At 45.5% G+C, this 72,089-nt stretch overlaps 1 protein-coding gene and 1 long non-coding RNA gene across 2 annotated transcripts; both read right to left on the bottom strand.

Annotated features, from left to right (window-relative positions):
• Nucleotides 1–7,946: 7,946 nt before the first annotated feature.
• Nucleotides 7,947–19,536, bottom strand: LOC142803455 (uncharacterized). Its single transcript, XR_012894127.1, has 2 exons — nucleotides 19,470–19,536; nucleotides 7,947–8,079 (listed from the first exon to the last, which is right to left on the bottom strand). It is a non-coding gene; the product is annotated as an uncharacterized LOC142803455 (long non-coding RNA).
• Nucleotides 19,537–27,909: 8,373 nt separating this feature from the next.
• On the bottom strand, nucleotides 27,910–40,090 carry LOC142803454 (uncharacterized). Its single transcript, XM_075888568.1, has 4 exons — nucleotides 39,762–40,090; nucleotides 38,162–38,339; nucleotides 28,108–28,258; nucleotides 27,910–28,041 (listed from the first exon to the last, which is right to left on the bottom strand). Exons 1-4 carry the CDS (start codon nucleotides 39,865–39,867, stop codon nucleotides 27,925–27,927), a joined length of 552 nt encoding a protein of 183 aa, XP_075744683.1. The 5' UTR covers nucleotides 39,868–40,090; the 3' UTR covers nucleotides 27,910–27,924.
• Between the last annotated feature and the right edge of the window lie 31,999 nt (nucleotides 40,091–72,089).

Genomic DNA, 72,089 nt, shown 5'->3' on the forward strand with positions numbered 1-72,089 from the left:
ATGTATGCCTTAAAAAGCTTCCTTCTATTTTCTCCGAGACTTCGTTGGCAGCGCTCTGGAAACCAGCTGAATACGTCTCAAAACATGGAAAAAAAGTTGGGGCACCCTTAATTTTCGCTTTTAGGAGTTGACGCGGTAGCAATATTCTGTTCCTAGTGCACACTTCAAACAATTAGTGTATGAAATCCTTTCGAACTTGCTGTTCCCCCACTACGTGAACTTGAGGGTGCAGTAGCGTGGGGGCCTTTTGTAGTGAGTGGCTGGCTTTAAACAATGAACTCTTTCCGATAAAGCCATGTTCAGACGTCCGATGGCAACGTATGCGTCTACCACGCGTTAATATGACAATATATCATGCTGTAATGTGAAGCATGTATACAAGACGCGTGTGTTTGTAAGTGTGGAAGTTACTTTAACTGCATTCAAAAGCAGAATAAGTCAGTTTCACATATTTACAAGCAGAGACATGGCTGTGAGAGCCATACCCATAAAATGCATATTTTAAGCAGTTGTTAGTTCTCCTATATGGTCTTGGATGCACGTTCTCCGTAGACTGCAGAGCAGTCTCATCAGAAGGAGCGTATCGAAGGGCACTTTATCAAGACACGTTGGAAGAAGGTGAAGTATAGTTTGTGAAAAAATTTTAAAATCTTTTTCTAAACGGTTTGGTGAAGTATGTCTGAAAACGAATCTGAATCCTTGCAGCTAATAAAAGGGGTGAAATCATTCAAGATGTTTGCCCGCAGAAACACTGCGCTCGTTTCGCGGATGTTTTGCTGCTGTTGATTCGATTGTGTAGAGGCCAGACTGTGTCACTGCGCTCCCACTCTATTCAGCATCCCTTGAAATCTGCAGTGACATTCAGGAAGTAGCCGCCCTGCACGCCTTATTCGAACGCGTCATGTGAGCACATCTTTAGAAAAAACATTCCCGTCGAAAGCTTAAGACTAAAGAGTTGATGGTGCAAGTAAAACTAATCTTAATATGGGCAAAATAAGCAGCCTGACTTACATTTGAAGTTCTAAGTTTTCTTGTATAGAACTATTTTGGTTGATTTTAGGAAGTTGCATGCTTGACAGAGACTACCAACCCGACGCTACGGCAGCATCCGGATTTTTAAACTACACCTTGCTCACCACTTACCGCAGACTGAGAACTTTTCCTTGGCTTGATGGTTAGCGGCACGTGTTGTGTACAGTTTTGCTGCATATCCTTTCCCAAATCTGTTTACACAGGGACATTTTTCAACGATAGCACTTTGAAGCTCCTTGACGCTGTAACCACTTCTTAGTGCGTTCTGGTGGCGTGCACGGGATTGTATGGTCAATTCTCAGTAAGACTGCTGCACACCTGTAAGGCTGTGAATCAAAAATTTTGGGGAGCTGTACGTCGCGTAGGTTAAAATGGGTTGCGCAACGTGTGCGTTGTTTGTGCAAGTGTTGAGTGTGCAATTGAAGCCAACTCATTCAATCGCTTAACATGAACATGTCTAATCAGCAGAGGTAATGCAGGAACGGGTGCCAGAGTGCCGTAACAGGACGCAATAAAGAATAACTAGCAGTTTTGTGTTGCACAAAGGCGACAGTGAAACAAATTGTAAGTCAGAATTGTGTAAGAAAAGACAAAGTGGCGCTATCAGTGACGAATATTTTGTCGTTGTTGTCTGTCGTCGTGTTATTTGTCGTCGTGTTTTAGCTGTCTGCTCTTAGCAGATAGCTAAAACACGTCGACAAATAACACGACGACAGACAACAACGACAAAATATTCGTCACTGATAGCGCCACTTTGTCTTTTCTTACACAATTCTGACTGCAGATAGCTAAAATAAATGAGAAGGGCCTCGAGAGAACAGCGTGTGCTGCTGTTTGACAAGGACCCGTTCTGTGTGCTGCTGTTATTGTTGACGTTCATTTCTTTTACTAATATTGCTAGCATTGTACCAAAAAGAAATTATCTTCGTCAATTTTTTCTATCTAGTGCTATCACACCAGCGCACATGCAGTTTTGGTAGGAGCACCATGATGCCTAGTTCTATATTGTCGCGAGCAAAAACAAGATCTGCAGCCAGGAGTTCACCCGAACCGGAGCAACCAAAACGTTCTCTTCTTCTTCGTAGCCCAAAACGGGTATGAGCCACAGCGGCTCGTTCATCAATGGTGGCATTACCCCCTCTCCCAAGAAGCATCGTCTCGATGCTGTACATGAAGGCAAAAAAGAAAGAAAATGAGGTAAAAATTACCATGCAAGCAAAATGAGCGGTGTAAGGCGGAATAACATAGTTGGTTGTGGAGTCAAGAGTTAAATGAGAAATAAGAAAAATAGGAAAGAATGCAAGGGAAAGACGAATAAAGTCAGTCACTCTCTGGCGATTCACAGCGCGAAAAGTATGGTTTCAGCCGTGAAACGTGAACGACTTCAGTTCGCGGGGTGAAACGGGAACGTCTCGAAGTGCCTTCTGGGAGAACCTCATATGTGACGTCGCTGAGACGTCGTACGACCTTGTAAGGGCCGAAGTAGCGGCGAAGAAGCTTTTCTGAACGGCCACGTTGTCGGATAGGGGTCCACACCCAGACTTCATCACCGGGCTTGAAAATTACTTCACGGTGACGAAGATTGTAGCGGCGTGCGTCTGCGCTTTGGTGATGTTGAATACGGTGACGAGCAATTTGACGGGCCTCTTCTGCACACTGCGCGAATTTGGCGGCATCGGTGTGGTATGTTCCTAAGTTGTCGGGCAGGAGCATGGCGTCGAGCATCGTCGTGACCTCGCGACCATGGACTAAGCGAAAAGGTGTGAAACCGGTACTTTCTTGAACAGCAGTATTATACGCAAACGTTACGTAGGGAAGTATGGCGTCCCAGTTCTTGTGATTGATGTGCACATACATTGACAGCATGTCTGCAATTGTCTTATTGAGTCGTTCAGTCAGCCCGTTTGCTTGCGGGTGGTAAGCCGTTGTTTTGCGATGTTCCGTGCCACTTAATCGCAAGACTTCCTGCAGCATCTCTGCGGTGAAAGCTGTCCCACGATCAGTTATGACGACAGCTGGAGCACCGTGACGTAAGACGATGCTGTTCACGAAAAATTGGGCGACATCTGCTGCGGTTGCTTTTGGAAGCGCCTTCGTTTCACAGTAGCGTGTTAAGTAGTCGGTAGCGACCACGATCCACCGGTTTCCAGACGAAGACGTGGGGAATGACCCCAGCAAGTCCATGCCAATCTGATGAAAGGGCGCCCTTGGTGGGCCTATTGGTTGCAGTAGTCCCGCTGGTCGTAAAGGTGGAACCTTACGTCGCTGACAGTCGCGACATGTGCGAACGTAATGCTTCACAGTCTTTGCGAGACGTGGCCAGTAGTAGGAGCGTTGAAGCCGTTGCAGCGTGCGCGTATAGCCGAGGTGTCCGGACGATGGCTCATCATGACACGCACGTAAAATATCACCACGAAGCGTAGTTGGCGCAACAAGCAGATACATAGCTTGTGTAGGATGAAAGTTCTTTTTGTAAAGCACTCCATCGCGGAAACAAAAGGAGGATAGCGAGCGTGCAAAGCTTCGAGGAGGGTGGGAATTGCGTCCTTCCAGGTAGTCAATGAGCGGAATGAGCTCCGAGTCGTGACGCTGTTGCTCAGCTAAGCGGGTTGCTGATACGACAGAAAGAAAAGTGTCGTCGTCTTCAAGGTCAGTGTTGGCATTTTCGACCGGTGCACGTGAGAGACAGTCGGCGTCGGTGTGTTTCCGCCCAGATTTGTGGACGATGGTGACATCGAAATCTTGTAGCCGAAGGCTCCATCGTGCTAGACGACCTGAGGGATCTTTGAGATTTGCGAGCCAACAAAAGGAATGGTGGTCGCTAACTACCCTGAATGGGCGGCCATACAAGTATGGGCGGAACTTTGTTATGGCCCAGACAACAGCGAGGCATTCCTTCTCGGTTGCAGAATAGTTTTTCTCCGCTGGGGATAACGTTCTGCTCGCAAAAGCGATCACGCGCTCTACGCCATTATGCCACTGAACTAATACCGCTCCTAGTCCAACGTTGCTGGCGTCAGTGTGTAATTCCGTGTCAGCGCTTTCGTCAAAATGACCCAGTACAGGCGGAGCCTGGAGGAGGTTTCGGAGCGTGTCGAACGCATGACACTGATCGGGACCCCATAGAAACGAGACACCGTCTTTTGTAAGCTTGTTGAGGGGTTCAGCAATCTTCGAAAAGTTTTTGACAAAGCGCCTGTAATACGCACAGAGCCCCAGAAATCGGCGTAGGTCGCGCTTATTTGTGGGCACGGGAAAGGCGGCAACAGCACGGGTTTTCTCCGGGTCTGGGCGGATGCCGGCATGGCTCACAACGTGACCAAGGAACTTCAGTTCTTCATATCCAAAATGACATTTCTCGGGTTTGAGAGAAAGCCCCGCTGTTCTGATTGCCTGAAGTACTGCCTGTAGGCGTTGGACGTGTTGTTCAAACGTGTCTGCAAAGACCACGACGTCATCAAGGTAAACAAGACATGATTGCCATTTGAGCCCTGTGAGAACCGTATCCATCATTCTTTGGAAAGTAGCTGGCGCTGAGCATAGACCGAAAGGCAACACTTTAAACTCGTACAGGCCGTCGGGAGTAATAAACGCCGTCTTTTCGCGGTCGCGCTCATCCACTGCGATTTGCCAGTAGCCGCTACGTAAATCCATGGAAGAAAAATATTTAGCGTTGCGTATACGGTCCAACGAGTCATCTATCCGGGGTAGAGGATAAACGTCCTTTTTGGTGACCTTGTTCAGTTTGCGGTAATCAACGCAAAAACGCAACGTACCGTCCTTCTTCTTTACTAGCACAACTGGCGAAGCCCAGGGACTGGTTGATGGCTGGATGACGTCGTCCTGAAGCATCTGCTGGACTTGGTCACGTATAGCGTCTTGCTCTTTTTGCGACACCCTATAGGCGTGTTGTCGGATGGGTCTCTCGGTGGGTTCCGTGATGATACGGTGCTGAGCAAGTGGTGTCTGTTTAACCCTTGACGTAGTGGCAAAGCAGTCTTGAAATGAGCCGAGTAAACGCAAAAGGCTTTCTCGTTGAGACGAAGGTAGTCTCTCGTTTACGTCTAGAGTGCTCGTGAACGCCTCGTCAGGGTGGCCATTCGATGAAAATAAAGCTAACGTGGGCGAACCATCGGCATCGGCAAGTTCTTCACAATATGCAATGGCAGTGTGTCTCGTTAGGTGGCGATATTCGTTGCTGAAGTTCGTGACCAGCAGGTGAACATGCCTATTGCTAGGCTGAATGATTCCTCGGGCAACACAGATTTGTCGTGAAATAAGGAGAGACAAATTGGCCTCTGCAATTACCGCGTCAGACATGTCCTGTCCCAATTCTACTTCAACAAAGAGGCTGCTTCGAGGTGGGAGAGTCAGAGAATCGTCGGTAACACGAAGTGCTCTTTTCCGGAATTGTGTACTGTCAGTTGCAGCGCAAAAAGGATCCTCGAACGACACAAGTAATTCACGGAGGTCGATGACGGCGCCGTATTCACGAAGGAAGTCCATTCCTAGAATGACTGGCCGAGAGCACACGCGCAATACGAGGAAAGAGCCTGCAAATGTCGACGTACGTATACGAATGCGTGCCGTGCACATACCGGTAGGCATCACCAGATTGCCCCCTGCCGTGCGCAACTGCGGTCCTTGCCATGGTGTGGTAACCTTCCTCAGTTTAGATGCCAGTGCGGCGCTCATTACGGAATAGTCGGCCCCGGTGTCGACGAGGGCGTTGACAGCATGATTGTCGACGAAGACGGCGCTTTCGGCAGAAACGATCTTTCTGCTGTCAGAGAACACTGCAGAACCGGAACGGTCCTTGTCTGGTCGTTGCGTCGAATGAGGGTCTTTTACAGTTCGCCGGGCCGCGACTTCACCCCCAGAAGTCGCCGTTCCTAGTTTCCCCTGCGGGGACTTGGTGACCGGCTCCTGAAAGGAGCGGAAGACGATGTGGGCAAACTAGGTGACGTAGACCGGCGAGGCGACGGTGATCTCGACTGGTGGTGCTGAACAGTCGAAGGTGTTCGCTGGCCCGTGAGATAGGCTTCGATTTCGCGGGGGCGCTCACCGTAGCGCGGGCATCGAGCTTCAGGATGGAAGCCGCGGAGACCTAGTTGCCGGTATTGACAGTTCCTGTATACGTGACCCGCTTCGCCGCAGTGATAGCAGAGCGGACGGTTATCCGAGGTGCGCCACGTGCTTGCCTTGCTACCACTTTGTCTTGAGGTAGACTGCAGATAGGTGGGTGTGCTCTGGAACCTTGAGCCGTGAGGCGGGCTCGAAGCAGTGGTGTGGAATGACTGCATAGCCTGGTACCTGGGCCGCATAGCAGGATCTGTAGCCGGTGGCGCAGGGGATCGCAATGCCGCTGCGTATGTCAGGACTGGCGCCTCGGGAATCGGTGGTGTGATTGGGGTCAGGGGTGTGACGGCCTGCCGGACTTCTTGTCTGATTACATCCGCGAGGGCAGACACAGGTTGATGGGATCCCACCGCCTGAAGCTGTCGCAGTTCGTCCCGAACAATACTTCGAATGAAGTCTGCAAGGGCCTGTCTCTCGCTGTCAGAGCCGATAGAGCATGCGGTGGCCGGGATCTGGCGTTCGTATTGTGATGACCGCTGCTGAAGCGTACGTTCCATTGTGTTCGCCTCACTGATGAACTGGGCGACTGTCGTTGGTGGATTGCGCACGAGCCCAGCGAAAAGCTGTTCTTTTACTCCACGCATCAAATGCCTCACCTTCTTTTCCTCGGGCTTGGCGGGGTCCGCGCGCTTGAAGAGCCGAAGCATGTCCTCGACAAACATGGATACTCGTTCGTTCGGCCGCTGGTTTCTGCAGGATATGGCTTGTTCGGCCCTCTCCTTCCTTTCGGTGTTCCGAAAGGCGTCACGGAGCTGACGGCTAAACTCTTGCCAGGTTGCAAAGGAGCCCTCGTGGTTCTCGTACCATGTCTTCGCAGAATCCTCCAAGTAAAAGTAAACTCTGCGCAGCTTGCGAACATCGTCCCATTCGTTGATACAGGCAACCCGATCAAAGTGGTCGAGCCAGTCATCAACATCCTCGAAGAGATCTCCATGGAACGGCTTTGGTGTTTGTGGCGCATGAAAAACATGGGCGAGAAGAGAACCATGGGCATCGCTGGTTTGGACCGCCTGGCTTGTCATCGAAGTTGCCATCTTTCTGGGTGTCGATGTCAAGGGACCAAATTCAGGGGGTAACCCACGCAGGCGGTGGCTGCTTCTTGCTCTGGGAGATGTAGCTGTCTCCACGATGGCCGACACAGCTGAAGTACACGTACCCAGCACCTCCACCAGTAATGTCGCGAGCAAAAACAAGATCTGCAGCCAGGAGTTCACCCGAACCGGAGCAACCAAAACGTTCTCTTCTTCTTCGTAGCCCAAAACGGGTATGAGCCACAGCGGCTCGTTCATCAATGGTGGCAATATTTACACAATTAGAGCGCACCCCCAATTAGAATGCACTGATAATTTTACAATGAAAAACTTCATGTCATTTTTTGTCTTTTAAGCCCTACTACAGCAAGTGGAATTGTGTAACGGTAACAAGTAACGACACTTTGTACGTGATAGGACCAAGTATAGACGGTAAACACACGTGTAGACATTCATAACAAACCGTTACTGACTTGAGTCAATTTATTAGCCTTATAAGCTTATTAAGGGCGAGGTTGGCGACAGGGTTGACTGTTGTCGAGGCAAAGGTAAACGAACAACTGACACAGTTGCGTACAGGTCAGGTCCAAGCTCGCGGGACACACATAGCGAAATTAGAGGGAATAAACCAGCATCAAACAGTAACCCTTTGGTACTGTTTATACTAAATTTATTGGTAAAACAAGTTGAGCACGCTATTGATTACACCAACGCTAAATGAATGTATGATATTACGCAAGTTGGGCAGCAGAAGACGGTGTCATTTCATTCATTCTGTGAAGTAGAACTGTTATTCCGATACGGTCATGTAGAATGTGTTACATCCTACTGGTTCCCCATTATTCTGCATTGTTATCAGGACAGGAAGGGTCTTGTTCTGAAAAAAGAAAACAAACAGCAGTTTTGTCTGTTCATACAGACGCTCCCAAAAACAGCTGTAAATTTCAGGCACAGCTGAACAACAAGCTCAATGACTCGTCCTGAAAAAAGAATCTCAGAAATAGGGACCTTGTGACACACTTTTCGTCGAAGACAAATGGTCGAATTGCTTGTATATATGTTTCTCCGTGTGATCGCATGCGTGCGCGAATATACACGCACACAATAAATACGCGTGTTTTGAAGCACCTGAAACACTGCCTGGATATGCCAGTGACATATTTAGATCTGCCCCGTTAACTAGGCCCACACATTGCGCTTCTGTGACATTGAAGACATGAACAAAGACGAGGGTGCATAAATAAAACAAAGAACGTTGGATAAACATACACGCATATTAACGAAATGAATCCTGATGAGTAGGCAACGCTCTGGGCATTGTATATATGGGTCCGTAACCATATGTTGCCCGAGGGTTGCCGCATGTATTGTAAATTGAGTGACGCACAGAGACCGAGTGACATATTTGGCATAAGAGTCAACAAGAGAAATGGTAATGTTCATATAGTATACGTTCGGGTCAGCGACTAGTGTAAACCATCCGTGCGTGAAGATATTTTATAATGTATTGCCAAAATTATGATTCTTGTCCGTCAACTGTAAACAAATCTGTACTGACATACACACAAATGTTTCGACAATAGTGAACTAGAATATGATCTGGTGGCGCAACCGGCTGGCCACTGCTGCTGTCTCGGTGGTCCAGAATGACATTGACGGCCACTAGGATTTCTCGCGTCACCACTGCGCCTTTTCATGTCGTGTGCGCGAGGCGATAGCGCTGGTGGTGTCTTCTCTGGAAAGCGCGAGCAGCGCGGGAGTCAATCAGTGCGCGTGCGTGAGTATGTGCGTGAGTTTGACGAGTTGAGCGACCACCTCCTGAAGAAACTTCGTCATAGCCTGGAAGCTCTACTTCTTATGTCAACGAGCTCTACTGCCTATGTCAACGAGCTCACGGCGCTGGTTGAGTTGTGCGCTGTGTGGCACACAACGCAACCGACGCTGGTATTCGTCGGCGTGTTCGCATCGGCGTTGCAATCTTTGTAGAATTACTGCGCTTTGATGATAGACAACGAATTTCGCATCGTTTTTTGGGTGCCGTCAGGTTCATCGGAGTTGTGATGTGTGCTCATTGTGGCTGTGCTTGTGTTCATTAGTGAGTGACCAGTTTGCGAGCAACTGCGATGCCAAGGAAGTATTGTCTCCACATTTTTGTGGAAACCATGAGTCTGGAGCACGAATGTATGTATTTGAATTTCCGACTGCCTAAGGCACGTGAAAGAAAGAGATACAGGCCATTCTAAGGGATAGTGTCAGCTCATCAAAACATGAAAAATTATATATTTTCATGAGAAAAACAAGACCGACAGCCAGGAGTTGACCTAAACCAGAGCAACGAAAATGTTCTCTTCCTCTTCTCAGCCCAAAACGAGTATGAGCCACAGTGAGTCGTTCATCAATAGTGGCATGCGTCATTACCGGCTCTCCCAAGAAGCATCGTCTTGATGCTGCAGATGAAGGAAAAAAATAAAATGAGACGAAAATTACTAGGCAAGCAAAATGAATGGCGTGAGGCGGAATAACGTACTTGGCTCCGGAAAGGTGAAATGTTTTGTTGATGACTGACGAGACATGTGTGAACGTAGTGCTTCAAAGTCTTTGCGAGACGTGGACAGTAGTAGAAGCGTAGAATCCGTTGCAGCGTGCGCGTATAGCCGAGGTGTCCGGACGACGGCTCATCATGACCCGCACGTAAAATATCACCAGGAAGCGTAGTTGGCGCAACAAGCAGATACATAGCTTGAGCAGGATGAAAGTTCTTTTTATAAAGCACTCCATCTCGGAAACAAAAGGAGGATTGCGAGCGTGAAAAGCTTTGAGGAGTGCGAAAATGACACCCTTCCAGGTATTCAATGAGCGGAAAGAGCTCCGAGTCATGACGCGGTTGCTCAGTCAAGCTGGTTGCCAATACGGCATAAAAAAAGTGACATAGTCTTCGAGGACAGTGTTGGCATTTTCGACCAGTGCACGTGAAAGAAAGTCAGCGTCAGTGTGTTTCCGCCCAGATTTGTGGACGATTATGACATCAAATTTTTGCAGCCGAAGGCTTCATCGTGCTAGACAACCTGAGGGATGTTTGAGATTCGCGAGCCAACAAAGGGAATGGTGGTAGCTAAATACCCTGATTGGGCGGCCATATAACAATGGACGGAACTTTGTTATGGCCCAGACTACAGCAAGGCATTCCTTTTCGGTAGCTGAATAATTTTTTCCGCTGGGGTTAACGTTCTGCTCGCGATAGCGATCAGGCACTCTCTGCCATTATGTCACTGAAGTAATACCACTCCTAGTATAACGTTGCTGGCGTCAGTGTGTAATTCCGTGTCGGCGCTTTCGTCAAAGTCGCAAAAGGCTTTCTCGATGAGCCGAAGGTACACTATCGTTTACGTCAAGAGTGCTAGCGAAGGCCTCGTAAGGGTGGCCATTCAATGAAAATGAAGCTAACGTGGACGAACCTTCAGCATCGGCAAGTTCTTCAAAATTTTCAATGGCAGTGTGTTATGAGGTGGCGACATTCGTCACTGAAGTTCGTGAGCAGCAGGTGAACATGCCTGTTGCTAGGCTGAATGATTCCTCGGACAACACAGATTTGTTGTGAAATAAGGGGAGACAAATTGGCCTCTGCAATCACTGCGTTGTACACGGCCTGTCCTAATGATACCTTGACAAAGAGGTTGCTTCGAGGTGGGAGAGTCAGAGAATCGTCGGTAACACGGAGCGCTCTTTTTGGGAATCACGTACTGTCAGTTCCAGCAAAAAAGAATCCTTAAACGACACTAGTAATTCACGGAGGTCGTTGACGGTGCCGTATACACGAAGGATGTCCATTCCTACAATGACTGACCGAGAGCACACGCGCAATGCGAGGAAATAGTCCGCAAATGTCGACGTACGTATTGGAATGCGTACCATGCACATACCAATAGGCATCACAAGATCGCCACCTGCCATGCGCAACGGAGATCCTTGCCACCGTGTGGTAACCTTCTTCAGTTAAGTTGCCGGTGTGGAGAGTCGTTACGGTGTCGACTACGGCAGAGTCGATTACGATTACGGCAGAGTCTTTGCCGGTGTCGACGAGGGCGTTGACAGCATAATTGCCGACGAAGACGGTGATTTCGGCAGAAACAATGTTTCCGCTGTCGGAGAGCCCGCCAAAAAGAGAAATGGTGCTCGTCGGGTTGTTGCGTCAATGGAAGGTCTTAAACACTTCGCCGGACCACGACTTTACCCTCAGAAGCCACCATTCCTTGTGTCCCTTGCGGTGGATTGGTGACCAGCTCTTGAAAGGAACGGAAGACGATGAGGGCAAACTGGGTGACGTAGACCGGCGAGTGGATGGTGATCTCGACTGGTGGAGCTCAATTGCAGAAAGAGTTCACTGGCCCGTGAGATAGGCTTCAATTTCGTGGGCATCGAGCATCAGGGTGGAAGCCGCGGCGACCTAGTTGGCGGTATTGACAGTTCAGGTATACGTGACCCGTTTTGCTGCAGTGATATCAGAGTGGACGGTTATCCGAGGTACGCTACGTGCTTGCCTTGCTATCGCTTTGTCTTGGGGCAGACGGCAGATAGGAGGGCGTGCTCGAAACCTTGAGCCGAGAGGCGGGCTCGAAGCAGGGTTCTGGAATGGTTGCATAGCCTGGTACCTTTGCCGCATAGCAAGAACTGTAGCTGTTAGCGCAGGGGATCGCAATGCCGCTGCGTATGTCAGGACTGGGGCCGCCGAAATCAGTGGTGATATTCGAGCCAGGGGTGTGACGGTTTGCTGTACTTCTTGTCTGATTACATCCGTGAGGGCTGGCACAGGTGGATGGTGTCACACTGCCTGAAGTTGTCGCAATTCGTCCTGAACAATACTTCGAATGAAGTCTGCGTGGTCCCGTCTCTCGCTATCAGAAACGATAGAGCATGCGGTGACCAGGGTCTGGCGTTCTTATTGTGACGACCGCTTCTGCAGAGTACGCTCCATCGTGGTTGCCTCACTGGTGTACTCAGAGACTGTCGTCGGTGGATTGCGCACAAGTCCAGCGAAAAGCTTTTCTTTTACTCCGCACATCAAATGCTACATATTCTTCTCCTCCGGCCTGGCAGAGTCCACGCGCATCAAGAGCCGAAGCATGCTCTCGACAAACATATATACTCATTCATTCGGGATATGGCTTGTTAAGCTTTCTCTATCATCTCAGTGTTGCTATAGGCGTCACGGAGCTGTCAGGTAAACTCTTGCCATGTTGCAAAGGAGCCCTCGTGGTTCTCGCACCACGTCTTCGCAGAATTTTCAAGGTGGAAGTTAACTCGGAGCAGCTTGCGAACATCATCTCATTCGTTGATACTGGCAACCCGATCAAAGTGGTTGAGCCAGTAATCAACATCCTCGAATATGTCTTCATGGAACGGCTTTGATGTCTGTGGAGCATGAAAGACATGCTCGAGAAGAAAACCATGAATATCGCTGATTTAGACCGCCTGGCTTGGCATGGGAGTTGCCATCTTTCTGGGCGGCAATGCTAAGGGACCAAATTCAGGGGGTAACCTACGCAGGCGGCAGCTGCTTCTTGCTTTGGGAGATGTAGCTGCCTCCAAGATGGCTGACACAGCTGAGGTACAGGTACCCAGTGGCTGCACCAGTAATGCCACGACCAAAACAAGACCGACAACCAGGAGTTCACTTGAGCCAGCGTAACGATGCGTCTGTCTGTGTGTCCGTTTGTCCACATATTCAGCACTCCAAGTGCCACCATCTCGCATTTTTTTCATCACATATTCCTCATACAGTAGCACCGCCATCCAGCGGACATTCCAAGGACTGAACGAGAGGAGGCACACGCACACTTTCTTACGGCTTGCCCTTCGTGTCTACTTTCCACCTTTAACCCCCTCGAGTTCATGGTATGTACTAGTTCACTGTATACAAGGCACTGCGGCCCAACGCTCGCTAAACCTTTCTAAAACCAAGGAGGTTACGCCAGGAGAACATAACGTAGCAAACTTTTCATGTCAGATAGTGCTCAATGTACATGGCAATGGCTGCTAAGGGGCCATGATAGACAGGAGAATTCGACTTTTAGTTAACGCGCACGCTGCGAATTTTTTATTGTTCAACAACGCACAGCAAGCACCGGCATCACCTTGGAGGTCAAAATGTAAGACTGGTTACACATCACGACTACTACTACTACTACTACGAGGGACGAATGGGTACCGGTTTAGGGAGCTTCGTCCCTAAAAGAGGGCGAGCGACACTGGCCAAATAGAGGTCTTACTGTGCATGAGACGCTCTTTCTTATTCCCCAAGTACATGCGCGCGCTCCTCAACCAGTGTTCTTGCGGGACGCGTACCACGCTCTCGTGGGCCGCGTAAGAGAGCGAAGTTGATAAGCGTCTATTGCAGGCTGGACTATTGCATTTCCAGTTCTCACAAGCTACTCTAGAGTGCACGTGTGCCATTGCATTCTGCTGCGCAAAAACCGTGGTGGAGTCTGTACCTCGTTGCATATCCCGCACAAACATGTAGCTTGTGAAATGTCGCAGCGGAGAACGGATTGTCACTGTTTCGCCCCGCGTTGCCGTAGCAGTGACGACGGCGCTCCGAAAGCGCTGTTGTTTTGATCTCCCATGCCAACGCTGTGTTCAGGTTGTCTACGTACTAACCTGGCAATATTACGTCTGCTTGAATCAGGGAGTCATCGCGCGTTCCAAGTAATTACAGCTGCAGCTCTGCAGGAGCCCGCGACGACCCGAATACGCAGCTCAAGCTGGCATGAAAAGTGACAGCAGCGCGACCTGGCAGCATCCGCGTGAAAGGTGACGCCGGAGCCCAGCCGGTCGTGCCACAAGATCATATTCTAGTTCACTATAGTTGCTACTATAGCAACCTTTTTTACAAAACATTCGTCCACGACAGTGAAAAGTGGGGGTTGACGACAAAACTTAGGTCCTAAGGTCTCTAACGTGTACGTTGAAGTCACCAACTGTTATAAAAGCTCTGTTCTTCTCGGCGTTTTATATTATTATTCCGCAATAATAATTGATATTAGTCTACAGTTAAGCCTTTTTTGGGCCTAACATTCACTAATCTACCCGTGATTCACACCACGGAGGCGGATGGAGAAGCCTCAGCCTGTAGGTGTTTCGCACCTATCAAGTTAATCTTTAGCTCTGTTTTTTTTCTTTGTGATAGCGATTATATGAGCACTCTAGACGGGATTTCGCCGCCTGTGTTGACATCGGCGTCACTTACTGTATATATAAATAAATAAATAAATAAATAAATATATATATATATATATATATATATATATATATATATATACATATACTCGTGAGTATATTCCGTGCGTCATTTGCGCGTGAGAAACGCAGGCCGCGTTTCGATATGCTTTCCGTTCTGTGCGTGACCTTACAATCTGCTGCAATTGCGTTCAGCTGTGACTTTTTTCTTGCGTAAGCAAGGGCTTGTTGCTGTTTGTCTACTAGAAACGTTTGGCGAAGTGGGCAGTATATATGACATGAAAAAAGACAATATTTGACAGATCGCATGTTTCAAGTCAATGTTATGGAAAGCATGCGAATATTGAGAAAATGACGGTAAAATATACGTAAAAATAATGTATAAACTGACATATGTTAGGCTGACACAGGTTTACTATTGCGTAAGGATGCCAACATCAGCATGATTATTATTAAATTCATTTTTTTATTCACCAGACAAAACTGGAAGGTCGCCAAGGCTAAAAGCCATGAGAATGGCTTGAAATAGGCCCCGGTGATCAGCATCCGGTGGCCATAGTTAGTGTTGGTATTACCAACACCAGAAGTGGTGAGCTGATATGCAGCACTAGTGCTAGCGTTACCCTGCTTCTGCCCTGGACCCTGCTAGATAAGATAGGTGCCTTCGCTAGCACTTCACTACGTTTGTCGTTAACGCGATGTGACAGCTATGTGATAGAAGAACCTATCTACTGTTCAAAAAAGAGTCGACAGCTTAGCACTTCCACTAAAATTGACGTTTCATGAACAATATAGTTTACCTAAAAAGAAGTTCTGAGCCCTGGGAAGTCTATCAGGTAGAGAATTGATTGCCGCTCAGAATGCTAGGGTCCGATTGCTGCTAGAATCATATTTATTCTATGTGCTCATTGGGTCAACGCTGCTCGTGCCAGCTCTTAGGGGTGGAGGTACTCTCGACTGACTTGGTAGACATCCATCACGTCCCAGAAAAAAAAAACAGAACATTTGCACAATAAAAACAAAAACATACATAAAAATCTCACTCTATGTTTAATCAACTGCATGGCAACACGTTACACGAACACGTACACCATCCGTCCGTTCATCTATCTGTCCACGCGTTCATCTAAGCGTTCATCTGTGCGTCCAATCTGTTCATGCATTCGTCCACCTGCTCATCCTTTTCTAGTTCACTGCTGTTGTTGATACCAAGCCCACTATATGCATTGTACTTACAGCTGGTGCTGTGAGGAGCACATGCCCTAGCATAGATTTCAGTAGTCGTAAACACGTTAAATTCATTCATTTATATAAGTTGTGTGTGCGAAAAGCAGCGCGCATGTTGAAACTACTGAGTAGGAAATATTCGGGAATTTTTTTCAGCGTATACAGGGAAAAGTGCCCAACATAGGCTATTTTCATGCTTTAAAATGGGAATTCTTCAGCGTAGTACGGAAGATCACTGAGTGGACCACACTTCGTGTTACAATGTGGCTGCGTGAAGATTTGTGCAATTCTATCTACTTTTCCTCGTGCCTTTTCTTGATTTTTTGTACGTGAACGTATGTGGGGGAGCAGCTTGCCTCATGTTGCCTGCGCACGAGCACTATCGCGGGCGTGTGAGCTAGACGGTTTCTTTAGAGGTGTGACGCCGAGTCATGGTTGTGCGTGGTGAGCACCTCGAACGCGCAAACAGACGCATTTGTGAAATACATCGCATTCCCCTGCGATCAATATTGTCGAAAAGTGCATAATAATGCGTAATATTTGTAAGAGAGCATTTATTTTAGTCACGAACGAGTACTGAATCGAACGTGTGCCGCCACTTCCAGACCACAACATGACATCGCCGTTCCAACCGGTCTCTTCAAGGGTGCGCGAATGAAACAAGCAAGCATGCATCAAAGGGTACCCGGGGAATGCCCTTACCCTCAACACACGCGACAGCCCGCATCGATTGGGAGAAATCAAGAAGTTGAAGTGTTGCTTTTTTTGAGTGCGACCGTTTTCGCAAACAAATCGGCTAGACAAAACTCTTTCCCTGGCATTCGGCCACTGCACGGGCGCGTGCTACCAGGGAGCGTTGCGCATCCAAGGTAGAGCAGCCAAGCAGGCACTCTTCCCAAGCCCCTCTAGTTGTAATGGGAAAGGGGAATACGAAAGGATCAAAACTAGTGATGATGAACGGTAGGACGGGTGGTGAACTCGGTCAAGAAGTTATCATGTTTGAGTTGTTCGAGAAACCATTTTGTGCGGTCAGTTGATTTTGAACAATCGAGTAACGCAACCGCGGAAGTAGTATTTTGAAGATTGTCGCCATGACAACGATCAGCGCTGGAGTTGGTTGCTGTGTTTTCAAGTAAAAAAATGTTCGAAAACGTTCCAAGACTTGTGAAGTACAGATGTGTGCTGGATATTCAAGGCCCCTGTGTGTCCTCACGCAGTTGTAATGCTTGATATTGCATTTGTAGCGCCATCCGGTTTGGTCCTGTGGTTTTAAATACCCTTTCAGTGATTCAGTTAGTTGTAATTGTTACCTGCCGAATGTGCAAGTTCGTGTGATGCCTTTGCTGAGATCACCTTTTGCTTCTGTTGTATTCTCGTTATTTTACATAAGTCTTCGATAACTACCATTGTTGTTGGCGCGCTATTAGGATCTACACTTCAATTTCGCGTGTTTTTGCGATGGGTGTCGTTGGGCCCATACACCACCCTTTCGAATATAGCTGGTCATTGCCTTACCATGAACGGAATCAGGGACCTTTTTTCAATTTAGGTGAGTCGAACGGGCAGCATTCATGAAGAAAAGTGTAGCCTATATATATATGCCGCAATTTTCTTCATGTCAATCCTCTTAGAGTATACTCGAATAAATATTGAAGCTCTTTGGGCAAACTATTCGCACATGTGGTGTAATAGGTACTTCTAATAACAACTCAGAATCGAACTTTTGATGTGTAACCATAAAACACATCCTTTACGGGCTACTGTACCGCGTAGAAATTGTTGTGAAAGTGTTGTTTCTGGGAGTTTTGGCGCCAGAGTGGGCGCGAAGTGAACTGGGCCTGGCACGCCGCTTCAGCGGCAGGCTGCACGCCTCAAGTTTTTTTTTTATCTAGCCACCTTGATACTAGCCGGCGACTACAACGCAGACATTACGAACCTGAGGAGGCTTAGCATCGCCCACTCACTGCCATTCATTTCGCGGAGATGGGCTAATTTTTCTTAACGCACTCGAATTCAAATTGCCAATATCTCTTCGCGCCACTTCCTGGTTGGCAGAAACTGCCAATCAGCTTCAGTGCATTGCGCTTAGCTAAAGTGAATCTTAACAGACGTGGTAACTGTATCGTAGTGCATTTGTAATGCTTTAAAATGGAATAACCCTCACTGCAACCCCAATTAATGCTTCACAAACATTACTGTCTATTTGAAAATCAGTTGCGAGACCTGGCGCAGCACATATCCGGCCGCGGATATGCACCACTGTCTGGTCGAAAGTGTTTTATGACGTACGTGGCAGTAATGTCCCAATAAATTATGTAATAAAGAATGAGTCGTATTCGTCAAAGGAGGTTACCTTCCAATACTGAATTCGTGTACTCAGATTTGGGTGCACGTTGAAGAACCCCAGGTGGTCAGAATTTCCGGAGCCCTCCACTACGGCGTCTCTCATAATCAGAAGTGGTTTTGGGACGTTAAACCCCACAAATCAATCAATCCAATACTGAATTTGGTTTACCCTAAGTGAAGGGAGTGACCATGACAGCACTGAGATGAAGGTGGCTAAATAGATACGTAGATAGACGCTAAAAGTGGTTGCAGTACGTATAGAAATGTGCATTAAAAAACAGAGCAGGGCCTTTGTATGCGCTAAGTTCTTTCAGAAGCAAAAGCTGTTATGAGATTGCAAAACGGGTCACGTGCGGCGCTGCAGTTGTCCGCCGCCACCGCTGCTGCCATCCGTAACCAGTATTGAACGAAAAAAAAAACCTCAGGAAATTAAGAATTGTAATGACACAATGAAATTCGCACTCGGATTCACTCTGATTTCGTGCCAGATCAGTATTCTACCACTGAGCCACGCCAGTTCTTGGAACACGTTTCTAAACTGGCCTAAACTGGCTTGACGTCGGGAAAGAAATCGCGGTAATACGAGAAAGAAAGCGTTCCAGAACCTCAAAAGAGCAGTCATCCAGGGGTCACAGAATGCTGATTGCGTAATGGGGGGATCGTCCAATGCTCCAACCCATGAGAAAACTTGTTCATGATCACCTATAAAGTGCAGGGCATACCCTCTTCAGGCGTATTTTTTATCGTCGTCAGCGACTGCATAGAAAAATTGCACAAAATTACTAACATGTTTGTAGCGGAAATTTCTGCAACGAATGACGAAGGATATCATAGTGAATGCTGGCTTACTACACAAAAATATGATTCCTTATGGAGTAGTGGGTATCCACCAGTGCGCCTGAACCATCTCAAATAGTGCTTAGAAAACATACCTAAAGGCCACTTTATAGCTTACGCTGCAGCTGCACTGTGCGTTCCGCTCAGGCTTGTCACTTTTTTGTTGTTTGGCGCGAAGCTATTAAAGCGATGCGTCTGTCCAACCCTTTGGTCTCGACTTGGTATGTCACCGCCTAGTTCTATGACTCATTCAGCAGGCGTGGAGTGATGAATGAATAGACAAGCGGACAGAGAGACAGACCAACTTACAGACGCACGGATGGACAGATGGACAAACACAGACAGATACAGACAGACGGACGGACGGATGGACGGCTCACGCTTTAGTATTAAAACCTTCCGAAGCTTTACTTTACTCATCATCATCAACTCCGTGTATATGCTGTGATTCGTTTTTTCTTCTAGAGTAGGGCGTAGCCTACTTCGCAAAATGTGTATTAGTATCAACACAGATTGCGTTGTGATTCAGTTTAGCGAACATGCACTTTCATGCACTCAACCTTGTTCTGATCATACATAGACACAGATGAGACTTTAGAAAATTGCCATTACAGTGGGACTCACTTTTGAAGACATCTCGGTGCGCGTACACACGTGTTCCTGGTTCTCAAATAACTGCGGGCTCTCCTAGGAAAAAAACGTTAGGCTATATTTAAACCATAGTGTAACGCCGGCTTTGTGTCAAGGGACAACGCGTCTTATCCAGCTCTCGATGAATTTAGTCCAGTCGTCTGGCACAGAGCATGATGCCAGACTTTGGCGTGGACAATAAAGCCTTACCCTTATTACCCCCCCCCACCCCAGAAAAACGGCTGGCACAACTGCGTTTTGGGAAAATACGGTGGCAGAAACGCATCAATGCGATGTATGAGCTGATCTATTTAGGTAAATCTGCGTGCAGCTTATTGTTGCTTGATTTATATGTGGGGCTTAAAGTCCCAAAACCACCATATGAATATGAGAGACGCCGTAGTAGAGGGTTCCGGTAATTTCGACCACCTGGGGTTCTGTAACGTGCACCAAAACCTCAGCACGTAAGTATACGGCATATTTGCTCTCATCGAAACTGCAGCCGCCACAGCCGAGATTCGATTCCGCGACCTACGGATTAGTACCCGAGTATCTTAGCCTCTATAGACGAGCCTATTGTTGATGAATAATGCTTTGATAACATTGAACAGTTATCCTCAAGAATATGGTAATTTGAATAAAAAAAACCATAAGAAGAGCGTACAGAAAACTAAAGATTAAACGTCTCAAGTAGACTAGGAAGATTCCCTGGATGATCTGCTTTTGCTATTACAATGCACTGCCTAAAATACATTATAACCGAAATCTGTCCTTTAGAGCAATACATCTCCTGCGGGACCAAGTTTACCACAGCTTTTACATTTCAAGAAAGTGTCCGATGCACCTCGAATGATTAACAACTTTCAGGGCACTCGAGCTTCCAGCGTAGAACACAATGAAGCAATGAAGCCTTTCTTGCTTCGTTTCTCCGTCTATGGCTCAACCACGCTGTAACGAAACGAACGATTTTGGTCGTAAGTTTGGCCGTTTCGAACTATCCTAGAATGCCTACTGCAGGTACAGTGAAATGCCAATTACGTCAAGTATTGTCTTTTGCAAATCGGCAGAGGACCCACTGGGCGCCCGAACGGCAACAGACGAGTCTGCGCAGCTGGTCAATATATCGATTTTTTTGCGTGCGGTGATCCATGCTTAAGTATGTCTAAGCGCATTGAAACGCGTGAGCCTTTAGAAAGCCCTCTTATTGTACAATCCACACATTTTGACGTGTAGCATAACTCTGCACTTCTGCTGCAAAATATTGTACGCGTTAAGCATACTCCTTGCATGTCTTAACGTGCCATCCGCCAAAACACTATTCAGAAATGTGTGTAGGATTTGTTACAATGTGTTTTCGTGTCCATTCCTTGTATCACCATGTTTTATTGTTTTGTACTCGCAGTAAAGTTGGTAATTATGACACATATGTATGTAGTATCAGTTTTATTTTCTTTGTTTTCTAAAAGCGTAGTGTTTCCTATGAACCTTCCGTGCAGCAATTGTTTGTGGCTTTGTGCCTACTGCTGACATGTACGGATGGCGAGGCCCGTCAAGCGGCGTTAAATTAGCTGCTTTTTTCTCATCATCCTCAGTTTGTGTTTTCAAGCTGAAATAAAGACTTGATTGATTGATTGATTACTTCAAGGTCATACTGTGTTTTTTTTTCATTTCGGCAGCAGTTTCAAGCAATAATATGGTTTCCCAGCGAACACCTTCTTGCCACGCCGACGACCTGGGTTTCATTCTCACTCATATTGAAAGTTCTCATTATTTAACCTAGTGGCAGCCTACTGTATCCTTCTCGTAGAATGATATTGAAAACTTCTGTGTTACAGCTCTAGAATCGAATGTACCGTGTTTACGCCAGGACGGGGAACCATATTATGCCTTCAGAGGCGTTGCACGAAGCAGATAACACTTATGGTTTTCGTAAAGGCATATTGTTTTGTATTATTTTTATTTATACATACTATCAGTCCCAGAGGGATTATAACAGGTGGACAATCTAAGGCAGTGATTAACTACAGCCAATAGAAAGGGAAAAAATAAAAAGAAAAAATTAACAAAACAACAACAAAAAACAAAACATATAAGCGCATTTGTCAAAGTACTATCACATTGGCACTTTACTTAAATAACAAGAAAGATCACATAGCACCCCATTATGTTTGCGAGGCTATCAAGTCGCTTTCTACTAGTTTTGTTAATGTGGCTAAGGATGTGCTACTGGTAATGGAGGGGGACAGGTTATTCCATTCTCTGATCGCAAGCAAGAAGAACGAGAATTTGAAGGCATCTGTGTGAAATCTGTAAGAGGCAAGGGTGTGAGAGGATTTGTGGCGGGTAGTTCTAGCTGCGGATAGCTTTATGTAGCGGGAATTGTCTATGTTTAAGTGACCATGTAACAGTTGGTACATCAGCTTTAAGCGTGTCAATATCGCCCGGTTTTTTATGGTTACTAGTCCAGCCTTCTTAAGCAACTCCGTAGGTGAATCTGTTCGGTTAAATTTCTTAAAGATGACCCTAAGCGCTTTTTGTTGAACACCTTCGAGCTTGCTGGTTAGTTTTTTTGTGTACGGGAACCAGGCAGTGTTTGCGTACTCCAGGATGGGTAGTATAAGTTTATTGTAGGCCAGTAACTTTGTGTGTGGTGGAGCTTGCTGTAATTGCCTTTTTATAAATAACAGTCTTGTAGCGCAGATGATGTGATGTAATGAATATCAGCGTCCCACCACAGGTCATGTGACTGAATGACCCCTAGATACTTATATTTCGTGACTTTAGAAAGGGTAGCTGAATTGATGACGTAATTGAAATTGGATGGATGCTTTTTTCTAGTTATAGATAAGAGCGCAGACTTTTTTCGTTAATTTTTATTTGCCAATCACTGCACCAGGCTGAAACTGCATCTAGCGCTGTATTTAAGGCGATATGGTCATAGTGTGAGTGAATTTGTTTGCACAGGATGCCATCACCTCCAAATAATCTGCATCCACCATTAACAGATCAAGGAAGATCGTTCACAATAAGTAAGAATAATACCGGTGCCAAAACACTGCCTTGCGGTACGCCAGAGGTCACCGGTACGATCGAAATTGGACATGGTTTAATTCCATGAACTGCGACCTGTCTGTTAGGAAGTTAGTAATCTAGTCAAGAATTAGGCCCTTGCCTAGAAAAAGTTGGAGTTTCAAGATGACTTTGCTGTGCGACACCCGATCAAATGCTGGATGAAGTAATTCATCTGTGCCTAGGCAAACTGAACCAACCTAATTGCTACCGGAAAGTCAGCACCATTTGGAAATCACAGGCTCGTAATATAGGCAAAAGTGATTCTCCGTTCCTTTATATGTGCCGTTGTTCCCTATCGTTAAAGGTACAGAGAACTGGTAATAACATTCTAGGAGGCTTGTGTAAGAGAAAAACTGAATTTATAACGTCGAAGAGGGGCCATGCGTTTTGCGCATGGTACCTCTTTTGAGTATGCCCTTTTAAACACTTGGGTACACTTGTTTATGCACTTTTAAAATACATATGAAGCTCAGAAAAATCAGCTCGTCGTGACGCCTGGTGACTAGCCTAAATTTTGCTGCAACATGTCGTTCGCATTTCAGTAGTTAGTACTCCGCTGTTCAGGTGCATCATAATTCGTCACCCATATTTGTTTCTATAGCGTTCAACATCGCCGCTTTATTTGGCGTACATAACAATGAGTGACGATAAAAATATGTGTGGTGTTTAACGTCCGAAAACCACCATATGATTATGAGAGACGACGTAGTAGGAGGTTCCGGAAATTTCGAAATGGCCATAACATTCCAGGAGGCTTGTGTAAGTAGAATAACTGAATTTATAATGTCGAAGAGGGGCCATGCCTTTTGCGCATGGTCCCTCTTTGGAGTATGCACTTTTGAACACTCAGGTGCACTTGGTTATGCACTTTTAAAGTACATATTCAGCTCACAAATTCAGCTCGTCGCGACGCCTGGTGACTAGCCTAAATTTTGCTGTAACATGTCGTTCGCATTTCAGTAGTTAGTACTCCGCTGTTCAGGTGCATCATAATTCGTCACCCATATTTGTTTCTATAGCGTTCAACATCGCCGCTTTATTTGGCGTACATAACAATGAGTGATGAGAAAAATATGTGTGGTGTTTAACGTCCGAAAACCACCATATGATTATGAGAGACGACGTAGTAGGAGGTTCCGGAAATTTCGAAATGGCCATAACATTCCAGGAGGCTTGTGTAAGTAGAATAACTAAATTTATAATGTCGAAGAGGGGCCATGCCTTCTGCGCATGGTCCCTCTTTGGAGTATGCACTTTTAAACACTCGGGTACACTTGGTTATGCCCTTTTAAAGTACATATGCAGCTCACAAAATCAGCTCGTCGCGACGCCTGGTGACTAGCCTAAATTTTGCTGCAACATGTCGTTCGCATTTCAGTAGTTAGTACTCCGCTGTTCAGGTGCATCATAATTCGTCACCCATATTTGTTTCTATAGCGTTCAACATCCCCGCTTTATTTGGCGTACATAACAATGAGTGATTATAAATTATATGTGGTGTTTAACGTCAGTAAACCATCATATGATTATGAGAGACGACGTAGTAGGAGGTTGCGAAAATTTCGACCACCTGAGATTCATCAACGTTCACTATAGTGAGCACACGGATCTACAGCATTTTTGCCTATATCGAAAATGCAGCCACACAAGCCGGGCTTCAATCTTGCGAACAGCGAATCAGCAGCCGAGTACTTTAGCCACTAGACCACCATGGCGAGGTGGAACACATTATAAAGTAAAAGGTGTAGATGGTCAGAAGAGGGGCTATCATAGCGGCAACACAAGAAATTGTGACGAGCCACACAGCAAATTCTCAGCGAGAAGCAGTGCTGAAACATGAATCTAGATACAGCGCTCATTAACCACTGTTTACTGCATCTGTCGTGTCTAAAAATTTTTCGACCCCGGAGAACGAAAAGTTCTAATAAAAGTGTTGCGCGGCGTTTTCAGCGTTACCTTTTTTGAATGGCCGCTTTGACCAGTCTTCTTTGTGCGACCCCAAAAGAAGCAAGCGCCGTTTGAAAAACTCTCAGGCCCGTTAGGACAAGATGTCGTCATGGGCTCACGCACCAATATATACCATGCATGCGTTTCTTTCATGCAGTAATAGTTGGGACTTTTATCAAACATACATGATTATGTTCAATGAATTGACGTCCAGAGACACGTCATTGTGTTTGATTTTAAAGTAGGACATGTGTGCATGAACCTCTTATTGAGAGGGGAAAAAGAGCATTACGATGCCGACTTGGGCTCGAAATTCTAATGTGTAAAACAACTATGTTGAAGCATTGGATGTATGTACAGACTATTTGCTTTATTACCCCTTTGGCTAAAAAAAGCGTTGTGTAAGTCGAATAACTGAATTTATAACGTCGAAGAGAGGCCATGCGCTTTTGGCCAGTGAAATGGGCCAGTGAAACAATTTGGGCCAGTGAAATGGGCCAAAATAGGCCAGTGAAACGTTTTGGGCCAGTGAAACATTACACTGTTCTACTCCGAGCTAAGCTATTGTGTCGTTTGTTGGGGAACAACGACATCACAGAACCATAAGATGTTCCCCAAGTTACAGAAAAAAAACGTACTACGACTAATCAAAGGATACTATGGTCACCCACAAAATTTTAGCACATGCCCCTTATTTTGCAAATATTTCATATTACAAGCAAATCAAACATATTACTACAAGTTACTTTGGCACATCAAAACTACAAACTATACCAAATGTATGATTCTTCTCGGTGTGTTGAGTACATTCCTCCATACAACTGGGATAAGAACACTGAGAACTAGGACCACCCCTGGTCAAGAACATACTGGTAAATATTGTGTAAACAACGAAGAGGGTCACTATCATCATTAAGAAATTAGACCAGCATTAGTAATAAAGAAGTGGACGGGTGGGCTTAGGGTGCTGAGCTCGGCCTAGGAGATGGCCCCGCAGCTGATGACTGCCGGCGGCGCCAGCATGGTGTGCTGCTGTACAAGTTGGTGCATTTGCATTCAATCCTTGCGCTCCGCAAGCGCTGCGAAGCTTTCAGGAGACCGAGCCATGCAAGGCCAACTATTATTTTTCTGCATTCCCGAATTGTTTTTCATATAATGTTATATTGTATAAAAACTATTCAACGGCTTTCACAGTATTTGCGTTTTGTAATATCAAATGAATACCATTTCGTAGCATACATTTCGCTGCCGCTACTGCCCGAATAAAAAGAAAAAGAAACACATCCCACGTATTTTGGGAATCCATGCTATGCAAAGCATCCTGATGGAAGGTGTCAATCGTAACTTTTTATAAAGCGAAACATTGCGAAGTGGCGCTAAAAATGTGAGAAATTGATAGTCAACACTGGAACCAGCATTGGTGTTTCACGAACATTTGGTTCTTCTTGCAAAATATTTCGAAGACCAGGAGTGGCTCTGTAGTAGGATACTTGGTGTCCACGCAGATTGCTTGGCTTCGATTCCTCTGCTAGGACAAACGTTTAATAGTTGCATTCGTATGGTGAACGTTGCTAATGCCAGCTTAACCCTCACGCGTTAAAAAAAAAATGTGGCGAGAAGGGTTTGATGGCGTACATGACGGGATTGTGAAATGATATTCATGTCACAAACAGCGAGCCATGCTCATCAAACCGTCTTACCCGCCCAAAGTAATTTTGGTTTCCCCTGAGTTAAGGGGGGATCATGAGGGCGCCCAGATGTCAGTGATTTGATAGATAGATAGACAGATAGATAGATAGATAGATAGATAGATAGATAGATAGATAGATAGATAGATAGATAGATACTCAAGTGGTTTCAGTACGCAAAGAAATTTATTTTAAAAATTATTGACAGTATAAGCACCAGAATTATTTTTAAAAATGTTCTTTGTTCATGAGAGCAAGAATTATCACAGAAGACCCGAAAACCTTTACCTCTTACCCTACATTCTATTAGGATTTGCGTGAAAACGAAGAATGATAACATGCCAATCAACAAAGTGACATTCGCCGCATGTGATACTCAATACGTTGTTGGAAAGAGAGTCCGAAGTTGAAATGGAAGAAAAGGTGTGTGAATGAAATTCGGAAGGATAATTTGAAGTTTTTAGATAAATAAGGATATTTTAAATCATGCCTGAACGGCGACTTCATTCCCGACACCATTCACCCTATTCTATAAAGATAGTACGACGGACTCACTCTCAGAATGCTTCTCTCACACGACAGCCTTCGGCTTCAGCCTTCTTTCTGCCCTCTTGATCTTACTTTTTCCATTCAGAAAACCATGCTGCATCCGTTAGTGCGGGGAACAAGACACCTTTTCCTTGTTCGACCAATAAGTTCTTTTTTTTTGCAATGCCACTAAGCTTTTAACATCTCAGGGTGTTACAGTGTACATGTGACGTAATCGGACTTCACAGTAAATGAGATGGGAGCTGTCACACACTGATTTTACACGTGGTGAGACTCCAGCAGCAACAGGACGAGAGGGATTCCGCACGTTCGTGCACCCTCTTGACACGCAGCGCCGCTTGTGGCATCCGAGTGCAGTCATCACATGCGGGGACACCCTCTCTCGTAAAGAGTGCGCGCGCTCAGCAGAATTGCTAGTATATTTGTAGACACTTTATAGTATTTCTAGACACTGTAGTGAAGACGGCGGCATGTCCCTTCTCTAAATTTTTAGGCGCTGTTGAGGAGAGGACGTGCCGCCGTGTCCATGGCATAGCCCACACGTCCACCTCTTCTTTATTCCGAATGTTGGTCTAATATCTTAATGATGATAGTGACCCTCTTTGTCGTGTACACAATATTCAACACATACAATCAAATACCCGGTCTCCTAAGTAAACTTGTAAATGTACTTGACATAAATACTAATTTTTCAAAAATACATTGAAAAATTTTTTCTTCATAGTTGTATTGAATATATTCAATATAATATTTTGATTAGGTAATACTTTCGGTGTCCAAATGTTTAACAGTACAGTTTCAATACTGTCATTTGTTTTAGAAATGTATACGTGTGCAATTGTGATTTTGATCTCACCTATTCTACATATTGCGATAATGCTGTTTCTTTTATGGTAATTTATGGTAATTTTGTCTCTTGTCATGCAAAGTGTTCTGTTCTTTTTTACATTTCTAGCGTTTATTTGTCTGAATATACCTTGCTAATTGTTTGTTGTGTACCAAATTGTAGGTCGGAGCAAAAGCCTCCCTCAGGTCTTACAGCCTTTTGCTTTTGCTTCGTTTTTTTTTTCTATGTAAAGGAAAAAAATAAACCTCATAAAACCTCACCTTACCGAACTCGGGTCAATCAGCGCTATTATGCCTACTTTTATGTGACGCGCTGGCAACTGACTTGTGACAACGAAAAAGCTTTGTTAGGTGGCGCGATTACTTGCCCTCAGTTGTTCTCTTCTACGTAGTTGTGCCGCGTTGTGTTCTGCAGCCTCGGTCGAGCAGGCAGGCTCATCACCCTTCTCGTCGCATCTGCACGCCTGGCAGAATAAAATGATGAAATTCATAAAAGCACTCTTTCACTTCATTTTTTCTCTCGCACGTACCTTGAAGCGTTGCCTGAAGTGTGACACATTTGGAATGGTGGCTGTGATTGTTAGCGTGTATGATCCAAGTTCAATCGGGCATTCTGAGTGCATGAAATTCATCAAGTTCTTGGATTCTTCCTTATTTAACGGACCGCACATAGGATATTCACTGGAATAGAAACATATTGCTTACTCACACTTTTTTTACGCAGTATTCGGAATAATAGTGCTTCCACAAGGCCTTTGAGTGGGCGCAAGAGTGTGCGCTGAATACGGTTCAACGGAAGCAGCGTGAATGCGACTGTTGATCGAAAGAACAACAGCCATTTCTGACGGCTGGTTCTGTTGTTATTATATGTATGAGTGACGATCCTAGCCAAAAAATGTAGTGTAAACACGTATGTACATATTGAAAAACACGCTTGAGTAAACATTTTAAAGATAACAATACATTTGGAGTGCGTTATTAATTCATAATTTCAAATCGGCAAAAGAATATGCGGTCAATGGCTCGGAAAGACAGAAAATGCACAAAAGACCTCACGCGCTAAATAAAATCTTCTATGGATCAAAAGAAGCCATGAGATAGCGAACGGCCCCCATAAAAACTCGTCTATGTCGCCTCAAGCACGTGCATCACCATTCAAAGCCTCTACCTTACTAACGCTGCCAGAGACTATTGCGTGAGTTCGGTCACCGCTGCTGTGAACGCTGCCGAGGGCCATGAATATAGCACTAGTAAACAGCCGGTCCTTAAACGCACACGCCAGAGACATCCGACGTGATCTCGTGCTAACCGAAGCAGACGCGTTGTGTCTCCCGGAAACTTGGACCACCGGAATACCGACAGTCAACGTCTACGAATAAAGCAGACACGCTCTGTCTTATAGAAACGCGTTTCCACGGGGTGTGTAGGAGGGGCGCAGCGTATTAGAACAGATGAAGGGAGAGGGAGGTACGCATGCGCAGTGGAGGTGTGGGCGCTGCACAGCTGAGGAAGCGTTTGGTTGCTTTCGCTGGTGACTCGAGAGAGAAAGAGAGAGGGGACGCACATGCGCAGAAAGATTGGTGACGCAGCACACAGGGTTCAACTGCCCCATGCGCAGCTTCCCACCTGAAAACACTGGGCGCGGAACCAGTATGATCTTCCTGCACCGAGCCGCCATGACGCAATAGATTTTGATCGTGTGCGCTAAGGTCTATACAAGTAATTATTTACCGTTAAAATATCACTTACATTTTGATTTGAGGGACTGAAAGATTGAACATAGCATATTTAAGAAAACTTGTTTCATACAATGTGAAGAAAGTACAAAAAAAGGAAGGTTGAACTCGGCAATTTTGCAAGGACGTTCATGCTCTGGTGTGGTCGCAGTAACTTGAAGCGCAAAAAATCATGAAGTGTCATATGGACGGAGAAGTAACTTTGAACTAATACGTCGATGTTATGCTACAAAGTATATATCCTTCATTCGACCATCTTATTCTACATATACTAATTGGTAAACTTGAAGGAATTTATCTCCTTGATATATTTCTTGCATGGCCAGACTAAAGACTACTCGACAGAATGTATTCAGTTTGCTTTCGTCGATGTGCCCAATTTCGACAGACACTGTCTGATCAGCTGTGCGCCAGATTAGAGTTCTGGGACCAATGTTGCTTTTTCTCTCTGTAAAAGATAAAATTAACATAGTATTGCCCGGTACAAATAAAAGAATCGTTGCTGATAATTGTGTAGAACTCAGTGAGGTTGCCAATCCTATATTTGAATGAATCTTTAATTCAGTTCGTGACAATCGCTTGAACACGGTGCGATGAATATAGTGCTGATACCGATGTGAAAAGCTGCCAAGCATTTCCCCGAGGGTGAACATGGTTAAAGGCGAAGGCACGGGGGATGCCATGAGGGGGAGTCAAGTTAAAATCCGTTGGCATTCGCCAGTGAGTTAAAGTAAACTCCCCAGTGTGATCACATTGCGATTCCCAGGAACCATTAGACCCTCTCGGGAAATTTTGGTGAGTTTACGCGTATATGTGAGAGTAAATTCACACTATAATGATTTTTATGTCCGCGGCCCGCTTCGCCCGCTTGCGCTCGGCATCACGGGCCCTTCGCCGGGCTGCCTTGTCTCCAACCAGCGCGACATCTTCAAAGACGCGTGCATTGCTCGCATTCGATTGCGTTGTACTCGTTGTTTGAAGTATCGCAGTTGAGGTTCATGCCTGCGATGGATCCATACCTATGACGACTTGCTCATCTCGAGCAAGTCGTGGCTGCACGGGCGCGCGCAGTCACGGGGCGTGTGACGTCGCTGCGCCATTGCTACAAACGCTCCTCTCCACTCCTTGCACCGTTGCTAGGTAAGAGGAGGAGGCGCACCCCGGACGGTGGATTTAGGGTCGCTTATGAAGTGCATTCGCACTTAAAAAAATGGCAGCATATTCAAGGAGTGAATGATGGGGAGTGGGGCGAAGCATTCGTCCGTCCATTCGTTCTTGCTTCCCTCCTTTCCTGCGTACGTCTGTGTAACCGTCCATGCGTCCATCCACCCGTCCGTGCGTACGTCTGTTCGTGCGTCCGTCCCTGCATTCATCCATGCATCCGCGCCTGCGTCTGATCATGCGTCCATCCATGCATCTGTCTGGTGTCCGTTCGTCCATCTATTCAGCACTCCAAGTACCACCATCTCGCATCTTTTCATCACATATTCTCCATATAGAAGCACCGCCATCCAGCGGACATTTCAAGGGCTAAACGGGAGGTGGCACATGCACACTTTCTTACGGCTTGCGCTTCGGATTTACTTCCCACCTTTAGCCACCTCGAGTTTATGGTATATACTAGTTCACTGTATTAATGGCTATGCGGCTCAACGCTCGCTAAACCTTTCTAAAAGCAAGGAGGTTACACCCAGCGAGTATAACGTAGCAACCCTTTCTTGTCAGATCGTGCTCAGTGTACATGCCAATAGCTGCTAATGGGTATCGCAGCGTGCGCGTTACCTGAGGGCCAAATGCTCCTGTCTCACATTCCCCCTTTGCAGCCATTAACATGTGCATTGAGCACTATCTTTTATTGTTGAACAACGCACAGAAGAAATCTCTCACCGGAACCACCTTGGAGGTCAAAATCGTAAGGACCACTATTTCGGGTATGTGCCACTGGTGGTTACGTACTACGAGGAATGCACAAGCCATGCCATAAGGAGCTTGGCCCCAAAAAAGTGGCAGAACCTCAATGTAAATGGAACGCTACGCGCGCATCTCGCGCCCTGCATCTGTCGGCGGATTGTGCCCGGAAAACATTGGGGACGCGATGACGCGTCTCTTTTCTGTGTGTCTCTAACGGCGAGTGTCAGAAACTTTGAGACGGGGCATGGATGGATGCATGGATGGATATGGCTGTACCCTTTAGATCGGGCGGTGGCTAGCGCCACCAATCCGTAATACTCAATGAACCGAAAACTAGATTTATTTTTTCCCCTTAAACAGTGGGGTTGAGGAATCGTACTTTGCAGTGAAGGGTTTATTTTCACTCGTGCCTTGACTTTATCCATCAATCAGATAACCTCCTTCTAGTTAATTGTACCCGCTTAAAGTCTATTTTGCTCTCACTGTCCCTAAACCAGTGTGAGCAACGCAGCTTCCTCTGGTAAGTGTGCCGTGCCAATGCCTGCTGCGTCTCTGGGTCTAGCGGCGCCGTTCCAGCCATCAAAAGACCATTGGAAGGACTAACTGCGAAGACGGGAGACAAGAACAGCGCAAGTAGCAAGGATGAACCACCGGCAAAGGCGCCGACTGTCCGACGCACCAGCCTTAGAGCAAGAGCTGGTGGCACCATGGACAAGAAAGCTGTGAACAAATCGGTTTCACTGTGCAATGAAACCTGGTGGTTCGCCGGTCCCGGAGGCGTCTAGCGTAGCGCTAGACCTGCCAGGTAAACGCCATGCTCCGGGCCTAACTCCTCCTATAGAACTTCTAGGCGCGTAAAACTTCAGACAACTAACACAAGAGACGAGGACGAGCGCAGACTTTCAACTGATTTATTACTACTACGACACACATATATATGTTAGAAAGAAGATAAGATCACTTGCTTAAGCAAAACAAACAACACACAAAATCAAAAGGCGAAAAAAGAGAGACTGCAAAACACCACGTGCTCACCCTGGACCCTCACGTGCCAAATTTAAAGTAAAGTGGCACGTGCCTCACGTGCCACTTTACTTAAGCACACTTTACCTAACTCCTCCACATGGTTTAAATAGCGCCTCAAGTATCATTTAGCTTCGCCACTCCGAGTATTAGACGCTTAGCTTGAAAGAAGAGGCAGAGCCAAGTCTATTGATTGATGTTGGAAGAAAATCTGGATGTACTTGCAGTGCAGGAGACGGAAGTTGAAGGAGAGGAGGAGACTGGGAGCATAGTGCTTAAGTTTGCATCACGATGTTTTGCGCCTGTGTGCCAAGCCACAGGCACATCTGGGGGATGTGTTCTTTTTTGTTAGAAAACTTGGAAGATTTTTCATACAAAATGTCTTTTCGTGCTCGTCAGGCTGAGTAGTACGGTGTGATATGGTTTATTGTGATACTGATTGGCGCATTATACGTGTTTACGCTCCATCTATTGGTCAGGAAAGAGCAAGTTTTTTTTCAATTTACGACAACATATGTGCACTAGTAGGGAAACTCTTATTCGTGGAAGATTTCAACTGTGTCTTGAATGAAAGTGATAGATTAAGCAGTCGCAACGTTAAATACAAAAGCATTGATGTCTTGGCATGGGTGAATATTGAATACTAATTAGTAGATGTAGCGGAGTGTCTGTATAGCTCCCGAAATGTCAAGTATACGAACTTTCACGGCACAAGTAATGCCCAATTGGATCGACTTTACCTTACTGCGGATGCGATGGCCCAGCGTAGCAGTTATAACGTCCCTGTTTCCTTTTCTGCTTACTGTCTTGTAAAATGTAATGTCGGGTCAAAAAGAGAAAGGAACTCCTTTTCTTGGAAACACTGGGAAATGAACTCTAACTTCTTAAGGGATGAGTAATTTAGCGCATCAGTTATAAAAGAATTTAGTTATATTAACATGGAGCGTAAGGACAAAATAGGAGAAGAATGGGGGCTATTAAGCAGCGAATCAAAATGAAAGCAATAGAGATATCTAGCGTTTTATCTTTTGAATCTAAAGAGAAGGAGAAAGAGCTTAGACGTGCACTTGAGAGGCTAACAGCTCTTGAATGTGAAAAAGCTAGAGTATATGGTGACGATTTGCGGAGTCTCAAACAGATGATAGAGGTATATGATGTGGAACGCTATCGCGGAGCGCTGACGTGAGCCAGAGCAACTTCAATGACTGTGGATGATCACCCGACGAAGCAAGCGCTTGGATTAGAGTCATACCACACGAAATCATATAGTTGCCAATGAAGTCCTCGGTATCGAAGTTTCCGACAATAAGAGCATCGGATGAGCGTTTGAACACTGCGAAGCACTCTTCACTGCCACGCCCATCGATTCAGAGGCGTTTAAGAAAGAGTTCCTTAGCAGAATGCAAAAGTTGTCAAATCACACGAAATCAGCTTTAGAGCTAGCTGTAACGGCAACGAAAGTAGAAAGAGATATAGATAAAATGAATCCTGGTAAACCTCCCGGGCTGATCAGGCTTTGTGTTCCGTTTTATGATGAGTTTAAAAATGAATTATTCCAAGTACTCGCAGATGTCTTCAACCAGGCTTATAAACTTAATATCCTCCCTAGGTCCTTTATTGAAGCACATACAGTTTTGATACCTAAGACAGAACACTCAGAGAAGTTAAAAGTAGTTTCTTCGTGTTGACCTCTTTCACTAACTAATTGTGATTACAAAATTTTAATTAAAGTACTAGCTCGGCGGCTTCAAGGGGTGATCAAAGAATTTGTAGGGCCCCACTAAACATGCGGGATTATGGGACGCTCAATTGTGACTAATATACACAAGATGCGCTGCGTGCTCGAGTGTAGCGATGCCAATCAAGTAGGGGTAGCCATTCTACAGATTGATCTCGAGAAAGCTCTTGATTGTGTTTCTCACAACTTTCTGCTAGCCATTCTTGACCATGTGAACGTTGGTTCTGTAATAAGAGATGGGGTATTTATGGCATACTGGAACTTCACGACCCGTCTGGTAATTAACAAGACGCTAGGAGATACAAATAACATAAAGCGTTCTGTCCGTCAGGGCTGCCCGCTGTGTCCCCTGCTGTTCATTTTATATATAGAATACTTGTGCTTAGCAATCACTCAAAACAGTAGCATTTATAGAGTTAGATTACAAGAATCCGAAGTTAAAATTCTGGCTTATGCCTACAATGGGGTGTTTGTTGTACCGATCAAGATAGTGTTACCATTACCAATAGGTTAGGTAAAAGGTTCGGCAATGCATTGGGCAGTCTAGTAAATTGGGGAAAGTGTCTGGGTTTTTGATATGGAGAGTGGTTGTCAAGACCAAACTATTTTGCCAATGTTAAATGGGTGACAACACCTGTCAGGTACGTTGGGGTGCCACTGAAATATCATAATGGTAACCAGAACTACTGGAAAGATTAAGCGAAAGAAATCAGGACGGAAGCCAATAGATGCAGCGGTAATCATCTCTCAGTGTTTTCGAGGGCGACTGCCTGCGATCGTTTCTGTGCCTCAAAACTTTGGTATGTGATGCAATTATTACATTGTTCAAAGGCAAACATACAGAAGCTCCATCGCATCTTCGCAGTGTTCGTGCAGGCCTCGAACTGGGAGAGATGCACTCGAACTAATATGTTTCGAAATGTACAACACGAAGTGCTCGATTTACCACATCTTTTCATACGCCAAGTCGCAAATAGATTCTTTTTTTTTGGTATGCAAGGGACCCTTTCTTACGTACAGTGTGCCAGCTGAGACTGATGCGGGCTTTACCTCGATATGTGGTTAGCACGAATGACATGACCGGTGCTGTCCACGGGTATCTTAAGGAGGTCATTCTAAGTATACAGTTTTTATCTGTTACATTTTCCAATAAAGGTTGTTTTCAGTGACTCACAAAAAGTTGTACAAAGATGTTTGTGATGTTTTACCTGAACCCCTGTAACGTGCCATGTATAACGGAGGCCAAAGGCAAGATGTGCTTAAACGATTCAACAGAATGCAAGGGGCTCCTGCCGTGAGGTCGTTCTTTTTTAAGCTTCACTCAGGTACATTATCCTTCAGGACATTTCAATCAGACCACCGTTCTTGCTTACCTTGGAGGACGAATTGACTTATCTGTGAAAAACCGGTAACTATAAACCATGTTTTCTTACATTGTTGGTATGGCGTACATTTTTTGGGACGTACTTTAAAGGACGTTAAAAAGGAATTACCCTTAAATTTTAAGGTATAATATTTCTGCTAGTAGTGGACGAAAAAGGAATGCCTTTTGATTTGATTATGGTATGTGACCTTCACTGTTAATGGCGGGTCCGTATGGCGGGCGTTTACTGCGAGCAGCATGCACGGCCTGCACGAATGTCTTTCCCTGAATGCATTGCCAAGTTGAAAAATCTGGATAGTGTACCTGAGTGTTTGTCAAGGGTAGAGCCCTTGGCTGCACTTCGGGAATTTTAGTTTGTGTTGGACTGTTGCTGATTGATTTTGTTGTGCTTGTGGTTTGATGTACGCACCTATGAACAGGCAATAAAGCAAAAAAAAAAACCCTTCGGTAGCTCAGTGGCTACCGCCTCGCGTCCCGGACGCGGACGTCCCACGTTCAATTCTACGCGCCGGAGTCTTGTTTTCTGCGATGTTTTACTGCGTTTTCATGCATATAGATACGTATACATATACGGTGCATGATATCGACGCCCACTCTGACGCCGGCGGCGAAATCCAGCAGATAGTGGCCATATATTTGCTATCGCAATAAAAAGACTTTTGTAAAACTTTCAACAAAGCCCCTTTCAATTTACGTAATAAACTTATACTATCATCGTTTCAAAGAAGGCTAGTAACCATAAGTTAGTCAGCGCAGTGAGTGAAGACCTATCTTTGAGTCAGCATGTAAAAAACATATCTTCTCTGAAGTGTGAGTCGTGCGTCTTGAAACGTTAGTAGAAATATTCACCAACACTAAGCTACTTGGGTATTTCAGGTATGTTTACTTCGGCTGGGATAATTCTGTTGAATTGAACCCTTTTACTATAACATACATTTTTTGCTGATGTCTAAAGGAAAAGTGTCAAGTTGTCTAAAAAAGGTGTTAGGGTAGCTGTTAGTTGTACCTATTCAAAAAATGAACCTACAAACCAGAAAATATCACTTCAGGAAAGTGCTCTGCCCTTTTGCTATTGAAAATTACAATATTGACGAGTTCCTTAGCCGAACACGAATACACATACTGCGCTTATGTGCCACGAACAAGCGTGCCTGTCTAGTGTTCACAATACACGCACTATTTAACACATGCACCAAGGCACTTGGAGCGTGTAGTCGGTGCAATGGGAATCATTAAAAGTTATCTGTTGTTCAACAGCGATGTAGAACGCTTGATAATTAGCTTCGGTGGGCACCGTTAGTTGGGATTGGATTGCAAGAACACTCACTTATGTTGAATGAGAGCGGCGTTAAAGAACGCTGCCTGGTCGAAAAAATTTTAGAGCTTACGAACCTTTCCTTGCTACCCAACATCTTACAGCTTCTGCCGTTTCGCCTTGAATAAGAAATTATTTTATTTGGCACACCTAATGTCAGAATTTGTGCTCAGTCACGCTGCAACTGCAAGATAATTACTCATGCGTCGACTTTGGACAAGTATACCACTTGGCAGATGCAGTAAAATGCAAACGTACCGAGACACCTGATAGTCAGGACAGCGGTACAACCGGTCTTAAGTGATCGGGTACTGAGAATCAGTTTTGCTATAGCATCAACATTTATAAAACAAACATAAGTGGCACTTCACACGATTTATATTCACTGCCATATACAGAACAAAAACATGTACAGTTATATTTCAGAGACGAAAAATGGGCAGATCCCACGTACATTGGGAATCGATGATTTGCATAGCACGATTGAGAAAGGTTGATGTGTCACTTTTAATCAGCACGACGTTACGACGTGGAAGTAAACGATGCCGTACAGGACTTCCCTGTCATGATTATTGTTTTTGAATGTGTAGTTTAGCTTCGTCATCTATTCACGTCACAGATACCAAATTCAGTGCGCGTGGAGCTAGCAAAACGGCCGCGAGAACGCTATAAGGGTGGTATGTTGTCTTGTTCTTATATGACATGCGTGTCAGTATTATCATGTTTGCACCAGTCACATATTTCTACACGCATTGTTGTCCCGTAACATCAAATTTGGTATATGTGAAACTAGCGAAACGGCCGCCAGCGCATCATCTGTGTGGCATGTACTTATGTTGTTACATCCCACGCATGTCGTGATTATCGTGTTTGGATGTGTCATTTACCTATGTTCCGTTCGTGTCACGTAGTTTGAACCTAGTGAAATGGCCGTGAACGCATTATGGGCGTTGCCTGTAGTCATGTTGTTACATGACACGGCATCACATAAACATCCTGTTTGGACCAGTCAGATACCTTCGTGATCCATTCACGTTTTATATATCAAATTCGGCATATATGACGCTAGCGAAACGGCCACGATCGCATGATGAGCGTGGCATAAAGTCCTGTTGTTACATGACATGCATGCCATGGTTTTCATGATAGGGTCCATTGCTCGTGTTGGCCATGCAATCATGCCATACCATACAAGTTTTTCAACATGCCATGTGAGCGAAACCGCTGCAAAAGCGGCAGAACCATTAAATTTAATTATGGCATTCATGACATATAATTATAGATTTTTATGTTATGACTAGTCAAATATGTTCAGTCATGTTATGTCATACCAAGTTTGGTATCGTTACTATTATCGAAACCGCCAGCAGAGCTAAATGTCATAGGTGGCTAGATAGATAGATAGATAGATGGACTCAAGTTCACTGAAGTTCGCTAAGAAATGCTTCACATTTATTAAATGTATGTCATTACTTACCAAGAACCAAAGTTATTTTTGCAGGACATATCGTAGTCATATGGTTTCAACATGTCTATCGTCAGCGTTGGCTGGTCTCTGAGTTCCTCTTCAGTTGTCATTGTAAACGTCATGGTCATTTCTTGCCCATAAATGACATTCGACAACCGCACTCTACGAAATTGAACCGCATAAGTGTCTGAAAAGTGAGAAAAGAAACAGAAAATAATTGGCACGCGAAAAAGCTCGTAAACGTGATTGTCTTGTTACAATGTAGGCGACAATGAACCGCCACGGTAGCCTAGCTCTTCTACTCCTCGACTGAGAGACTGATGACGGCATCGAATCCCCGCCGCCGCGGCCGCATTTTTGCCGTAGGCAGGACTGCTTGAAGTCTTTGGAGTTGGATTTTAGGGTCACGGTAAATTAAGACAGGCGATCTAGATTTCCCGAGCCTTTCACCACTGTGCCTCTCTTAATCACATCGTGGCTTTAGAACGTCAAACACGGCAATTTTTACTACTACAGCGACAATACCGCACGCGAGCTTCCAACGTACAATTTTACTATCTCGACACTTTATTACCTGGTAAGCACCATGTGCAAACGTTATGGTACTTGAGAGGTTAGATTTTCCAGAAGTTATAAGTGATAGAAACATCGCTTAAAAACAAAACGGGAATTCGTCGTGCTGCTTTGACACAAGCTACCTATTCACTCGCCATCGCGTATAAAGTGCAATCTTCCTATACAACAGCAACTCGATACTGACTATCAGGATATGTTCTTTTGGAATTCAGACGCGTTCATGATACTCCAATGATCAACGAAAATTATCCGCACGCCTGTTCTCATACCTCCCAAAGTGCACATGGTACCTCTGCTCTTAGTGGCGTCATCACACACAAGAAGAAACGCGTTCAGCCTTCTGAACTTGGAGATACTTGCGCAAATATTTTTCAGGCATTTTTTTTAATCTTTATCTTTTCTGAGACCACAAAAAGAGATGTTTGCCAGACGGTTTCTTGTGATTAAACTGTGCGTTGTCAATCGTTATTCACTCGCACATGGTGGTACTCATTAAATATCTAGGCGAAATCCTAGAGTGTGAATGCCACTCTGAAATTGCCTCACTATATACATTTTAATAGAAAGAAGGACCCCCCCCCTTTTTTTCGGGGGGGGGGGCTGTTGCACAGGAGTACAAAAGATGACGTGACAGCTTAGCCCTGTATTTTATCGGGGTCACTCATGTTAACAACAGCACTGGGGGCCTTATGGCAGCATTCAGGTATCCTTTGTTGACAAAGTGTATAACTCCACGAATTTCTCTAGAAGGCCGTAGATTTTGCTACGAGCTTATTTTACTTGGTTTTCGAAGCAGGCTTTCAAAAGAAATATAACATTGTGTATATTTACAATGATGTCCCAGCAGAAATAAAATAAATCACTGCACAGTTGCAAGCTTGCTCTCCCTGCCATTGTCACGCATGTTGAAGAAGCGCAAAATCACAAACAGGGGACGGTGAACTAGTTTCACGTAGAGTCCTGTCGTCTGTTTATTATGTAAGTCGTAGTGGTTTTGATAACGGCGTTATTAATGTCAGAAAAGTATACTTGCCGCCATCCGCTCTCAAACAGCTCGATACGGGTGGTGTCTGCGACGAACCCAAGGCTGCCACTACTGGCAGCATGAGAGAGAAAAGCGCCGGCGCTGTATGACTCATCGTCACAACTTCACGAAAGAATCTCGCCGGGACAACGGCGGCATCCGAATCTCCAGGCACGATAGTCTGTTCGCGTTGAACACCATGCCATTCATTGATGCTTTGTGGGACACTCTTAGCAAGAAACAGTTACTCCATTGGTCCTAGTATGCACCGCCAGTGCGCGTATACTGCACATGCCGATCGGCGCATGTGTTCGTAGAGTGGTGACTCCACAAGGCCTCCCGGAGTGAGCAGCTGCGCATCGGGCGGGAAAAAGGCTCTTGACGTTTCTCGACGCCACAATTTAGACACAGCTTGTGCGCTGTCGCCATGGCGAGCGGAACTCGACGCCTTGTTTAGTTTCGAAAAAAAGAAAAGATACAAAAAACAAATACTGGAAGTCTTCCTCAGCGTTTAAACGCATAAAAAAGAAACGTTGCTGCATTGTTACGATCGGGTGACGTGGGACAACGTTACGCATGAAGTGGTCGTAGACAGCTCAGCTTGATCGACACGTATGCGGGCGAGAGGCGGACAACACCTGCGCGGTTGCCACGTTTTCCTGCTTTTGTTCAAGGCTCAGGGAAAGAAAAGAAAGCATGTAATACATTAATAACACAAATAAACGGTAAAAGACGTGGACATATTCCTCTCGTAACAAAGTTAGTGCATTATCTTTTTATCTTTTCTATCTGAGGTGCTTTACTCCACTTCTTAATGCCTGTTTCCTTCGATCTCCGCAAACATCAATATACTTGATATTTTTTACTATTTATATAAAATATGTCTTCTTTGATCACCGACGTGCATTTTTGGTACCAAAAAGCAAAAGAACTTAAGCTAAGGAAGTCATGTTGAGATATCCTTACGTTTCACCATTTGCCCTGCGATGCGCCCATAGCATGGCACCCCAAAAGTTTCGAACTCGACGGATCATACAAACTAAAGCTGTCGCCTCGCATGGAATCGAACCAACAACTCAGCCAATCCAGCAGACTAACTCGGCGCTGCCAGCTGGTGTAAATCATATTATTGGCTTTAGCCTAAGAGCATTGTTGTGAGTGTGTGAATCGACATAGTGTTTGAAGTCATTTCGTACTCTACGCTATATTACTGGAGGAAATTTCAAATTTTATGATGTTCAAGTGTTCGAGGCTTCTGAACTGTGTTAAAGCAAAACCTTCATTTATTGCTCTGCTATGTGAACAAAAAAGCAAGTGCACATGTATCACTTAGTGATACACGTGTACAATCGCACATTCTAAAACGAATCAAGCAAAAAAACAGGCTGTTCCACAAATTTCTTGCTACAAAATATAATGCAATACATAGTAAATTCAAGAACTTCCGCAACAAAATAGTGACACAAGAAAGGCTCGATTTTACTGCAGGGAAGCCATCTTCCGCTGCATAAAGTATTAAACAGCAAACATGAGGAAGCAAACAAATAAATGCATTACTGCAAGAACAGCAACATCAAATAAGTAAAATTCAGCAATATCATTATAGAGGGAAAAGAAATGCTGAATGCAATCAAACACTAGTATATGTATATCACTGTGAGTGATGAAGAGACTACAAAATACAAAAATCAAGCAATCAATTCCATGAATTTTCTCGTACTACAAGAAGGGTCACTAGAAGCAGTCTACAGATATATAAGAGAATTGAAGACAAACATTCGGGAATTCACCACCATCATTAGCATCATCATCATTACCACCATCATCACCACCATCACCATCACCATAACTACAGGCACTGCAAAGGCAAAACAAAGGCTTCTATGTTCCGCCAGGCAACTCGCTCCGGTACTTTCGGCTGCTTCTTTATACCCCCCAACAAACTAATCTCTTTTGGTCACCTAACTTTCCCTCTCCCCTTCACCTGCTTGCGTTTTTTTGCAATGCATTCTTTTCTTAACATCCCTACTTTCCACTCAACCTTACTCTCTCTCTCTCTCTCTCTCTCTCTCTCTCTCAGTTTTTGATCCTTTATGGGCAGCGGTTACCTTGCCTTCATGCTTTGTGCCCTTTCACCATGACAATTTCTTCTTGTTCATTTCAACTATGATGGCGTCAATACCCGTTTGTTCCCTGACACACTCGGCTTTCTTCTTCTACCTCGGGGCGTTTAGAGTGATTACGTCGACGAAAATGTGGCTCTAGTCAAAGTGGTTGGATAAGCACTTCGCCCATGCATATAAGGCTATCTCATAAATTCTTCCTTTTCAACTGTAAGTTTTCTGACGAAACTCAAAATTAGCATTGTTACACCCATTCATAAAGGTGGCATTACTAGCGAAATAACTACCCGACATCCATAGAGGTAATGTTGAATACCATCAACTGGGGTTAGTATACGCAGCATTCACAAATGCTGCTCTCGTGCAAACACGAGTGCTACATACCGCTTATGGTGTTGGTGATACCCATGTTGCTGCATGCATCGTTAAGCAACAATAAACAAGTAGTTGTATAAAAGATATTGAACAACTCAACATACATTCCTGTCCTTATATTATTTCTACCTATGTCTATCGCGAATTCGCAATGTTTTTCTCAACAAAAACGTATACAACAGTCAACCCTCCCTTCACACGCTTCGCATTACATCGAATGCTGTTGAGCATGCAATCTCTAGAATAATTTGTTTGTTCGTGCATTTCGTAAATATATTCATTGCTGTAGTGATCCCCGTGACAGTTCGACAGTAAGGTATATCAATAAAAATTACAGCAGACATCGATAATACAACACAAGTCCAGCTTGCCAGTTCGAAATTTTTCCTTTCCTGGCAATAAAACAGGTGCTCTAACACCATGCATTCTCTCACAATGAACACGCATTTCAGTTTTTGTGGCTCAGTGCATACAAAATGGCACTCAGATGAAACTAAGGCGTATTTCGTAGACCCCGGCAGAGAGATACAGATGTACTTGTGTTAGTGTGAATGCCATTCACGTATGCATATCTGTTGGCATATCCATGTCGTCCTAATTAAATGCGTAAAATTCTGCAAGACTGGCGCTACCGAGTCTTCGATCTTTTCCCATTGATTAGACACACATTTTAAATAAAATAAACAAAACCGTACCTTTCAGTTTTTGTCTTAAAGAAGTCTTTCTGCAGTTCGCGACAATAGGTACAGGGAAGAAAAGTGACAAAACGAGCTAGCAACGTTGGTGCGCTAACTGCTCTACAATGGTGCTGTGCATGAATGGCAGCGTCTGAAGAAATTAAATTACCTTTATTTACCATTCAACTGCAAATAGATTCAGAAATAGCTAAGAATACGTACGCACTACTGTGATCATTTCATTTATTATTTATGAATGTAGTGTCTTGGAGATGCGTTATTTTTATGAAAACCTGCGCATAGTCTTCTGTATGAAATAGCCGTGGCCTTCGCAGTTCGCACCAGCTGTTCACCCCATCACACCTAAACCTTAGCAGTGTAGTAGTTGGGGGAGGGGGGTGGCTAAAGAAGGCGTGTTGTCCAGACACCTCCGAAATTTTCACGTCTTGACTCGTGCATGAACATACATAAATGGTTATGTTTACTCTTCCCACCTCTCGGGAGAAAATGTCTGACTATGAACCTGGTGTCAGCAGCCGAAACCTACACATGGGCTACGAGATGCTCACTGCACACCTTCACAGCTGCATTGGTAGTTGTGGTAGTATCATGTCTAATTGAAAAATTTCACAATGCATTGAAATTTCTGTGTGGAATAGTAAATATAAAAAGGCGTGTCGAACAGAGGAATCTTTTATTTTAGCGGAGTTGCGTACTTTCCAACTCGGGTCACGCGCCACCGTAGTTGTCCACCACCGCTACCGCCGCCGGAGTCCGTAACCACATCACACGAAATTAGAACGAAACCTAGCGCTAATGGCACAATAGGGCTCGAACCCAGGTTCACTGGGTGCCAGCCCACTTTTTACACTGAGCCACACCGATGTTTGGGACTTATTGCAAAGTTGCCTTAGGTAGGCTTGATGTCGGGAAAGCAATCACGTCAATACTACTTATAAAGCGTTGTGAAAGAGCGAAAGAACATGTAGCCGTCACACAATGCAAATAGCGTAACGAGTGGGATGTCCAATGCTCCGACCCACTACAGAAGCTTTTTATTGTCCACTTATCAACAGTGGAGCATACCCATTTCAGGCATAATTCTTCATCGTCGTCAGTCTCTGCATGGACAATCGGCACAACATTCGTTGCAAGTGTTTAGCGGATACCACACTTCTCAAAAGAATGATGAAAACGACCTAGTGAATGCCAGCCTACTACGATAAAAATTTATGATTGATTCCATAGGGGGTATCAAGCAAGTGTTGCGGAAGTAGTTACCCTACGAGTGTTTGAGAAAGGGCTCAGAAAGGCAGCTCTTCTAGCTTTCACAGTGACTGTGCTGAGCCTTACGCAGGGCACAGGTGTTTTTTTCATTTTTTAATGACACCACACCAAAGAAGAGTAATATAGCTTGCACCGTCACGTAGTAAAACCCGAAAAATGATTTTAGGAACGCCACTAAAGATTTGGGTAGTATTGGGCCATAATATCAGAACATATTGCGATGAGCGAAAACAGCCAGTCTGCCACATCGCTACTTTCCAGTAGTGTTTTTGGCGTGCAGGCAGCGCATTATGTATATATTATTTTGGGTTCCGTACACTTTAGTTAACCTCAGATAACATATGAAAACCCAGAGAAGACAAAAATTTCGTCCGTACATGCATATTCTACATCTCATGAAATCACTATTCAAAAGGCCACTTCATCACCTGCGAAAGTGTTTCTGCGCACGACCGAGTGAAGAGCAATAAAGAAGCAGACACTAAAAAGCTAAATCAGCCAGTGAACAGTGCGCCTGAAGAGTGCATGGTGCTTTCGAGACCACACATGAGCGCCCTGTTTTGATGCGTAACGTGCAGAGAGAGAGAGAGAGAGAATAAAATGAGGGAAAGGCAGGGAGGTTAACCAGAAAGTGGAGCATCCGGTTTGCTACCCTGCACTAGGGGAAGGGGGAATGGGGAAGAAAGATTGGAAAGAAAGCGAAGAGGGAAATAGACGCGCGCGAGAAAAAAAATAAAAGAAAAAAGGGGGGGGGGAGCTGGGGTGCTACAGTCTATACAATAGGCCGCTGCCACGCAAAAAGTTCAGTAGGGCCTTCACTGATTTTCTGTGAGCACAGAAATCATGTCGTCTTTCCAGCACTGATTGTTCAGACAAAGGTCTGTCGTCAAGGCGAGCTAACGCAGCAGCTAGTTGCCGTCTTTGCACGCTGTAACGAGGGCAGTGACAGAGAACGTGCTCTATAGTTTCATCGCTGCCGCAATGACCGCAAGCAGCACTGTCTTCCATGCCGATTCGGAAGGCGAAAGCTTTGGTGAAGGCGACACCAAGCCATAGTCGGCAAAGCACCGTTGTCTCGAGTCGGGAGAGTCCAGACGGAGGCCGGAGTCGACGAGACGTGTCCAGTCTACGCAGTCGCGTGTGCCGTAAGCACTCGGTGTTCCACAGGGATTTTAATTCTGCAATAGCGATTTTTCGGATGGTCATTGCAGCATCAGTCCTTGAAAATGGTATAGATTTTTCTTCACCATTTTTGTGTGCTGATCGGGCAGCTGCATCGGCATGTTCGTTGCCCAATATGCCGCAGTGACTTGGAATCCACTGAAACGTGATTCTGTGTCCTTCGTCGAAGAGGTGGTGAAGCAGCTCTCTAATTTCCAGCACTAGTTGTTCATGAGGTCCCCGGCGTAAGGCGAATTTCAAACACTGTAGTGCTGCCTTAGAGTCCGTGAACACGCTCCATTTCTTGGCCTCTTGGTGTTTAATGACTTCAATTGCGCTACGTAGAGCAGCAAGTTCCGCAGCTGTCGATGATGTCTGGTGGGATAAACGAAACTTCACCGTTGTCGCTGTTGCAGGAAAGATCACCGACCCTGCAGACCCATCCACTTTAATTGAAGCGTCAGTATACAGATGAGTATGGTCACTGTATTTCTCATATAACAAGAGAAGAGAAAGCTGCTTTAGCGCTGGAGACGAGAGCCGGGCTTTTGACCCTATGCCTGGAACCGTGAGTTCAACATGTGCACAGGTCATACTCCATGGGGGAGTTGAAATCCTCGATGGAGTTGTATATCCCGCAGGAATGTGTGTGCGATATGACAAGACTGTCTGGCAGAATGAGGCACGAGATCGGGCTTCTGGCAGTGAAGCTAGATGATGGGCAGGGGCACGAGTAAGATGCCTCACGTGTGCTCTGAGCACTTCCATCATGATATGCGTCTTCAGCGGGTAGTCATTAGCGATCTCGATTGTCTCAGCTGATGATGAACATCGCGGTAGCCCCAGACAAACTCGCAGAGCCATGGCCTGGATGCTTTCGAGAGTCCGAATGTTGGTTCTACAGGTGTTGGTCAACACAGGCAAACTGTAGCGCAAATAGCCAATAAAAAGCGTCTTGTACAATTGCATCATTGCATGTACTGAAGTCCCCCAGGTTTTTCCTCCGAGATACTTGAATAAGTTAGCAATTTCTGTCAGCCTCTTCTTCAAGTGGGCCACATGTGGGCCCCAGCAGAGGTCTCTATCAATGAATACGCCTAGAAATCTGTGCGTCTTGACATACGGTATGACTTGGCCATCGATTGATATAGCGTATGGTCTCATTGGCTTTCGACTAAAAGCAATCAATGCACATTTCGCTGGCGAGATTTTCAGACCATGGTCCTTGAGGTACAATGATACCAACGTCACAGCTTTCTGAAGTCTTGCGCGTACCTGAGGCCTTGTCACGCCAGATGTCCAGACGCAGATGTCGTCAGCGTACACGGATAACTTGACCACACTTGGTAATCGTTCTACAAGACCAATGAGAACGAGGTTGAAGAGGGTTGGACTCAAGACGCCACCTTGCGGGACTCCACGATGCGTTGGGTGTTGGGAAGTTGGACCATCTGCAGTGTTCACAAACAAGGTCCGCCCTTGTAAATAGCTGCGTGTCCAACAATACAGTTGCCCGCGTAGGCCCACTGACTCAATGGCTTCGAGGATGGCGTCATGTAGAACGTTGTCGTATGCTCCTTTTACGTCAAGGAACATGGCTGCAGATAGTCGTTTACCTGCCTTTTGTTGCTGGACATATGTGACGAGATCTATAACATTGTCGATCGAACATCGGTGACGGCGAAAACCAGCCATGGCGTTCGGATATATCTCATAGTATTCCAAGTACCATTCAAGCCTGGCCAAGATCATTCTCTCCATTACCTTTCCTACGCAACTTGAGAGTGCGATCGGTCGGTAAGAGGCAATGTCCAGGGGAGATTTGCCAGGCTTAAGGATCGGTACCAAGCGGCTAATCTTCCAATCTTGCGGAACGACGCCAGCTTGCCAGGAATCGTTGAAGATGTTAAGGAGCGCTTCTCGAGCCCGTTTACCAAGGTTGCACAGCATCTTGTATGAGATGTCATCCGGGCCAGTTGACGACGACTTATTACATAAGACGAGCGCCGCATCGAGCTCCTGTGATGTAAACGGTAGATCCATGCGTGGGTCCCGTGAGTGAGGGATTTGATTCACTGTATGTAGGCTTGTGTACGCTGTCTGGCCCACGGTCATAGCGCAGAAATCTTCTGCTACCTCAATTTCATGCCGGCGATGAAAAAGTGCAAGGGCTTTGAAGGGAAAACGCTGCTCTGGAACAGAACGTAGGCCTCGCACAATTCTCCATATCTGAGACAGTGGTTTATGAGGATCTAGCGACGCACAAAATTTCCTCCATCGTTGGGTGTCTAATTTGTCAAGGCGCCGTTGTATCTTCTTTTGGATGCGCCGGGCTGTCCGTAGATCGTCTGCGGAATTGGTGCGTCGGTATCGTCTTTCGGCACGACGGCGTATCGCACGAAGTCGCTCCAGCTCGAGGTCATATTCAGAGTACTTTGAAGAGCGTATTATTGCGCGCGTAGTCGCATGTGCAGTTTCCTTAATAGCTTGCTGAAGACCATTGGACAGGCCTTCTTCACAAGCATCCTCAAGTTGAGTCTTGAACACACTCCAATCTATTGTTTGTGTTGTGGTAGAGGAGTACGTGTTTGAAATACCTTTGATCTTCAGGTAAGTGGGGATGTGGTCGCTTCCGTGTGTTTCAATGTCCAAAAACCACTTTACCCGTGTAGCAAATCGGCGTGAAACAAAGGACAAATCAAGGCAGCTGCTATATGTAGTGCCTCGTAAAAACGTAGGACTGGCATCATTCAGAAGGACGAGACCATGGCTGGAAACCAATGATGCTAGACGTCGTCCCGTTGAATTAAGCCTTGAGCTTCCCCAGATGGGATGATGCGCATTGAAATCCCCGGTGATAACCCACGGACCCGGATGTGCCCTTAATATGCCGTCTAGTTTGTTGGCGTCAAAATGACCTGATGGGGATATATACACGCCTAGAAGTACGAATGTCACTTTTCCTTTTTTAACAGACAAGCACACATACTGATTGCTGTCGTGAGGTTGCACTGGCTGGACGACGTAAGTAAGCTCACGGCGAATAAATACAACAACTTTGCTACTTTCGATGTCACTTGAAGAGATAAATGACTCGTAGCCGGATAATCTGATTGGGTGCGATAATTTCGGTTCACATATAATCATGATGGGAAATCGGTGCAGATGAACAAACTGGCGAAAATCAGATATGCGAGATCTCAGACCTCTTGCGTTCCACTGAAAGATGGACGCTTCTCTGACCTCCTGACGGAACGACTTGTTATTGTCGGCCATGGCTTTACTGGAGACTTGCAAGGACCGGACTCAACGCGTCCAGCACCTGTAGGCCGCTCCTAGCAGTTGGCGTGTCGATGCTTGTCAGAAGACTTCTGATGACACTCACAATGGATCGCAGCATAGGAATAATTTGACGATCTGTTTTTGAAGCCTCGTCATCAGCAGCATTGGCTTTCACTGGGAGCAGAGAGCGGGAAGGCTGCTCGGAAGGCCGTGCGTTCGCAAGCACCGGCCAGTCTTCAGGGGAGAAAGGCTTCGCCGGTGGAGGTTTTCTTGTACTCTCTGGCTTTCTACTAGATGTTGATGGTGGTGTAGACCGAAGTGGTGCATGAATATCACCATGACTGGAGCGCTTCCGTCGGTGGCGACGTCGACGCCGGATTTTCTGTGAAGCTTCTTTATGGGTTGAGTTATCCCTGACCATTTCTTTCAGGATACCCATTTCTTTCTTGAGTCTTGGGCATTCCTTAGACGTGGCCTCATGCGTACCTCGACAATTGCCGCACCTATAAGTTGTTGCACAACAGGTGTCTACCGTGTGCGCCTCCGCGCACCGGGGGCATACGGTGGAGTTTGCACAGACGCCCTTGACATGACCGATCTTGAAGCACTTGTGGCACTGAAGCGGCTTTGGGACAAAATGCCGTACCACATGCCGGAAATGTCCTACCTTGACGTGCGTAGGGATTGAGTCGCCCTCAAAGACTAGCTTAACGCAGCGGCTGTTCCCGAGGCGGCTTATATGCTTAATGACCACTCCTTCGTACGCTGGTTTTATCAGAATGGGTAAATCCGTGTTTGGGATTGCCAAGTCAATGTCGTAAATGACACCTGCAGTGCAGGTTCCAGTCATCGGTACGACCGCTCGTACTTTGACATCTCCAAACTCTGTCATCATTCGAAGCTTCTCCAGCGTATCTGCATGTGTTGTGTCGACGGCTAAAACGTTCTTACGTGTGTTTAGCCGGACCTCTTTGATTTCATTCTGTGCTATTCCCTCAAGAACATTGGAAATGGCTTGCCTGTTCAATTTTCGAAGGCTGGCGGAAGGATCCACGGGCATGAAGAGAATGGTATGCGGCCAGCGTTCATTCCTTGCCTTCACGGTTCACGTGCTTGGTGGTGATGACGTCTTGATTAGCCTCCTTTTGGCCTTGCGGCTCATCACAGACACGAAGCTGCCATCTGATGAGTCGTCGCCGTCGACTGAGTAGATGTCCGTGTCTTCACTGGAGCTGCACCAAGAGCCTCGTTTCCTTGCGGAGCTTACAAATATTGAGCTGTAGCCAGACGGGCCAGCAGTTCGTTCTTCGTCCATGGGCACGAGAGCAGGAGCATCTCTTGAGCCGTCGCTGGTAATGGACCATGAGCCTTGAGCCACAGAAGAGCTTGAGGGCGCTGACATTTGACCACGTGGGCCTGTAGAAGTCGCCGCTGCCATCGCCACAAGGCGGGACGCAGGGAGCGTCCCAGGAATCGTGGAAATATAACGAAAAACAGTTAGTAGTGACAGACGCGTTCTATCACTAAGTAACTTCGTCGTCGTCCGCGTAACGTGCAACTTCACACTTGAGCACTGGGCAGAACTGGAGTGGTGACGTCGGCGATCGCCGATCGCACAGTGGGAGACGAGGTTCGGCATGCTTCTTCAAATAAAACGACACATCGCAAATGTGATCCGTCTAATTTGACCAGGTGTGGTCTTCACAAGCCCTTACGCTCATCTTATTGGCTGCAGTGGCATCGGTCCTTGTGATGACCTTGTGAAGTGCCGGAAGCAATTGAGCACATACTTTGTAGCAGGCCAACATACGCACGTGAACGACAAAAGCCTATTCACTCTACACAACGATATCGTAAAAGTCTTTAAAGAATGAAGTTCTGTTGGGTACTTTGACCGATGCCAACGGTGAAACTGTAGTCGTAAATGTGGCTATAGCGTTCCTATACGCAACTCGATTGGATGCGCAGCTAGAGCACTACGCCAACCAGACGAGACTTTGCATAATCAGCTCCTTACCGCTCCACCGTCATCCATCACTCTTTTTTTTCGTTCACCTGCTCTAGTGTAGAGGGGCAGAGGATACTATCGCTCAGGCCGATCTTTCTGCAATTCTGTAAAGTTATTTCTATCTTCTTTTTCAGCTCTACATTGCTTTCAAAAGAACAGTTTCGCAACCAAAAGAAAGTTACGTTATTCAAACGTTCCAGTATCTATCTAAATCAAACAACAACCGCGAACTCTATAGATCTCTCGGTAAAAAGAAAATGATATCATGAGCTATGAGCACACAGTCTAATATTTTGTCTCCGGAGGAAATCAAAGGTTCGTTAGATATCATTGGTAGGGGGTTAGAGTAGCGCTCTTCTTCTCAGTTACCCTCACCGTCAAAGGATGTGCAAAGTGACAATGCCTTCATTTCAATTTCCAGTTCTGAACTAACAGAAGTAGTAGATAGCATACCATCAGTAGTTACGGGCCCTGATAGAGTCACGTCGGCCATGTTAAATTGCGAAATGAAGAATATCGAGAGATTTTATTGGAGGTTATCACCCACTCAATAACAATGGCTTCGCTCCCTATAGCTTGGAAAAAAGCCATGGTGATACCACTTCTTAGAAAACCAGATAAAGGGTATGGACTTGACAAAATTAGGCCCATTGCGCTAACCTCTAATTTTGGTAAATTGATTGAGCAAGTGTTAAACATCCGCATAATAAAGTTTGTTAACGAGAAAAATATTCTAATTTCGTCTCAAATTGGTTTACGGCCAGGGTGCTCGTTACGGCATGCACATATTGTCTCAGGGTCGTGACGTCGACGAAAAAACCGACAGTAGTATGAAAGTTAAACTGTTTATTTGGGCGAACTTGTGCCCGGTGAACGGAAAGTTGGACTACAGTAGCAGTCTTAGACTGATAGCGGCGAACGGAGCGTTGTCCGTCGATCAACTACTGACAAGCGGCGAAGTGTGTCGGCATTTATACTCTTGCCATCGAATGTTCTAGCGTCATCGCTGGCAGTGACATAGGCTCCGGAATAATCTGTACAGTTCGCTGAGTGGGCGTGATCTTATCAAAATGATCTACTACAGTCCTGAAGCTTCTCGAAAACTGCAGGCGTGGTTTGCGCTGAGAATTGTGTAGTGGTTTGGGACGATAACAAAACTTGGGAAATGGAACGTGGCATTGCCCCCCTCTGAAAAAGGCATCGTCTTGATGCTCCAAAGATGAAGGTACAACAATAATGCAAGAAAGTACAATTATTAAATCACGATACAGCAATAATACAAAAACACTGTTTCAGTTTGTCAACGCACATGAAACGGCTTGAGGCGCGCGATATGAACGACTTCCGGTCGCGATCGGCGTCGTTGAGAGTTCGTGATGCCATCGGGGACAAGCTCGTAATCAAGTGGGCGAGACGTCAAACCACCCTGTATGGTCCGAAGTACCGTCGCAGAAGCTTTTCACCGAGTCCATGTCAGCGTATCGGCGTCCACACCCAAACAAGTTCACCGGGCTGGTATTCCGCGAAGCGTCGTCGAAGATTGTAACGGTGGCTGTCGGTCATCTATTGATTTTTGAACGGAGACGCGCGAGTTGTCGGGCTTCTTCGGCGCGTCAAAGGTACTCACTCAAACCGAGGTTTGCTTCGTCGGTGACGTAAGGTAACATGACATCGAGCGTCGTTGCTGGGCTCCTTCCATAGACCAATTTGTATGGAGATATCTGCGACGTCTCCTGCACTGCCGTGTTGTATGCGAAGGTCACGTATGGAAGAATGGCATCCCCCGTCTTGTGTTCGACATCGACGTACATTGCCAGCATGTCGGCGATTGTCTCTTTAAGCGCTCGGTGAGGCCGTTGGTCTTTGGGTGGTACGCTGTCGTATGATGGCGCTTTGTCTGGCTGTATGCCAAGATCGCTTGAGTTATGCCAGCAGTAAATGCCGTTCCTCTGTCGGTGATGAGGACCTCCGGGGTGCCGTGACGTAAGACGATATTTTCGACGAAGAACTTAGCTACCTCGGAAGCACTGTCTTTAGGCAGGGCTTTTGTCTCGGCGTAGCGGGTGAGGTAGTCGGTAGCTACCGCGATTCACTTGTTTCCGAAAGCCGACATCGGGAACGGCCCCAGTAGGTCCATACCAATCTGCTGGAATGGACGGCAAGGAGGTTCAAATGGCTGCAGAAGTACCGCTGGTCTTGTCGCTGGTGTCTTGCATCACTGACAATCCCGGCATGTCCTCACATAACGAGTGTCGTCGGTGGTAAGACGTGGCCAGTAGTAGCTTTTTTGTATCCTCGCGAGCGTGCGGGAAACACTGAGGTGCCCTGCCGTCGGATCGTCATACAGGGCTTGCAGAGATTCTGGTCGCAAAGCTGACGGAACCACAAGAAGGTACTTAGCTCGAAGCGGTGAAAAGTTTTTCTATTGGAGCAGACCGTTTCGTAGGAAGAACGATGCGAGTGCGTGCTTGAATACCTTAGGCACTTCGGCGGTCCTGCCTTCGAGGTATTCTATCAGGGCATTAAGTTGCGGGTCGGCCCGCTGTCGTTCAGCGAAGTCGTCGGCAGTTATCGTTCCCAAGAAGTAGCCGTCATCCGAGTCGTCGGGCGGTGGTTGGTCGACAGGCGCATGAGAGAGGCAGTCGGCGTCGGAGTGTTTCTTGCCGGATTTGTAAACGACGGTAATGTCATATTCTTGAAGTCTGAGGCTCCATGTTGCGAAGCGACCTGAAGAGTCCTTCAAGGTAGCTAGCCAACACCAAGCGTGGTGGTCGCTCACAACTTTGAAAGGCCTGCCGTACAGGTAGGGGCAAAATTTTGACGTAGCCCAGATGATGGCGAGGCACTCCTTTTCGATTGTGGAATAAATTCGCTTCTGCTTTGGATAGCGATCGGCTGGCGTAAGTAATAATCATTTCAAGTCCGTCAGTCCTCTGCACAAAAATGGCGCCAGGACCAACGCAGCTTGCGTCAGTGTGTATTTCGATCTCGGCGAATTCGTCGATATGAACAAGTAACGGAGGCGTCTGGAGGCGAGGTTTAAGCTCATGGAAAGCGTGTTCCTGCGACGTTTCCCACTTGAACTCCACGTCGGCCTTTGTAATGTTAGTGAGTGGATCGGCGATGCGGGCGAAGTTTTTCAAAAAGCACCTAAAATAGGCGGACTGGCCCAGAAATCGGCGCACCGCCTTCTTGCCAGTAGGCGGCGGGAAGTCAGCGACGGCGGCTGTTTTCCGTGGATCGCGATGAACTCCAGACTTGCTAATCACGTGCCCCAGGAACAAGAGCTCTTCGGACGCAAATCTGCACTTTTCTGGCTTCAGTGTGAGTCCGGACGGCTTGATGGCCTAAAGTACAGCTTCAAGGCACCGAAGATGCTCATCGAAATTCAAAGAAAACACGACGACGTCGTCCAAGTACACAAGGCAAGTCTGCCACTTCAATGCTGCCAGTACTCTATCCATAACGCGTTGAAAAGTTGCAGGCACTGAGCAAAGACCGAAGGGCATCACCTTAAACTCGAAGAAGCCGTTCAGTGTTATAAACGCCGTCTTTTTTTATCTCTTTCATCAATCTCTTTTGTCGTTGCCAATAGCCAGTCTTGAGATCCATTGAAGAAAAGTACTTAGCGTTATGGAGCCGATCAAGTGCGTCGTATATTTTTGGGAGAGAATACACGTCCTTTCTTGTGATTTTGCTCAGGTGGCGATAATCGACGCAGAAACGTAGGGTTCCATAATTTTTCTTCACTGGCACCACGGGGGACGCCAATAGACTCTTGGACGGCTGGATGATGTCGTCCCATATCATTTCATCAATTTCTGTCTTTACGGCCTCGCGTTCTCGCGTCGAAACCCTGTACGAACCTTCACGGAGTGGTATGGCATTTTTCTCAGTTATGATGCGACATTTCTTGATTGGCGTCAGCCCAATTTTTTACGAAGACGAAAAGCAATTTTTGTATTGCAGGAGCAGGATCTTGAACTGTTCTTGCTTATGGTTCGGAAGGCTGAGACTGACGTCGAATGCAGAGGAACGGGCTTGGTTTCTCTGAACAGGTTCCGCGGAATCGCTAAGGGCGAAAGCACTGGTGGCTTCCACGATTTCTTCGATGTATGCGACCGTCGTCCCCTTGTTCACGTATTTGTATTCATTGCTGAAATTCGTGAGCATAACCATTGCTTTGCCTCCCCGCCGCTCTAAACTTTCTCTTGCGACGCAAATATTGCGGGTGACCAACAGATGCTGACTGCTTTCAACGACGCCTTCAAGTCTGGTGATTTAGGAGCGCCGACTGAAATAATGACGCTGGAGCGAGATGGAATGGTGACTTGTCCTTCCAGCACATTCAAGGCACGGTTTCCTGACGGCATGCGCGTTGGTAGTGCTTCTTCTGTGGATGACGTTATTGACTTAGTTCTTAGGTTGAAGACAGCACCATGGGGGCATAAAAAGTCCAGGTAAGGAATGACATTTCTCAAGCAACGCTGTGGGACCATGAAGTCTGCAGGATAAATGCGGCCGTTAATGGTGACTCTCACTGTACAGATTCCTGCAGGCGTTACGAGTTGACCTCCGGTTGTGAGAATTTCAGGGCCTTCCCAAGCTGTCCTATCTTTCTTCAATTCGCAGCGAACGGTCCACTGATGACGGAATAGTCGGCTTGAGTATCGACGAGAGCGGTCACACTGTGGCCGTCGATAACAACGTCGAGGTCGCTAGTTCGCAGTCCCGCGTTACAGTTAGGGTGTGGCGTCAGGTCACGGCTGCGTCAGCTTGTTCCGCTGCTTCTATGTTGCGTCGTCAGGTCACCTTCGGTAAATGAGGTTTCGTCGTCAGCACTTCGCCTGGTTGGCGTCGTGTTCGGAAAGCTCCATCACGTCGTCGTCGCCGTCGTCGTCGGAGCATCTTTGGTAGTTCGTTGCACAGCAACGGCACCTCCATCGGGTGCTGCCCATAGTTTCACGTATACGGTCTAGGCGACCCACCCCGCGTTGGACCAGAATACTGCCGGTGGTGCGGTTACATGCATCGGCTGGGCGACAGCAAACTGGAAGGACTTCGTGGCGTCCAGAATGTTCCTGTCAGGTAGTCAGCGATGTCACGTGGCCGTTCCCCTAGCTGCGGACGTGGTGCATTGATGGCGAAGCCACGCAGTCCCATCTGTCGGTACTGGCAAAGGTGGTAAGTGTACCCGGCCTCGCTCCAGTGGTAGCACAGTGGGTGGTAGTCAGAAGTGTGGCAGACGTCAGTCTTAAAGCGTAGCGCTGGCCGGCCGGCGGGTGGTATGGCGTTGGCAGTGGTGGCGGTGGTGCGGTGCCTCGCGGAAGAACTGCGGCGGGGCTGTGTCCTGACGAGGGCGTGAGGAGCGTGTTGGCGCAGTGCAGTGGCGTAGCTCATTGCTTCCGGTTCAGTCTGCGGTGCGTCTGCGATTCCAAGCGACTGCCGAACCTCTTCGCGGACAATATCAGTAATCGAATTGGCGTGAGGCTGCGTTGAAGGCAACAACTTCCGCAGCTCCTCTCGTACGATCGCTCGAATTGTCTCACTCAAGTCGTCGGTACTGAAGGCATCCGTGCAGTTCAATGAGGCATGGCGGTTGTATTGCGTTGTGCGCATCTCAAGTGCATTTTCTATAGTTGTGGCCTCGGCAAGAAATTGGCTGACAGTCTTGGGTGGATTCCGGACAAGTCCCGCAAACAGCTCCTCCTTGACCTTACGCATGAGGAACCGGAGCTTTTTTTTCTCAGCCATGTTGGAGTAGGTGTGTCGAAAGACCCTGGTCATCTTTTCGACGAAGAGGGTTACGCTTTCATCAGGAAGTTGCACCCTTGTCTCAAGCAATGTGGCAGTCCTTTCCTTACGGATGACGCTCGTGAACGTGCAAAGGAACGTCGTCTGAAAGAGTTCCCAAGTTCATAGTGTGGATTCGTGGTTTTCATACCATGTCTTCGCGGCGTCTTCTATGTAGAAATAGACGCGACGTATTTTTTTCCTCGAGGTCTCAGCTATTCAAGGCGGCGACTCGGTCGTATATTTCGATCCAGCTTTCTGAGTCCCCGCCTGACGATTCATGGAACGTTGGGGGTTCCTTGGGTGGCCGGAGAATGACTGGGGCAGATTGCGGTCATAGTTGCTGTAGTTGATGTCGGGATCTGGGTCTGCCTGGCTGCTCCAGGAAGAGACCCATACTCTGGTTGTAGTCACTCTGCCTGCGGCTTGTGCGCTGTTCAGGGTTAGCGTCCGTGTCTTCTTTGTCGCTTGGGCTGGTCTCGCGGTTTGAAGGGGGCGTGTGGAACATCAAAGAAGCAGCACCTCAACCAGATGTCACAGGGTCGTGACGTCGACAAAGAAACAGACAGTAGGATGAAGGTTAAACTGTTTATTCGGGCGAACTTGTGCCCGGTAAACGTAAAGTCGGACTACAGTAGCAGTCTTAGATTGATAGTGGGGAACGGAGGGTCGGCCGTCGATCAACTACCGACAAGCGGCGAAGTGCGTCGGCATTTATACTCTTGCCATCGAATGTTCTAGCGTTATCTCTTGCGGTGACGTAAGCTCCGGAATAATCTGTACAGTTTGGAAAGGGATCTACTGCAGTACTGAAGCTTCCCGAAAACTGCAGGCACGGTTTGCGCTGGGAATTGTGTAGTGTATTCGGGCGATAACAAAACTTGCGAAAGAGAACGTGGTAATATGAACATTGAGAGTCGGATTCGTTTAGCTCGGCCTGAAAGTATGCCGCATTAATAACGTTGGACATTGCGAAAGCGTATGACAGCGTTGAGCATGCTTTTTTATTTGAGCAGTTGCACAATATGAAGCTCCCAATTTACATTACGGCATGAATTGAGTAATTTTTGTGTAATCGGACATTCTTTTGTGCTCAAAGTCGCATTTTTTCGTCTACGTACACGCAAATACGAGGTGTTCGGCAAGAGGCAGTTCTTTCTCCTGTATTATTTAATATACTCATGAGTTCTATACCACGACATCAGAACGTACACACAAAAGTTTGTATGGATGACATCACATTTTTCGCAGTGGCCGACAATATTCACAATCTATATCAGATGCTGCAGTTATACTTGTCAGTTCTAGAAGGGTGGCTTGATGAAATACACCTGTATTGGAATGTGGGAAAATGCTTCATACTGCCATTTCCTTTGAAAGACCTCATTCATATTTCTCTTTCTTATCATCTAGAGTGTATTTCGCAAGTTGAGAAAATAAGATACCTTGGTGTGCTATATGATGGCTCCATATCTTGGAAGGAACACTTCGAATACATATCAGTAAAGGGTGTTTGGGTGGTCGGTTTGTTACGCAAGATTAGTCATGGTCAATTTGGCTGGCGAAGGCAAACGCTCCTATCTATATACTGCTTGTACGTTCGACCGGTGCTGGAATTTGGATGCATATTATCCACGATGCTCCTGCCTATTATCATAAGCAGGACGCTGGGGCTCGTGCTTATGACCTTCAGCCACTTGTAGTGCTTGAGAGGCAAGCTTTGCGTATGTGTTTGGTCTTCCTAAATTTGTAACCATTAAAGTCTTGTATATGGAAGCTACACTCCCATCAATTGATTCACATTTCAAACTATTGGCGGTACAAACATATTTAAAACTCTGAAAATCCAGCGAGGCATTCCGAAACATTTTTTTTATCTCCCAGCCTGAGTTGTTTTTTGGAGCATATTGGCCAAGATTTGACACGCCTCAAGCTCTCCATTTACAGTTTTCTTGACAACTTAAATGTTCAAATAAGTGCCTGTATATCCAATCAGTGAGAGCAACTGCTCCATTGAAATACAATTTGATGAAATTTTTCTAAAACAAGCCAAACTAATGTTTGACCACACTTTAAATTCTATTCTGAGTGATTATTTGGTTTATTCATCAATAAGGACATACACTGCGATAGGTGCTTCGCAAAATGAGGAAAAATGTTGGATCGGGATATTAGCCTTATTCTCAATTAATAATTTCCTCTCCGCATTTCATATTTTGTACCCCTTTTGTAGCAGAGCTTTTTGCGATAGTTTTGGCTCTCGCCAAATAACTGCTCCGACTAGTTCACCAATTATTTTAACTGATTCACTATCGCTGTGTGCTTCTCTCACTGCAAATGACAACTCCCACGTGCTGAGTACTTTCAAATCATTAGTTCCACCATATATACAGTTTGTTAAATTGGTTTGGATACCAGGGAATAGGAAAATTTTCCTCAATGAAATGGCGGATACATTACCTAAGTCATCAATAAATGGCCCAGTTACTCACATACTCTCAGCATTTAAATTCCTTATAGGGGCTAGATTTAGGAGAAAAATTATGTTAGAAGAATTTTCTTGACCATCTATAATAAACTAATTAGATTTTTAACACCTAAATCGTCATTGGAACAGCTAATTATGGGAAACGCGCGCAGTTGAAGTCGTAGTCACAAGGCTGAGGTGTCATACACCATATCTAACTTTTCATTTACATAGAGCTGGTCTGGCTGCTTTTCCTAATTGTTGGTTTTGCGGAGTCCCATAGACATCAGGACACTGTCTGATATATTATATAAAATACGCTGCATTGCGCAGAATCGCCTTAGGTGCCATCTTCTGTCTCGTAGGAAGGAAGTTGACCCCTCCGAATGTACTTTTTTGGGGGATTTGTTCCTGGGGTGCACTACCGGGAATGTTGCGGACGCCTTGACGGAGTTTGGGAAGATTCGAAAAATTCAGACTCTAGAACCAATATAACTCCTAAATCACCTTTTTTTTAAATTGATTTATTTATTCGTTTACTTATTGTTATTGGTGAAACCATCCGCTTCATATTTTGTATTCGTTGTTTAAAATTTTATATTTCTCATTTACTTTTCCCCTTTTTCAAGTTTAAAAATCATGGGCTACCAAATTAACAGTATTTTGTCAGAACTACCCGGTTCTTGGCCAATTCTTCCACGTGGGTGCATGCCACAGTTTCCAGGCACTTCCTTCCTTCCTACCTTGCATAGGTGAACGTGATTTTTAGCCCGACATGACGGCTGTATATGGTCATTTTTCGAACGAGTTTCAAGCACCAACGTAGTTCTGTGGTGGAACACTCGACTCTAGCGGACAGAATCCCAGTTTGTATCCAATTCCACCCAGCGTAATTTTTTGTTACCTTTATTTTCTCAAGTCTATCGGTTAATTTTTCATTTGTATCGTTTACGCTAAACTCTTTAAACAGGTTGTAGTACTTACTAACTTCGGTTCACTCACGCACTCAGCCCGGTTGGTTTTATCATCTAGCCCAAAATGTTTTTAGTTTTAATAACTTTTTATTTCTTATTTTTCTCCTTTTATATAGGGGGCACACCTTGTGGCGAGGGAAATTTATACGGCGTGATTTCTTTTGGTTCTGTGTCTTTTTAGCAAGCGGTTATTGCGTGGTTTTCATCGCCTCTTTTCTTCATGTTATCTTCTGTTGTTTCGATGGATGCCTACGAAAGGGTACTGCGTTTAAAATAGTAAATCAGATGTGCGTACAGTGCTGTGTTTGTGTTTCTTTTGTAAAGGTTCCGTCTTTTTGCACTGATAAATCTGTCTAAATAATTATGAACTAACTCGCCCAAGCGGCAGTTTTAGCAATATTTTTAGATGCAGTGTTCTTGGTCTTACTACTCAGCTCGAACACTGCCTTGGCGCGATAGGCTTAGCAGGTACCACTAAGCAAGCAGCATATCTCACTTATATTGAGGAAACATACCTGATGATTCAGTTCTAGAATGAGATGAAACAAATCAATGACGGATTTTCTGATTTCTTTACTGCTGTCGGCGTGTAGCAAGAGCAAGTTTAGATTGAAGGGAGCAGCGACTTCTGCATGGGTGCTGCCTTGTTTATTTGTAAACAAAAGTATCGGCGGCAGTTGACACAAACGAATAAATGCGAAGAAGAAAACACGTATCATGTGTCGATGTGGCGTAAAACACACTAAGGAAACGATGTGATGAGTAGTGGACATTATGGACAAAGTTGTGGGGCTAAAGCGGTGTGTTGCCAGTAAAAGTGAAGTGAAGGAAAACCGCAACCAAAAAAGGCGCTGGAGTAAAAAAAAGCAAAAGCAAGGAATGCCGGAGAAAGACGCAATAGGAACTTCAAATCACAATTAAATAACTAATGCTTTTTAGAAACGAAGCAATGCAGAAAGTATCTGGCAACTTCACCTTATAATCGAACAATCCCCTCCTTTGGGTACGAGCCATGTGCAGAGGAAAACAACAACAACGATGACGGGCGTGCGTGTGTGCATAACCATGGCAGAGTTCGTCCTTTTCGACCCAACGTTTCTTGTTCCATCTTAGGGGTGCGGTCCAGTAGCCGGTGGGTGCTTTTATTTTATTAGATCTACATCTTGTTCCGCAACTGTTTCGAGTGCATTGCTAACTGTAACTTCACCTTCTTTCATGTCTGTTTCTTCGCCGGGCAAGAGGCCTGCCCCCTGGTCAGCCTCAGTTCCCCCTCAGGGTCTGCCCTTGGAGTTGTTTCTCCACAATGGAACCCGTAGCGTTCCTGTCGGTTTGGTACCGACCAATGGTGGGTTCCTCCGTATGTGGAATCCGAAGGCAAGCCAAACGAAGCTTCGTGCAATGACTCCCCACTCCCTACTGATAACAGTGGTTCACCATTTTGAACGCGGCGGGATACTATGGTGCTCACCAGACAAAGCTTGTATCCAAGACCTACTGAACTGTACTACTTTTGCTTAACATCCAGTGAGCTTTTCTGTCTCACCTCATCAAGCTCTCTGCAAAAGATTGGGGGGGGGGGTAGACGTAAGCTCAAGTCGAGCCGAGGTCTTGGGCATCTTTTCTCCTGCAGGTGTTATTTCTGTTTACCGCTGAACCAAACAAGAAAACCAATAGAACGTTCGCACTGAAAGTGTAATTGCCAGATTTGTGGGAACGAATCACCCTTCGGAGATCAAGGCATAGCCGCTTATCTATAGGGTCGAAGCTCTAGCTCCCCATCCGCTGCAATGTACTAAATACTGGCGTTTGGGACATAGCACTAAAGGTTGTCGATCGGACACTCGGTGCCGCATACGCGGGGACATATGCAGGGCTAGTCATGGTACTGCTGAGTGCCAATCAGACAATAAGACATGCTGTTTGTGTAAGGTCAATCACGCTGCAGATGATACTAACTACCCTGCAAGATCAAAGAAACTTCGGGTGCTTGAAATCATTGAAAGGAGACGATGCTCTCGTAGAGAAGCAATTGCGGAAATTCAAAGCAGGAATCAGGGCTATGCCGGCATAGCAGCTCGACTACCTCTTTCTATGGATGCATCACTTTCTCAGTTCTACCATTTCAGCTATGGTAGAAAAGGCCGTACAAAAACTATTAGAAAAACTTTTACTCATTCTGTTGACTCACTGAATAATATTATGGATTCACAGATGTCGGGCATATCTGATCATATAACTAAGCATATCCAACCTCCCAGCGCTTCAATGAATAAGCCTGCCGAATATCATACAGATGCCTCTATCAATAATGAAGCAAGTTTAGCTGGTCTAACACAACTGAGCAGGAAGATATATGTGATTGAGTCAATAAGTAGTCGGGATATAGATATGAATTCTCACCTTTTGAAACGCACCGGATCACCTACTAGCAAAGTTTATAGTTCTTCATCAAAAAACAAAAAAAAGAGTGTGAAGGAACCTAGCACTAAAGCGGACTTCTTAGAAGATTGTATTTTAAACCAAGCAGTTGCTACTGCTTGCTTGCACCTTAAGGTGCCTTAGAGTACTTCAGTGCTGTTCAATTCGGTCTGCAACTACAGACCTAATATACCTGATTTCTCAACAATCTTCAGACCTCATAATGCTACAAAAAACTTGGCTGTCAGCTGATCAAAACTTGTATCTAAAAAGCTATCACGGCTTTCGACGGGACAGAGACTCTCGTGGTGGAGGATTATTTTTTTTCTTTTCATCCAAAATTTGTCAATAAGCACACTTATTTTACCACCAAATATCACACGATTATGAAGTATTGGTTCTGGAAATTAACTTTCGCGAATGCGCGCCACTTCTATAGTCAACAACTACTTTCCGGCTGGAATACAAGATGAAAAAGCTCTTGTTGTAACTGAGGTTTTGAAGAAAGAGTATACTATTTGCGGGAGACTTCAATTCCCATCACGTGTCGTGGGGATTCCGCACTGATTATTCTGGAAAACGGTTGTGGGACTGGACTAATCAAAATAACCTTATTTGTTGGAATTCCAGAGTGCGGACATTCGTTCGATGTAATTCGAGGTCCGTTTTAGGTTTGACATTTGCTAGCTCAAGTGTGACAATATCGTCGTGGACTGTTCTTGATACCGCTACAAGTTGTGATCACTGCCACCTGTAATTTTGAATTCAGCATTTCTTTAGTGACGGTAGACCACCAGGTGCAAGCTTTCGCAGACTACTCTCAACTTAAAAACAAGGCTTTAGAGTCAACGTTGTCTTCCTTGCTCAGTATGGAAACAAATGTGAAAGCTATGAGCCTTTTTTCCACTCTAAAGCGTAGAATTAAAGTCACAGTTCACTATATATTCAACAAAACAAAAATTCTTATCTGCCTGGTGGAATCTGGATATCGCTTTAGATTTTATATGCTAGAAAGCTGCATGGAGAGAAGTCCTTACCAACTAATGTCCTACTAATTGGAGAAATTGTTTAGATGCTAAAGCTACGTTTAAGAGAACAGTTTCATTGGTGAAAGACGACTATAAAAAAACGCTATAGCTACCTATCCAAGAGCGGCAAGAAAAAAGCTCTATTAAGATTTCTCTGCAGTCGTAAAGCTATTGCAGCACACGCAATCATTGACTCAGTTATTCTTTCCTCAAAAGAGTTGGAAGATATATTCCCTGAAATTGCATTAGGAATAGAGACGAGATTCACATCACAAATACCAATGAAGATTGTCAAACCTTCATTCGAAAATGATTTTATTGAAGCAAGTAGGGATGGGCTTGTGCACATCGTTCATATTCTGCCAAACACAAGTCCTGGACCAGATGATGTCACTTCAGAAATGTTGAAGACATTAATCGATATTTCTCCTGAAGACCTTCTTAACGTTGTCAACCACTCACTTGGAAATAGTTGGATAACTCCGGACTGGAGACTTTCAAAAATGATACCGCTTCTTAAAAAACAGGGACTAGGAATGCAGATAGATAACATTAATCCAAATGCTCTAACATCACACGAATTAAATATGAATTTCATAACGAATAACGTGACACTCAGTACGTGCTAGATTAGATTTTCACCAGGTTACTCTATATGGTTGGTGCACGTTGATTTAGAGGCTCGTATAAAGCTTTCTTCGCCGATGACGTTGCATTGCAGAGTAACTCAGGGGACGAATAGCAACTCATGATTACGGAGTTAGACAGGGAGAGCAGATAGGTGGGTCTTTAAATTAATCTGCAAAAAACGAAAGTAATGTACAACAACCTCGGCAGAGAACAGCGCTTCGAGATATGTAATAGTGCACTTGAAGCTGTAAAAGACTGTGTCTACATAGGGCAGGTGAAAACTGCGGAGCCGAAGCACGACATTGAAGTATTTAGAAAATTAGGAACGGGGTGAAGCACATTCAGCAAGCACTCTGAAATAAGGACAGGTAGATTACCACTATCCCTCAAGAGGAGAGTATATAACAGCTGTATCTTGCTGGTACGTAGCCACAGAGCAGAAACCCGGAGACATACAAAAAGGGTTCAGCTTAAATTGAGCACAACGCAGCGAGCAATTGAAAGAAAAATGGTAGGTGTTACCTTAAGAGACAAGATGAGAGCAGAGTGGATTAGGGAACAAAGGGGGTTTAAGGATATTATAGTTGAAATCCAGAAGAGGAAATGGACATGGGCTGGGCATGTAGTGTGTAGCCAGGATAACCGCTGGTCATTAAGGGTAACTAACTGAATTTCCACAGACGGCCAGTGGGTTAGGGGGAGACAGAAGGTTAGGGTGGTCAATCGAGATTAAGAAGTTTGCGGGTATATATTGGCAGCAGCAAACACAGGACGCAGTTAACTGGCGGAAAATGGGAGAGGCTTTTGTTCTGCAGTGGACGTAGTCAGGCTGATGATGATGATAATAATAAAGCGTGCTCGCGACAGACGACAATATTCGGCTCTAATAAACTTTGATTGAGCCAAGGCATATACTTTGTCTAACATGCTGTTCTTATCAATGCCCTAAAAGACGTAAACTTCCCGTAGTATATAACAAATTTGATGTACAATATCTTAAAATACAGAAAATTTTATTGCTCCCAACGAGATGTTTCAACACCGATGTATAGCCAAACAAGAGGTGCTACTCAAGGCTTTGGTCTACCACCAGTGCTATTTAACATTTTGTAAAGTTCAATACCACTGAGTGATAAGGTACAAATACATGTATATGCAGATGATAATGCGTTTTTTTGCATCTGACTGTGATATTCATTTACTACATTCAACTTTACAGTTTTATTTGGCAACATTAGAAACGTAGTGTCAGAAAATGCGTATGAAACTGAACGCAACTAAATTGTTATAATAGTGTTTCCTTTGGACTTACCACTTAATATTTCTCTTTAGTACCATCAGAAAATAATTCCCCAAGTCAACTGTATATTTACTGTATTTTCTAGCTCCTGTCCTAGAATATTTTTCATTATGAATGCTGTAAAAAAAAGATCTGAATCTGAAATATCTGGGTGAATTGTACGATCAAAAACTGAGCTGGCGTGATCACACTGAACACATTAAAATTAAGGGTACACGCGCTGTTGTGTTGATAGGTAGGATTGGCCGCCGCCGTTCCGGTCCTCGCATAGATACGCTGATCATGATTTAACGCATGAACATTCGTCGATTTTTGAATTCAGATGTGTGCTGTTCTCTAGTGGAGCAGCATACAAAATAAACGCCTTGATTCTCTTAGAGCGGGAACATCTTCGAAGTTGTTTAGGTGTGCCCAAATTCACAGCTAGCAATGTTTCGTATCAAAAAGCTCGGATACCAACTCTTGGTTGCAGATTCTGTATTTTAACACCTAAAACCTATTCAAAATATTCTGAATCCAATTTGAGAAGTTGACAGTTTGCATTTTTTGCCTATCCAGGTACCTTTTTCAATGAGCATTGGTCCCGTGCACATAAACCTCAAGTACTATTTGTTCAAACACTTCTAGATGCAATGATTGCTATTATATTCGAGATCTTATCATTCGACAAACCAATCAGCCAGCCCTGCCGCGGTGGTCTTGTGGCTAAGATACTCGGCTGCTGACCCGCAGGTCGCGGAATCAAATCCCGACTTCGGCAGCTGCATTTCCGATGGAGGCGGGAATGCTGTAGGCCTGTTTGCTCATATTTGGGGGAACGTTAAAGAACCCCAGTGAGTCTAAATTACCAGAACCCTCCAATACGGTGTCTCTCATATTTATATGGTGGTTTTGGGGACGTTAAACCTCACATATCAACCAATCAGTCGAGTGCAGTCTTTGACGTTATCTTTCCAACAAATGCTAACCACTTGCCCACTAAATATTTGATTGGCTTATTAGAAGAACACCCCTCTCAATTAGGTACTAATATAGCAATTGCACCGGATGCATCTGTGACTGGCGAGAAAGCAAATGAGGGTATTTTTTCTCTCGCATTCAGGCCCTTATCATTACGCCTCTTAGATTATACGCCCATATTTGAAGCGGAAATAATGGCCGTTATACTAACTCTTAGTAAACTTCTTTCGACTGATTCGACAGCTGTGACTGTGACTGACACGTATTCCGTGTGTGTATATTTATCATCGTCGTCGGCATCAGCGCTGCTAGAAACTTTGAAATCGTTAATCCCAGCAAACATTCGTCTATCGCGAATGATATGGTTGATTATGATATATAGTGTTTCTTAGCGCAAGGGCCACGTTATGGCCAAAGAGCGCCAGTACAAAAGATTCGGGCTGTGGGTATGATGAGTGGCTGTAAAAGGGCCTAATATTCTTCACTCTAAAGGCGGGTAAACGTATGGGGATTAAAATTATGAGAGTGACATGAAATGTGTAGAGTGAAAACTAGTGGTCAATAGTTATGATAAATCTATGAAGAGATTATAGAACGTAAATGTCTCTCCGGCGTCCTTGTCTCCAAGGGCTGCGAAACATGTGCTTTGTAATGTATTTACGGTAGCAACAACCTCTTGTGAGAGGTTGTTCTGCAGATTACCACGGTAGATCACGTGGAAGTTTCGAACATCTTTCAAAAATGCAAATAATGACTGATGTTTGAAAAGTGGATCTCTACCGATGAACATCGCTGGTGAAGAGCCATTTGTTCTCGGTAGGATTTTGGAAAATGCTTTTTTGGAATAGGAGCTTATTCACTGAACTGTATCAAAATATGTAGGACACTAAGGGGTTCGCTGCATTTCTCACACATTGGTGGATCACCACCGGTCAGAAGGTGTGAGTGTGTACTATATGTGTGTCCGATACGTAACCGACAGAGTGCTACTTCTGTACGGCGTGTTTGTGATGTAGGTGGCCAGTAATCAAGGTAAGGCTTGATTAAATTTAATTTATTATGTACTTGTCCGTCCCATGTACGCTGCCAATAATCCCCCAGCTTTTTTCTCAAAAAGGGTTTCAAGTCAATTACAGGAACAGCTACAGATGACAGTGGCGTGTTCGCATGGACCGATGTTGCTAGCTTATCCGCTAGTACGTTTCCCTCAATTTCACGGTGTCCTGCTACCCAACATACTACTACATGCTGTTTTGATGCGTAAATGGCACAAAGGAGAGAGTATAGCGAAGAAATGACAGGATTTTCGTGCTTTCTGATGGCTTTTAAAGTTTTTACAACGCTTAATGAATCCGTGTATATGACTGCAATACTTATTTTCGTTTCTTTATAGTGCTTTGCTGCCGCCAGTATTGCGTAAGCTTTAGCTGTAAAAATACTTGTGTGAGGGTGCAGAATACTGACATTCAAAAAAGACGGGCCCACCGCTGCGTAAGATACGCCCGCGCGAGTCTTTGATGCATCAGTGAAAAACTCAGGATAGGTATATTTGTGTGCCAATTCGCTGAAGAATATGTGAATGTGTAGGGGTGGGGCATGCTTTGTCACAATCATGAAAGATGTGTCCCAATTTATAACCTACCACTGCCATGGGGGGGGGCTCATGTAGCAGAAGCTATTACGCGGTGTCCGGGCAATGGGACGCCCATGTCCACAGCTAGTGCTCGAACACGCAGCGAGAAGGGCTGTTGCAATGTGAGTCGGTTTTGAAAGAGCTGAGAGCTGGATGTGTCGTTCACAGCAGGGTATGTAGAGTGGTAGGTCTTTGTGGTTATCTTCAAAAATTATGTAATATACAGGTACAATCTTTGTATATGTAGCGACCATTCATCTGAGTCTGCGTAGAGGCTTTCCACGGGGCTTGTACGAAAAGCTCCCGTAGAAAGGCGAATGCCTAGATGGTGGACAGAGTCCAGCATTTTCAATGCTGTTGGTGGTGTGGACTGGTACACTATCGCCCCATAGTCTAGACGTGTGCGGATAAGGCTTTTGTAGAGCCTCATCAGATATTTTCTCTCGCTGCCCCAACTTGTGTGGGACAGCACCTTTAGGATGTTCATTGTTTTAATGCATTTCTCCTTAATGTACCTAAGGTGTGGTATAAACGTGAGCTTCGTGTCTAGAATTATGCCTAAAAATTTTTGTTCACTCTTGACAGCTACGCGCTCACCCTGCAACTCTATATGGGAATCATGCTAGAGGCCTCTCTTCCTATAAATTAGAACACAGGAGCTCTTTAGTGGATTCAGACTGACACCGTTCTCATCTGCCCCTTTACAGACCTTATTAACACAGAGCAGAACCTGTCGCTCGCATGCCGAGAGATTACAGGATTTAAAACCTATCTGTCGATCATCAACGTATGCTGAATAAAAGATGTTAGGTGGGATGCTCGATCGCAGGGAGTTCATTTTGACTGCAAAAACAGTACAACTGAGGACACCGCCCTGTGGTACTCCCGTTTCTTGCATGAACGGTCGGTACAACGCATTGCCCACTCGGACACGAAATGTACGATTGGACAGATAATTTTCTATTACACTTAGCATATTACCGCGTATACCTAAATGTGTGAAATCTCAATATTCCAAAACGCCACGTTGTATCGTATGCTTTGCCTATGTCAAGAAAGAGAGATAGGGAAAACTGCTTATGAATGAAAGCTTCCTGTATTTGCGCCTTTATGCGGTGAGATGGTCTGTGGTGGACCGACCCTTTCTGAATCCGCACTGATACTGGTCGAGTAGTTTGTTTGATTCCAAAAAATGTAATAATCGGCAGTTTATCATTTTTTCAACTAATTCGCAGAGACAGCTAGTCAGAGCAATAGGTCTGTAACTCGATACGGAAAATGGATATTTGCCCTGTTTAAGAATAGGTATTACTATGGCTTCTTTGCACGCAGAGGGAATCTCGCCAGTAGCCCATATGGAGTTATACAGATAGAAGGGAGTTTTATGTGTTTCTTGAAGTAAGTGTTTAAGCAAGTGATATCAAAAACGGTCAGAGCCTGGGGCTGATTTGTTGCAGCAGTTTAGCGCTGCCTGCAACTCACCCAAGCGGAAAAGTCTGTTGTATGGCTCATTCTTTCCACATTTACGTTCAAGTTTTTGCCTTTCTACTCTCTCTTTGTATCGTTTGAATGTATCAGAATAATGCGATGAGCTGGGCACGTGTTAAAAGTATGCTCCCAGGGAGTCTGCTTGATCCTCAAGGCTGTTACCCTCTGTGTATACTAGAGGGAGTGAGTGTGTCTGTCGGCCTCTTATCCTATTCACTCTGTTCCAGACCTTAACTTCATCAGTACAAGAATTATAGCCTGACGAATACTTCGGCCAGCTTTCTCTCCTAGCCTGTCGGTGCGTCCTTCGCCCTTGGGATTTTACTTGTTTGAAATAGATAAGATTTCCTGCAGTTGGGCAGTCACGCAATAGACACCATGCTTTATTCTGCTTTTTGCGACCATTCCTGCAGTCATCGTTCCACCACGGGACACGACGTCTGCAGGGACCACAGCTTGTTTGGGGGATACATTTTCAAGCAGCGTCAATAATAAAAGCACTGAAATACATAGCGGCAGAGTAGATTCCTAGAGAGAAAATCTCAGCCCACGATACAGTCCTAAGACTCTGGTACTTCTCCCGATCTGCTCTGTCTACCTTCCAAGTTGGAGCCTGAGGTAGGTCATTTTCTTTTGGTGTCTTCAGTAGTATAGGAAAGTGATCACTCCCATAGTGGTTTTATAATATCCCAATTAAACTCAGGTAAAAGTGTAGGAGAAACAATGCTAAGATCAATGCACGCATATGTTTTGATTGCTAGGCTAAAAAAGGTTAGTTCTTTCTTATTTAAAATGCATTCAACTGTGGAAAGAAGAAAGTTCTCAATCTAGCGGCCTCGCGCATCTCTCCTCGGGCATCACTCCACAAAGGGCTGTGGGCATTGAAATCGCCAAGGACGATATATGATTCAGGTTGTTGATCCATAAAAGACTAAAATTCTTGTTTCTGCAGCTGATAATGAGGAGAAAAGTACACTGAGCAAATAGTAACAAGTTTCTCTCAGACAACAACACGAATGGTCACTGCTTTGAGGGCCGTTTCTATCTGCAAATCTTGACGCGCTATCCATTTGTCTAATATATTATCAACACCACCTGATGATGCGACTGCGTCATCTCGATGTTTGCGCAAGGTGATGTGGTCTCTAAGGAAATTCGTATGTTTTCATTTCAAGTGTGTTTCTTGTACACGCAGCACTTTTGGCGAGTGTCTGTGTAAAAGTTCTTGGACATCGTCGAGGTTTTTAAGCAGTCCTTTGACGTTCCATTGTATAATTTGTGTTTTCATATTGGGTGTAAAGTAGTGCTGTGTGTTTGGATTGGGGGTGACCTACTTTACAGAGCCTTTAGGGGGCCCTGTAATTGGTGTTTTTTTCTTTCTTGGAGCGGTCAAGGGGCTTTCGCCACTCCTTCGGCGTAGTCGGCGCTGGTAGGTCAGTGGTGTACATTGCCTCTGGAGTGGCGCCGGACAGTCGTGTACGTGGGGTAGGCTTTGTCTTGGCGAACAACGCCTTCGCCCCCACCGGGCCAGAGGTCAAGGGGACCTCTACAGTTTGCGTGTTGCCCTGGCTGCTGCCAGGGTTCACAGGAGCCTTTGGTAAGGCCATGTTCAAAGAGGGCGGAGCAGCCAGGGTTGCTTCTCCAGTGGGGTCTGCTGGCGGTTGCCTCGGCACGCCAGGCGTAGTCCGGGGCTTCGCCGAAAACCGTAGTGATGCTGACCCCCCTTGCACCACTTCGGCGTATGACTTTTGTAGAAAAGTGTGCGATGCGCGCTGTCGGGCTTCCCTGAAACTGACATTTTCTTGGAGTTTAATTGTGATAATTTTTTCCCCTTTTCCAGGCTGGGCATGAGCGAGAATAAGCGGGATGGTCACCATCACAGTTCGCGCAATGGGCCTCAGCCTCAGACTTTCAGTCATCAGCAGAGTGTCCTGTGGTGGCACACCTTGCGCACATGAGCTGCCCTCGACAGCTTTGGGAAGCATGGCCAAAGCGTTGGCACTTGAAACAACGACTCGGGTTTGGTATATATGGTCAAACACGGAGCATGAGATAGCCTGTAGCGACTGTTTTTGGGAGTGTGTTTGTTCCAAACGCCAGTACAAAGTGTTTTGTGGGGAGTTCTGCATCATTTCGCCTGATTTTAATGCACTGCACATGTATGACATTCTCGTCTTTCCAGCCGTCCAAAAGTTCTTCGTCGGTGAGGTCTACAAGAGCTTCATCTGATACGACACCTTTCACTATGTTCAATGTCCGGTGAGCGGTAACGGTGAGAGGTTTGTCCCCAAATGCAACAAGGTTGCTTAGTTTCTGAAACTGGATTTTGTCTTGGACTTCTATTAGCAGGTCCCCACTGGCATTCTTGGTGGCTTTGTAGCCAGTGCCGATGGTATCAGTGAGGCATCTGGAAACTAGAAACGGTGATATGTTTGTTTTTTTTTCTTGTGGTATCGCCATGTATGACACGATATTTTGGGAACAAGTCTTGATTCTTCATTACACATTGTGATGATGATGATGAGCGGTGTCTTGTAGTGCAAGCACCAAATGAAAACTGTGAGGTTGCTTCGGTGCGCCCCCTTTTCTGGGGGCGATCACTTAGGAAGGGGTTTGGTGATCCCATGAAAGAAAGTGTTTGTTCGGCAACGGCGCCTACCACCCACCAGGGAGCCCAAATAGGGGACGTGGCAGAGCATATGAACACGTCTGCGCAACGCCAGCAGTACGCCA

Source organism: Rhipicephalus microplus, chromosome 3 (assembly GCF_043290135.1).
Source record: "Rhipicephalus microplus isolate Deutch F79 chromosome 3, USDA_Rmic, whole genome shotgun sequence".
In the NCBI taxonomy this organism is placed as follows: domain Eukaryota; kingdom Metazoa; phylum Arthropoda; class Arachnida; order Ixodida; family Ixodidae; genus Rhipicephalus; species Rhipicephalus microplus.

Coding starts and splice junctions, on each gene's coding strand:
- LOC142803454 (XM_075888568.1), bottom strand. CDS start 39,867: ATGAGTCATACAGCGCCGGCGCTTTTCTCTCTCATGCTGCCAGTAGTG. Junction 38,340..39,761: donor CTGTTTGAGAGCGGATGGCG/GCAAGTATACTT, acceptor CTCACTTTTCAG/ACACTTATGCGGTTCAATTT. Junction 28,042..28,107: donor ACTTCAGGCAACGCTTCAAG/GTACGTGCGAGA, acceptor TTATTCTGCCAG/GCGTGCAGATGCGACGAGAA.